Genomic DNA, 72,089 nt, shown 5'->3' on the forward strand with positions numbered 1-72,089 from the left:
GAATGGTGTCACTACATTTTCTATTTTAACTTTATTGTTACATATGGATAGAAACTTTTAGAAGAAGAAATGACCCAAAAATTTAAAAATAATGATTCCTTAAATGGTGATTCCTTTTCCATTTACAACTTTTCAATTAATTTTTAATGTATTATATATGGTTATGGATATTGGAATAATAATTTTATATTTCCTTAATCATAATAAATTATATTTTAACCTTTGTTTTTGTGAAATGATAATTATCTTTTCATTAGTACAACATATTGATTAATATATTAAATGTAATTATAATAAAACATGTTGTATTTAGTATGACAAAAGAATTCAAAATTTTTAAAAATTAAATAAATAGTCATCCTAACTTCTAAGAAATGTCACAAATATATATATATATATCTAAGAAAATGATATAAATTACATTAATGATGAAATGAAGATTAAGAAAAGAAGTAAAACAAATTAATAATAATATTGATGATGATAAGAGTTAAATAAATCATTTTTTATATGTTGTAAATTTTCAATATAAATTTTCCAGTCTTTTAAATTAGAAAATGCTAAAAAGGTAAAACTAAAACTAAAAATTGAGGCAACAATTATTTTAAGGAAAAAATAACAAAAAAATGTCAGAAACACTGATAAGAATAAATAAGTATCTATTGCTAAGAAGGTGTCACCCACATTTTCTATTTTAGCTTTATTATTACATATAGATAGAAACTTTAAGATGAAGAATGATCCAAAAATTTTAAAAATAACAAATCAATTATGTAAAAATACATGTGTAATTCTTATAAAGTTATAATAACTAATTTCTTCAAATAAATAATTAAATGAAAAAAAGTAATTAAGAAAATAATATAAATAACACTAATTATGAGATTAATAGCATTGATGAGGAAAGGAACTAAATATGATCATCTTTTTAAATTCTTTTTTAAGAAAATATATATAAACTTTAATTAAAGATAAATAAGAAAAAAAAATTAATTAAAGATACAAAAAATCAAGACAAAATAAAAGAAGAAAGAAATTAGAAGAATAATGAAGTTGAAAGAAATAATATCTAATTTTCTCTCTTTCAAATGACAAAATAAATTTTTGTTTATTCTCCTCCTAATTTGATAGGAATTCCATAAATAGAATGATTTCTTCTCCAAATAATTTTTCTTACCCTTTGAAACACTAATCGGCCTTCTTATAAATTTCTCAACCACAATGAATTTTCTCTCCTTGTAGGAGGAAAAACATTTTTTCAAAAAGTCTTTTATTTTGAAAAGAATTTTTTGTTACATAATTTCTTTCTTTACATCAATCTCTTCACAAGAATCATGAGATATTCTCTCTTTCTCTTTTGTTAAAAAAGTCACATGACCTAGAAATTTGACGGACATCTTAGCGACAGAAGTTGATACCATAAATTGATCATCATCGTCAGAAGAAGAAGAAGAGCCAAAGTGAAGAAATTTGTTCTTATTTGTTACAAATGCTCAACTATTTTTTTTATATGCTAAATAATTATAAACAGTTATAAAAAATGAATAGTTTTTATCTTTTCATCTTCCATTTTCATTTACTTAAATCTATATTAGTGTAATGGATGTTATAAAGGGCATAATTAATCGGGTATGACATAAATACTTTTTTTTTAAAATACAAATAAAAAATACAAAACAAAGATAAAATGTCAAAAAAAGGAGAAAAAAGATGAATAGAAATACTGGTCATAGAGAGATGCCACATCAGATTGTCTATATTCAGCTTTATATATACATATATAGGTTCATGCCCTTAGATGTTATTTTATTACTTTAGCTGGCATCGACATTTTTGTAAATCTGATATCTACTTTGGAACATTTTATAATGTGGCATAGGCTGACAATTGAGATCATAAATTTAAAAATAATAAAATTTAATTTATTATAATACTAATATCAATATCATATATATATATATATATATATATATATATATATATATATCATTTAAAAAATATATAAAAAGTATTATAAATTGTAATAATTAACCGCTTTATTTTTTTAAAATCATATAACTAATTTGATTTACACTCCAAAATTCATAGGTGTCACATAATTTAGACATTAATTCTTCATTACTTAATATATGTAATTATATCAATGACATATAAATTGAAATAAAAAAATTACATATTTTATTTGAAAATCACGTAATAGTACTATAAGGTATAATAATTAACAACTTAACATATTTTAAAATTTTAGTTGACTCTCCAAATTTCATATGTCTCATGTAATTGAGACAGAGAAAAACATATATTGGTTTAAAATTAATAAAAATATTATAAATTATAATAATTAACAACTTAAAATTTATAAAAAAAAAATCCTTTAAAAAAATTTAGTTGGCTCTCTAAATTCAATCGGTATTACAATAATTAAAACATAGAAATTAAAATAGATTGGACTCCTGCTGACATTTATGTTCCCTTTTTTAAAATTTTTTCTTTTATACTTTATATAAATAAATTTTTTATGTAAAAAGTATTATAAATCATAATAATTAATAGCTTAAAATATTTGAAAACATATAAAAAGTTTTTGTTAACTTTCAAAATTTCATCTATACAACATAAATTGGGAGAAATATAGATATATAGATTATTGTGAGTTATAGTACGTTTTATGTAATTTTCATATATATTACTCGCTTTGTCCTGATTTATGTGATACAAATGAAATTTCAAAAGTCAATGAATTTTTTATAAGTTTTTTTTTATATTAACTTGTTAATTATTGTGATTTATAATATATTTACATAAAACATACTCTAAATAAAAATAATTAGCAACTTAAAATATATAAAAACATACTAAAAAATTGATCAACTTCAAGTTTCATATGTACCACATAAATTAAAACAGAAACAGTAACATATATTGGGCCCCGTGCTGGCATGGGGTCCCATATCTAGTAAACAATAAGAAGAAAGTAGTAGGGAGAAGAGACTTTTTACTCCTCTTGATGATATGAAGGTTTGAGGTATACTCATAGGTATACCTTACAAGAAAACCCTTTATTTATATATAGTGAAAAACTGATTTGGTCTCCAACTAAAATTCCTTACTTTTCTCCAAAATATCTTCATAAATAGATATTTACTAGAACACAAATATATTTATAACATATATCATAGTTTAAAATTTATTATACACATGCACATATAGAGACCTATTTATTTTTTAAAAAAAAAATCTCTAGATGATGACAAGTTAACCCTATATGGACGATACAAAAATCTAGTGTTTCCAAAACTCATGAAAACTCTTTAGCTGATGACAAATTAGATAATAGTAAATTGTTAAAATAAAATGAAGTGTTAATAATAACAAAATTAAGATTCGAAGCCTGATATATGTCTATTATTAAATAGAGTTTTTACAAATTGTGCTTATCGCAGACAAATTCACTAATTAAAAAATGAATTTAGAAAAAAAATTCAACGCAAAAGATAAATATAAAACACGCCATGATGACTCAATTTTATACGTAATCATTTATTTTCCATCTTTTTTTGTGTAGATCAAAACGTTTCAAACTTAAATTATGCAGTTGGCTGTTTCAAGCATGAAGATTTGCTCCTTTCCCATTTGAAAGGAGCAACGTCCTCTTTGACTGCCCTATTCTTTTGTGCATGCATTTTTAAGTGCAAGCAAGTGTCAGAGTCAGAAGTCGGGAGAAGAATATAAAAAATAAATAATCAAAATTATATTAAAAATATATATAATTAAATAAACACTTATAATAATTAATATTTAATCTTTATATACTATATAATTTTTTAATAATAAAGATGAATCGAAACACCTTTCGGCTAAAATGACTCCGCCTATGAATACAGGTACATGAAAATAAAAAAATAGTATATATATATTTTTTAATAAAAACATAATGGATAGGTAATGAATATTCAAAGGCACAGCTTGTGTAGAAGGATAATGATGAACAACGTGACACGATATGTGGGTTGCTGGAGAACAGAGAAAACAAATTCAAGTCAATTTCTTTTATTTATCCTTTACTTGCCTACATGTTATGTTTTCTATCTATATATTACTTTACTATATATAATACGTGGAATATCTATTATTCAGCACATGACAAGTGTTGGATGATATGTGCTTCATAATGTTGTACATTCTTCTTTTATGATTGTACCTTTAAAATTTATATTATTGGATAATTTAACACCATTAATTACCTACTACTTTATTAGCCAAAAAGTTTGACCTCATTTGGGCCCATTTATTATTTATATGTTTTCAATTTTCAATATATATTGTTTATTTAATTTTTTTTTTCAACCTTTTATTTTAAACTTCTTGAAATTTAATTACCTATTTATTACTCTCTCTATACACTTTTAATTGTTATGATTTCCTTTTTAGAGTCAAACTATAAGAATTTTAACTAATATTTTACAATGTGTTTTTTCATCATATTCATAGGCAAAAAATAACAATTTATAGTACTTTTTGTATAGATTTTGCATATATTTTTTTTAAAATATCGAATTAATACAATCTGATTTAACTTTGAAAATTAGTCAAATGGACTTTCAAAAAGTGCAACATGACAAATACAAGTGGACGGAGAGAGTATATTTTAGCTACAAAATATATTAGAGGTACAACTTTTTAAAAAAATTAAATTTTTATTGCGTTGACTCTTGAAATCTTATCATTGTCATATGAATTTGAACAAATTATATATTATTAAAAGTTACATAAAAGATGCTATAAATCACAATAATTAGCAATTGAAAATAATTTTAAATCATATAAGAAATTTGGTTGACTAATTGGAATAGAATAAGAAACATGTACTATTTGAAAATAACGTCAAAATTTCTAGAATTCACAATAAATTAACAACTGAAAATAGTTATAATTATTCACGTGAATTGAAACATGAGTAACCTATATTATTCAAAACTAACACAAAAATACTATAAATCACAACAATTTAATAACTTCAAATATATTTTTAAGAAAACATATAAAAAATCGACTGATCTTCAAATTTCATTTATATCACATAAATTAAAACAAAAAAAAAATTAATATTTATTGGGCCCGTGCTAGCCCGGGCACCAAATATCTATATATATGTGTCACAAATAGAAAAGTCCCAATCAAGGAAGCAACATATATCATTTACAAATGACTTAAAAAGCATTAAAAATTACAATAATTACCAATTTAAAATATTTAAAAGCTATATAATACAATACGTTGACTCTCAGAATTCTATCAGGCTCACATATATTGGGACAGAAAAAATAACACATATCATTTTAAAATGAACAAAAAAGTATTATAAATAATAATAATTAACAACTTAAAATATCTGAAAGACATTTTAAAAGGGTTAATTTTGTAATTTTATCCATATCACATAAATTAGGACAAAGTGACCAGTAATGTACGTTATTTGAAAGTTACATAAAAATATTATAAATCACAATAATTAATAACTAAAAACATTTTTTTTAAAAATATAAAAATTTGGATGACTCTCCAAATTTCATTTGTGTCACATAAATTGAGACAACAAAAATAACATATATTGGGTCCATTTTAATTTATTTGTCTTATTTTTTAATTTATTTTATATTTAAAAATTGCGTAAAAATACTATAAATTATGATAATTGACTATATAAAATATGTTTTGAAAAAAATACAAAAAATTCCACTGATTCTTGAAGTGAATCTATCGTAAAAATACTATAAATCATGATAATTGACAACATAAAATATTTCAAAAATGTTGTATGCGGGTAGTCTTATTATGCCTTAAATAGCGTCAAAGAAAGTACAGGTTTGTGATAAAAAAACTTATTCCTTTATCCACGCAAACAATCGCTTCAAAAACTCGGTTATTAGCCCCAAAACATATCATTTATGTTATCACATTATATATATATATATATATATATATATCTTGTAAAATACCATTTATTTTGAGCAACTAGCATGGTAGCACCATTATCTTTATGTTTCCTAGCTTCTTTTATTAGAAATTAGTTAACCCAATACACTACTAAAAAAACTGTAAAAAGAGACTTAAAAAAGAGACCTCATAAGGTCTCTTTTCTAAAAAAAGAGACCTAAAAAGAGACCTCAACGGTAGGTCGCTATAATGTAGGTGACTTTTTTGTAGAGACCTCATGAGGTCGCCAAACAGAGACCTCACAACGTCACCAATAAATTTTCCAATTTTTTTTAAAAAAGAGACCTCATTAGGTCGCAATTTCATAATTTACATTTGTTTTATTTTTAATAAAGGTGGCCTCATGAGGTCACTATTATATTATTTATTTTTATTTTATATTTAAAAAGAGAGACCTCACGAGGCCACTTTGTTTCTTAGCCTAAAAAATGAAATTGCCAAAAAGAGACCTCGTGAAGTCTTTTTACTGCATTTCTAAAAAATAAACAGCAGAAAAGAGACCTCATGAGGTCTCTCTACTGCATTTCTAAAAAATAAAATGCAGAAAAGAGACCTCATGAGATCTCTTTTATGAAATTTCTGGAAAATAAAATGCAAAGAAGAGACCTCATAGGTCTCTTTTTCTGGAAAAAAACTGACAGCTTGTAACTGTTTTTGCAGCTACTCATCACCTGTCATATTAATTCAATACCTTTCTAATTAGCTAAATCAAGCTCAAAGAGCTTCCAACAATCAACTAATACAACACATTTACTAAATATTCTCTTATCAACTCAATATGCAACTCACCTTCAACGTAATTTGAAATTGAACGAAAAATCATAAAATCCATAAGTTATATAATAGGATTTCAATGTTATCATGCATTCACAAAACGAATAAGTCCCATAAAAAAGTCATAAAGTAAAGAACTTAGATTATCTATTACAACTCTAAACTTCGCTAATGCGGTAGTGTGTTTGCCACATGATCCTCATCTTCTTCATCACTACTAGACTCATATGTCATATTTCTTTGTTGACCATAGACTGGATATCGAGTAGGTTGAGACTGAGAGGGTCGAGGAGGGAAAGTGACGTCATTGGAACAAGGGGGAATCCCTCCTGAAGCAAGTAATGCACTAATTGAGCCTTAAGACCCTCATACTCTATGTCGATTCATCATCATAGGAACTACTTAGGCCTTCAAACTCAGAATGATATTCACGAAAGGTCTGTTGTGGCATGCCATAGGCATAGTCATATCTACTCGTCCCACCAATCAAGCTAGCCACACTCTCTCAGCCTGTTCTTGGGTAAGTGGCATACCTCGATTTCTTCATGTTAAGTTTGTCGTAAATCCTCCAAAACTTGAAGATATCGATTCTAAATTGAATGGTATTATTATTAGAATATAAATTTAGAAAATAAGTAACTATTAGTTTAAATTAGAGGCTTACATAGGTCAATTCAGCTCGCGGCTCAACCCACACGTCTAGATCTTCAAGATTTTTCTTCTTTCTTATGTGTGTTACCTTGAATGCCTCAGTCTGAGTTACCAATCTTCCTAGTTCCTTTTCCTACATATTGAACTAATTAAGTTATAATCAAGAGTAATTAAATATTAATACCTAAAATATATAAAAACTTACAGAAAAATGATACACACCAATTTCCTCCTCATACTTCCTTGACTTTGAGACCCACTTGTGTGTAGAGAACCACCCTTAGTAGATGGTCTAGCCTTCTTACCGATCTCACTCATTTGCTTAAATCTTGGATCCTTCGCCCTTAACAATATCTTGTTTTTCATAATTCAAACATTGACATTTATTACAAGGACACTTAAGCACACCATTACGTTGAAAAAGTTCTAGTGTCTTTGCATACTCCACAAAATCAGTGACGCCTTCTACAAATTCAGGTCTTAGCCCCATTCGACCAAAATTAGTCATTTTATACATCCAACTACGATTCATCTACATAAAGATCACAAAAAATTGAATTTGTTAAACACTAATTTATGTAATAATTTACTGAAAATCAAATTGTAACAATCCTAGTAGGGACTGCTTAACGAGGCCTTGTGCAAATGAATAAATGTATCTTTGGTGACTACAAAAGCATACTTCTCTCAACAGTTTGTCCCAAATAATGTCCACTTCCCTAAAAAAATCAAAATAAAATACATCATTAAAAAAATAGTAGTAAGGTGGCACTATTACAGAAGGGTCAAGGACCTTTCTGGGCACAATGATTTCTTAACCTTCCTCTCTTCATTACTGCAAATGAATGGTTTATATCTATAGACTACAGTATATATATAACTTTCCTCTTCTCATTACTACAACCAATAAAATAATAGGTAGATCCATATGTCATCTTAATTACTCATAAACAACGAACAAGTCATATTAATTGTCAATTATCAGCAAAAACATCTAATCCATACATTTTTCAGTTTAAAAATAACTAAAATACAAACAACGACATAAACCAAAATGATATTAGTTCTAAATTTGCATCAGAATTTACAACATGATTATTTTAGATTGAGATATAAGATATAATAATCTCAAAATACAATACAAATCTTCATAACATATTTTATTTCTTTATTCTTAGATATTACTACCCATGTAACTTCAGGCCTTAGCCCCGCTCGACCAAAATTATTCCTATTATACATCAAACTACGATCCATCTACACACAAAATTTGAATTTTTCAAACAAGAAATTAAGTCATCTTCCCAGTTAGTAGTATTAAGGGGATTCTTGCATTTGAGGCAGCAACTTCAGCTAGCATGATGATGATGATGCAACCAATAGGCACTATTAAGGGTCAAGGACCTTTCTCGGTACAATGGTTTCTTAACTTGTCTCTCCTCATTATAGCACGATGGTTTATATCTATAGACTATAGTGTGTGTGTATATATATATATATAACTTTTCTCTCCTTAGTTAAAAAACAACCAAAATACATAGAGAGACATGAACCAAAATGATATTAGTTCTAAATTTAAATCAGAATTCAACACATGATTATTAGGAGTTATGTAGAGTGAGATATAAGGTATAATAATCTCAAAATATAATAGAAAATCTTCATAACCGATTTTATTTCTTTATTCTTAGATATTACTACCCATGTATCTTCTTCTAAATTATATGATACAAAACTTGCTAGCATTCATGTTAATCATCATGAGAAGTCAAAACAGGACATTAAGATAGAACAAGAGTAAAACCCAAAGTTAATTATATGTTCATGAAGTGAAAAGAGAATCACAAATTCTACTAATGCTTGCAGTAAATTGAAAGAGAGAGTCTGCATTGATGGATGCTTGCAATAAATAAACAATATAGTTACAACTTGGTTTAAAGATTGAAAGATTCACCTTTATTTGCAGAGAAAGAAATCGACACCGAGAATTTAAATCGATGACGAAAGCTTTGGCTTCAAACCGAGTGAGTTTCGAAGGTGAAAACTAAAACTTCAAACTGATGAGAGGCTTGACGACAACCGGAGGCTACACATCTGTAAAGCTATGGGGAAGAGACAAGTTAGGGCTTTTTTTAGCTTTTAGGTGAAGAGTGGAAAGGAGATGAACTAAATTAAAAATGCCCTCTTATTTTAATTTAATAAAAATAAGAGACCTCATGAGGTCTCTTATTTTAAAATATTATTTTACAAATTTGACTAATAAAATGAGATCTCACAAGATATCTAAACCTAAATTAATATTTTTTTATTTTAACAAATAGTGACCTCGTGAGGTCGCATATTTTATACAAAGACATACTATAAAATAAAAAAAATTAAAATAAGTCACTTATATTATTAATTAGGAAGATTTTTTTATAAAATTGACCTCACGAGGTCTCTCCTGTTAAAAAAAAATTAAAAAAAGTTATTGATGCAAATAGCGACCTCATGAGGTCTCTTTTTAGCGACCTATTTTTGAGGTCTCTTTTTTTAGGTCTCCTTTTGCAATTTTTTTAGTAGTGATATGTATAGAAAAAATATAACTATAAAAAAGTTGACCCTTTCGCCAACTTTTTATTTGGACTTTTTAATTTTTTAAATAAATTTGAATTAAAACATCTATGAGGTACTTAAATTTGATTTTTCAGTTTGAATCGATTTTAATTCAAATTGGGAATACTTATGTGTCAGTGTCGCGTGATACCACTTTGGCTAATATGTATTCGTCTCTGACTATATCCTGTCATCTTTAAATTCTGAATTTACTCTGAATATAAATAATCATAAAAATTAATAATTAATTTTATTTATTTTAAAAATAATAATTACTATACTACATTTTAAAATGCCATGATAACTAAAAATAGACACAATAACTAAAATGGATCAGAGTAACTTCGAGTATATAAATTTTGCTACAATCTTTGACCTGCGTTCCGGTTTCATATTATGTTTCTAAGATATATTTTTTCACTTATCACTTATCAGCCAATCAGTATTGACATCATGAATGCATACTGATCAGCGGCAAAATTTATTTGCAAATTTATGAATTTGCTCTTTTATTGTTTGTCTCATTTCATTACACACGACAATTAATTTAATTATGACATACTAGTGAGTAGTGAGACATAATTTATGTGTGCTATTTTAAATTGATTAAAATATTATTTTATCAAACTACTTGTATTTGCTGTATTTTGAAATTTTAATTTTGACTATTCCTACTTTAATAATAAGTTTGAGAAATGATAACTTAATGACAAATAAATTAGAGAAGATAAATAGTTATCTCTAAATTTAATGAAATAAGTAAATATGTTTTTTTTATATATTTTTTTATATACTAAACAAGTAAAAACGAATCGAGAGAATATTAATATCTCATAGTTGTCAAATATTCAAATGCTTTGACTATTAGGAACAGTCTTAACCTACAACAACTAATTGTTCATATCCAAAACTCTGATGTAATATTTCTGCCTTACGGTGGAACATGTTTTGGACAACAGTTTCCTTCTAACGATCTAACGGATAATACAATGTTTTAAAAAAAAATTATTTGATATTCGATATTTATATTGAGGCTTAACTAAATTTGAATTTGCGTTGGAAAGTTCCACAGAGAATGAAACATTTTCTAATAAAGATGACTTCGTACTAAAGAAAATTCAATCATTTAAAAATGTATTTACGAATTACAAGTTGTAATACTTTCTTATAGTTTCTGAAATTGATCTATTTCAATTTAGTATTAAAGAGTTAATCGAATTGACTTTGAAAAAATATATTTCACATAAATTAATATCAAAAGGGTACTACAGTATTAATATTACCAATACAATCACATGCAGTTATGTAAAATAAGAAACAGATTGTACGTCGTTTGAATAAAGATCTCTAAGAACATAAACACATTATTATTTATTAATTAGTTACTTAATTCTAGTTTTTGTAGAATGAAAATAAAGAAACATTTTGGTCCATATTATATCGTTGGCTGAATATAGAACTGGCTACAAATTGGCATTATTTCAAACTTAAGTTACTAAATAAACTATTGAGTAAGAAATATATCAGTTCCACGAAGAAGTTATATATATATATATATATGTACATGTTCCTAAAGGGTCGTTTGGCTGTTTTATTAATATTTTGTTTGATATATTTTTTAGTTATATTCTCTATTTGGTGTAAGATATTCTATTGTTAGTACATGAAAATCTATGATATAAGTAATGTAAAAGATTTTAATGTATGCATTGACATGATAAAAGATATAATTGCATCTCGGAATCATGTTCACATCTGTTCCACCATACTTATGAAAGGTTTTTTTTGTAAACAAATGTTTATTTTTTTTAGAAATATTGCAATGCGCGCATGTTAATTTTAATACAAAAATCAAACACTACATAAGAAATAATTTCAGCATATATAACTAATACAAATATTATTAATGTCAACATTACTAATATACAATATTCAGTATTATTCTATATATCCTATCAAAAGACCCCTAAATGTATTGAGCTAGTAATAAATAGTCAAGTTAGTAACCAACCCCAAAAAACACCTAGATTGAGATGGATTGAGTTAAGATGAACAAATAAATAAATCTTATATAAGCTTAAACCGTTCAACTCGTACCAAGTTTAATTTCTTATGCTAACCGTGTATATAACGTAGACTTTATTATTAATCTACGTAACAAAACCACATCTTAGTTAATACACAGAATCCACTATCTCATTAGACCATAGTCTATTTATTTATTTATTATATAAGAGGCAGTTGAAAATGAAGCATACGCGAAACCGTCAACATGTGTGCTTCCTTGGATTAAGAATAAATTAAGGGGTATTCGAGCAATTACGGCCTCCCACTTTAGACCTTCGAGCTTTAATTATGTTATACCAATTGTTATATATGTTGTGTCAACATTTTCTGTTACAAACAAAAAAGTACCTCATGTGTAGTTTATAACTTTTTTACATGTGGGTCCCACTTAGGGCTAATAGCTACAACATAATATAAGAGGGAATTGGAAATTAATGTTGTACCAATTGTTGTGTTGTGTCACCATTTCATATTACAGATCCAAAACTACCTCATGAGTAGTTTATGCCTTTTTACATGTGTAGTTTAACCACCTAGAGTTAACAGCAGAAATCATTATTTTATCAAAGTTACTTAAAATTAATTATATTAATAATATTTTTACGATATTTATTTTATACATAATGAGATGATTTACTATTATACAAATATATATATAATTTATTTCTATAAAAAAAAATTATTTAATTAAAATTATTTTCAAAATTTGTGAAAAAAAATTGGGTTCTTCCATACTAGTTTTATCGGAAATGAAATCAAAGACACACGGCATATTAGAGCCTAGAGATGTCAAAAATGAGCTCAAACATAGGTAATCTGCCTAATCCGTCCATAATTTATAGGGTTAGACTTAAGATAATTTGAATTGGGTCCAATCTCAACTCATTCGAACCTTAACCCATTTTAAGAAAATCATTAATTTAGCCCAATTTAATCTCCAATTACAATCCGTTTTAAGACTCTTTATTTGCATTAATGTAACGTATGTTCCTATATTAAAGGTATAAATTACTATTTATTCTATATCTTTTAAAATTTATCTATCCATTTATAACATTTTTGTTATATATTTCTTGAGTTGAAATTCAAAGTATGGTTATAAGAGTTAAATAACAATATGTTAAAATTATTGAGATTAAGCGGATTATGACCCAACCTGATTTTTATCCCATTTAAGCCCAACCATTTGAGCTCTAAGTAAACTTGGACGNTCTTCCATACTAGTTTAGTCAGAAATGAAATCAAAGACACACGGCATATTAGAGGTGTCAAAAATGAGCTCAAACATAGGTACCCCGTCTAATCCGCCCATAATTTTAAGGGTTAGATCAAGATAATTTGAATTGAGTACAATCTAACTCATTCTAACCTTAATCCATTTTAAGAGAATCCTCAATTGAGCCCAATTTAATCTTCAATTTCAACTCGTTTTAAGAATTTTTATTTGCATTGACGTAATGCATGTTCTTATATTAAAGGTATAAATTACTATTTATTTTATATCTCTTAGGATTTATCCATCCATTTGTAACATTTTTGTTATATATTTTCTCGAGTTGAAATTTAAATTGTGATTATAAAAGTTAAATAAAAATATTTAAAATTATTGAGATTAAATGATTTAAATTAGGCGGGTCATGACCCAACCCAATTTTTAACTCATTTAAATCTAACTATTTGAGCTTAAAGTAAATTTGGGCAGATCATGACACCGCTGCCCGCATACCCAACAAAGTTGGCTGCTTTGAATTTTGATTACTACAACCAATACCAAATTCTCCTTTTTGTCTCAACTCTAATATCTCTCTTCCTAACTACCTTTTTTCCTTTACTTTCTCTTTCCCCATTCAATTCAATCCTCGTCACACCTTTTAATTTCTCCTATAAAATGTCCCTCTCTAATTCCCTTTTCCCTAACTTAATTTTTGCTTACAAAGGTAACAAAGATAGGAGGTATAACAGTTCTTCCGTGATCAATCTCATTCCTTTCACTTTATTTAAGCGACTAACGTACCTTAAATTGTTCCAAACATCTATCATGGGAAGCCTTGATTCCAATAACAGCTCTCAAACCCAATCCAATGTCCCGAAATTCAACCCACTTGACCCGGAAGTATTCCGTACCCAAGCCCATCAAATGGTGGACTTCATTGCTGATTACTACAAGAATATTGAGACCTACCCGGTTCTAAGCCAAGTCGAACCGGGTTATCTCCGTACTCAATTACCCGAAAATGCCCCCTACTGCCCCGAATCATTCGATTCAATTATGAAAGATGTCCAGAACCATATTGTCCCGGGTATGACCCATTGGTTAAGCCCGAATTTCTTCGCATATTTTCCTGCTACCGTTAGTTCCGCCGCGTTCATTGGTGAAATGCTGTGCAATTGTTTCAACTCCGTCGGGTTTAACTGGCTGGCTTCGCCAGCCATGACGGAGTTGGAAATGATAGTCATGGACTGGCTCGCTAATATGTTGAAATTACCAAAAACCTTCATGTTTTCTGGCACGGGTGGTGGTGTACTTCAAAGTACAACCAGTGAAGCGATCTTATGCACGCTAATCGCTGCGCGTGATCGTAAACTCGATAATATAGGCGCTGATAACATCGGAAAGCTCATAGTTTACGGTTCTGATCAAACGCACTCTACGTATACCAAAGCCTGCAAGGTAGCTGGTATTTTACCATGCAATATTCGTGCGGTACAAACTTCTATTGAAAGCGATTTCGCTTTATCTCCTGTAGTCCTACGTGGAATTATTGAAGCTGATGTTGCTGCTGGACTAGTCCCACTTTTCCTCTGTGCTACTGTTGGGACCACTTCCACTACAGCCGTCGATCCCCTCAGCCAGCTGGGTCAGCTGGCTGAGGAATTCGACATTTGGTTCCACGTGGACGCTGCTTATGGAGGGAGCGCATGTATATGTCCAGAGTTTAGACGATACCTCGATGGAATCGAACGAGCTAACTCGTTGAGCCTAAGCCCTCATAAGTGGCTACTAAGTTACTTAGATTGTTGTTGCATGTGGGTGAGAGAACCAAACGTGTTAGTCAAGGCATTGAGCACGAATCCCGAGTACCTACGTAATAAACGATCCGAATATGACTCGGTTGTTGATTACAAAGACTGGCAAATCGGTACNGTGGCTACTAAGTTACTTAGATTGTTGTTGCATGTGGGTGAGAGAACCAAACGTGTTAGTCAAGGCATTGAGCACGAATCCCGAGTACCTACGTAATAAACGATCCGAATACGACTCGGTTGTTGATTACAAAGACTGGCAAATCGGTACGGGACGAAAGTTCAAGTCTCTCCGATTATGGCTCGTCATGCGTAGTTATGGCGTAGCCAATCTTCAGAGTCACATTAGGTCCGATGTTCGTATGGCCAAAATGTTCGAAGGGTTCGTTAGGTCTGATCCGAGGTTTGAAGTTGTCGTGCCGCGACGTTTCTCTCTCGTGTGCTTCCGGTTCAACCCGAACAAGGAGCATGAACTGGTGTACATCGAGTTTTTAAACAAGAAATTGCTTGATAGTGTTAATTCAACGGGTCTAGTTTACATGACACACACAATAGTTGGTGGAATATACATGTTAAGGTTTGCAGTAGGTGCTACACTGACGGAGGACAGACATGTAATTTCAGCTTGGAAGTTGATTAAGGAGTCAGCAGAAGTTTTGCTGAGAAGAAGTGTGTTTTAATTAAAAAATAAAAGAAGAAGAATAAATGTTTGGATTTGTGTATGTATTGGCATTTGTGATTGTTTTTTAAATTTCGGATATAGTTCTCTTAATATTTGAAATAAGATTAATCTATCAGCTCTTTGGTGGAATAAATAATGAAAAAAGGGGTATATTTTTATTCTTTGATTTATCTATTATAAGTGGTGTTTTTTAAAAAAAGTATTTTTTCTATTTCCTAATTGATGTTTCATGTAAAATATTATAATTTTTCATTCAATTTTTATCCATATTTAAATAAATGAAGGTTTACGTAACTAAGAAATCATTGGAGTTACTTTTACATTCAAGATATTTATTAAGGATAAGCCAGTAAACATATTTTTACTTCCCAGGAGTAAATATTTCTTGTAGTATTTTGGAATCGGACATCCTAGCTAGATCAAGAGTCTTACAGATTTCTCCACAGCGGAAGCAGATATGCAACAATCAGAATTCACGTCACTAATAATCGAAAGTCCTCACAAAGCGAATAAACTACTTTTATCCACAACCTAGATATTCTTTAAGGATGCATAACGTCTTACTAATTATCCTATTCGACATCTAATGTGAAAAACTCTTTTCTTTCTATACTCATAATGGTGTATTTATTTATGTTAAATTAGTTTTTGGACCTAACTCACACCCCAAAAGTTAGCTCAAAGGGAGGAGAATTGTCCAAGCCTTATAAGGAGTCCACTCATCTCATTAACCAACAATGTGTTAGGGTTTTGCCCTGATTTTCTTACCATAATTTAAGATTTATTTTTCCTTAAAGAAAAAATAAAACATTACCATAAATGTTTTTACTTTTCTTGAAAGGAAAATATAATATTATTTTATATTTGATTTATTCTCTCCTTTTAGGACTTCTTTTCTAGTAGGAAAGGTTTTAGGACTCTATAAATATAAGTTTGTTTCTTCTAACACAAAAACAATAACATCCACAATGTAGTCGTTTAAGAGTCTTGTTTATGGGGAGATTTATTCTCTCAACAGTTTCAATGTTTTTCTTTATATTAGTTTTGATATAATAATATTTTGATCTTTAGTATAAGTTTTTGTTATCTGATTTATCAATCTTATGATTTGCAAATTGTAAGCTTCCGCATGACGCCCTAATCACCTTCAGAACCCAACACAATGTGGGACTTTTATCATATTCTTTAACACCCCACCCCACCTCACGTTGATTTTGGGGGCCTCAACATTGGGTGAGATGGGTCTTGCTCTGATACCATGCTAAATTAATTCTTGAACCTAACTCATACCCCAAAAGCTAGATCAAAGGGAGGAGGATTGCCAAGTCTTATAATTAGTCCACCCATCTCATTAACCAACAATGTGGGACTTTTATCATTCTTTAATAGGGTTAGATTTCGAAAGGAAGGATAAACATACCTTCACTAATTAATTCATATGTTTCACTGATTCGAGTTTAATTTAGATTATTTCCTTAACCCTAAGTCACAAACCTAACTCCAAATTTATTGATTTATTGGTCCAAGAAGTCCAAAACTATTCGGCCATTGAGTACTCCAATATATTAATCTTTAGATTATTAGAATCTTAGAATTACGAAGTATTATTTCAGATATAATACCTACCATATATAACTAAAGGATTTAGTAACTTATGTAGCTGATAATGTAAACATTTTTGACATATCAATGGAGTTTATCTTGTTATAATTAACTATATTTCCTATTTGTAACAATATAATATTACTATCTTCCTTATTATATATGGAAGATTATATGTGTAGTTAGTTATCTATGATAGTACTCAGTAGTTTAAAAAAGAATTGTATTGTTAGTTAAATCATATTGTACATACAAGGCTAAATTTTTCTTAGATGAACTCAGTGAAAAGCAAGCCTGCTTCCGTTACAATTATATGTCTGCGGGTTTTTGACTTCACACAGATATAGATCGATAACTCAAGATGTAGCAATAGAACCACCACTAAATAACAACTTTGCAAGATGAGAAAATTACTAGCTAGCTAGGTTGTTGGTTGTTGAACGTTTATGGATATATACATATATAACGTGTAATCAAAATCTTAATTTGTAGAAGGAAAATGGCTTACGTTGATGATCAAGCAGCGATATATATTATATATAGAAGATAGACACGAATAATGTAAGCAATTAAGTAGTAGCTCAACAATAGATTGCCTTATATCTGAGTTCGATCCTTATGGAAGGAAGGTAATGTTGTATATGTAATTCAAGTTTTAATTTACCTGACATTGTTTGATTTGACATAAAGTTTTTTTAAAAAGATAAATTTTAAAATTTATGGTTTAAAATATACCATGGGCATTTTTATAGTTATAAATTATTTCATTAAAAATTTATAAAGAATTTACATTATTTCTAAATAGAATTATTTTTTGTCATCGCCGTTTGATTTGAAATAGCGTGAGGTAATAGAAGCTGGTTTCGTTTCGTGTGTAACCGGTTGAATACACATGTTTGTAGTCAATTATTATCGGAATAATAATTCTCCCTTCAATATTCATTTTACACACCTACAAAATTAAAAAAACATCAATTTCAAAAGTAATTTAAATAAACTATTTATATTAAATTTATTTGTTTCTCAATTCAATACCTCTTTTTTTTCACTATATTAATCTCACTCCTTATTTTTTAGGGTAAATGTGGACTTATCAAAAATTCTCTTTTTTCCATTTTTTGGGTTAATTTGGTCGTACATTTGTAGTTAATTTTCTACTCCAACTTGAAGCGAAGTTTTACGAGTTTCAAAAGTTGATTAATTTTTTTCCTCACAAAATTTTGACATGTTTTCAAGTGAAATACATGTTCATATATATATAACTTTAATATCCAAATACCATTTTTCTACTTAACTTCAAGTACTATTTTTTTTTTTCAAATATTGCCATATTCATGTACAAATACATAGTTAATTATTTCTTTAACATGTCCGTCTCCCATGCTGATCTATTTCATTTTTCATGGAATAAGTATGTGAAATATATATTTTTTATAATTGGTGGCATGTGAAAATCAAACATAGGCTCTCTACAGGCTCAGATACTATATTAAAATATATACACCATCTTATCCAAAAGCTTAACATCACACTATAGTTAACTTGATTATCTCATATTAAAAAATTCCAAATATTCTACACTTAGTATTTGTATTATTTAATAAGCTTTCCAATACAAATATATTGGGACCAATGCTACTAGCTTTCGGAATTGAATAAGATCTTCATATAGTTGATTATTATAAGGTCTTACAACAAATTTTATTGGCAAGTTCAATTAAATGACAGAATCCATAAAGATTATTCAACCGGCTCTAAAGGAATTTCAGGAAGGGCTTGCAAAATTATGAAATCCAACGTTTAGACAAACTAAAAGTTCACTAAAAAGATTTATTAAATACGATTTAATTCATACCCAGATTTCTAGCTCCGATTCTAGTTGTCGGAAGAAGTCATTATCTCATGCAACGCACTCTTCCCTCTCTTAACAGTAGTTTGTTGGGCTTTAATATAGTCCTTGTAAACAATGGGCCGAAACGCACTTTCACTCTTTTCTTTGATAAGTGGGCTTGCAGGCTGAACTATTGCGTCCATTGCTGGGCCATGACCCACTCCTACAGAGATACGTGCCGCCTCTGTATTGACTACTCCTCGATGCTCTATGCTCTTGTACTTCCCGTTACTCAGTATCTAATAAAATTATTCTTTTAGAAACTCAAAATTTATGACAAAGTTAAAATACACAAACTATATAAAATTTAATTAATAATTATGATTAAAAGTGATAAAATTAGATTATGAAAATATGATTCAATCAATTTGCTTAAATTTGTAATTCAATCCATTTTAATCAACCCGATTCAATTTATATAAAAATTAGATTGATTTACGCTAAATATATGACTCAAGTTGACTTATAGAAGCACTGTCAAAATATTCAAATTTTAAAATTTTATTTGATACGTTATACATAGTCAAAATAAATATTTTTAAAAATTAAATAAATTATAAGTAAAGTAGGAAAGAAATTAGAAATTACTAAAACTGGACAAGTCTAGTTATAATAACCCATTGTTTAGTCATCTTGACTCAATTCATCTCAGTTCAAGTAGTCATGAATAAGTTAATAACCCAACCAATTATTAACTTACCATATTTTAAATGATGATTTATCAAAATAATCTTAGAGGTGGGTGATGTTGAACTTTTGACCCTATCATAATTATTTGACACTAACGATAGTGTGAAAGGAAAAAATAACAACACTAACCTCCAAATAATCTCCTAGATTGACAACAAAAGTGCCAGGGATACTGGGGACAGAGTACCATGTTTGATTGCGTTTAATTTGCAAGCCAGGAATGCCATTGTCCATCAAAATAGTGAGACCACCATGATCTGAATGTGGAGCAAGTCCCAATGTCTTGTTTGGCTCAGGACATGCTGGATAATAATTTGAAGCTATCATTTGAGTTCCTTCAACTCCAAGTGACCTTTCTATATAATCTGGATCAAGCCCTAATCCTTCTGATATTGCTCTAAACATTTTTATCTTAAGTTGCCAAACTTCCTTTAAGTACTCCTTTGCAACTTGCCTTCACACATATACATGTACAAATTGATTAGGAAAAATTAAGAAAATTGTATATATTTGTGTATCCAATATCAATTTTGTGTATCTGTGTAAACAATATCAATTTCATGTATATGATATTTAATTCATCGTGCGTATTCCATATCAATTTCATGTATCTGATATTTATTTCATCATGCATATTTCATATCAATTTCATAAGTCACTACATCAAAAATGGTCTTTAGTGGCAATTAATTAACGACAATAGTTCAATTGCCACTAAATATGTATTTTTAGCGTCAATTATCACTCTTTGTATATGACTCTTAAAGCCTTTAGCGATATTGTATCTAATGGCACTTGACTAATGTCAGTAAAGACTTTAACTCTCTTTATTAATGTGTCTATTTATTGCCGCTAAAAATTGTTTTTGTTGTAGTAAGTGTAACTGATGTCAAATATCTATAATTAAGCATGATGATAGGTAACTTACTTGTAGGTAGGAGGATTATCTGGCCAAAGGTGATAGCTTTTTGGAAGTGGACCTGCATAGTGCCTGAGAAAGTCCCTCCAATGGAGGTTATGCTTTTTGGTAGTGTTCAAGCTTGTTCCATATCTTACTGGATCCATCACATTTTCTGAACAATATCTCATTTTCTATTCCAATGGAAGGTTGAAAAATTCTTCTACCACTCGTAACATTTCATCAATCAGGGACACTTCTATACCATGATTAGTCACCTGATAATATCCCAAAGACTCGTTTAGTGTGAGAGTATAAGATATAATAATTTCCGAGATAAAATGGATGACTATTTTATTTTGTGTTTGTTGGAAATATTAGGCCGTCTTTAAATTATGTATTCCATCATTTATAATTTAGTGATACGATTAGTTATCTCATTTACATGATGGAATAACTTATCCTGAAATAATTAATTTCAGATAACTTGTTTCCAACCAAACGATCCTAACGGTTCTAGAATAGGTTCTCACTCTAATTCCTAGTTAGTTAGTGTGTTATGCTTGGTTTGACAATAGTCCTTCTAGATTCCACCTTGACAATAGTCTTTCTAGATTCCTCTGATCTATAGGCAAGAATGTCCATTTCTGCTTACCAACAGATTATCAAAGAACTTTTATACTCTTATAACATTGTATTTAGCTACGTACACATTATCTCAAAAATAATTTTTAGCGATAATTAATTTGATAATAATAATTTAATTATTATTAAATATATTTTTGAGCGAAATATAAAAAACGCACCTAAATTATCTCCATTTTTGAATTTCATACCTAACTATTAGAAATACAAAATTATTACCTAAACTATCAGTCTTTAGTTTGAGAAACATATCTCAATGGGGTGTGTAATACAATCTTTATTTAGAAAGACTTTGACATATGACATTTCACATATATAAAATATTTCACCTTGAAAAAAATTAAATAAACTATTAGTATTAGTTAAAAGTTAAATATTTAAGTTTATATATCGCCAAAAAAAAATTAGCTTTTTAAAAATAAATTAAAATAATTTTCTTAGCCCTACTTCATCACCCCTCNTTTTTAAAAAAAATTCTTTTATAATTTAAAAAAAAAAATCAAACTCACCCCCTCCCCTCCCAAACCACCTACCCCTTTTCAATTTTTAAAAATATTATTTTTAATTAAAAAAAAAATAAGTTCTATCCCATCCAATCTAACACTCTGGTCATATGTATTCGTTTTGTAATAGATATGTACATATATTTTAGAAAAATATTTTTTTCTACTTGCGCACTGAATATAACATAAATAAAAATTTCATTAAGAAAATTTTTGTGGCAAGTAGAAAATACTTTCCTATATATATATATTATATATATATATATAACATAAAACAAGAAAAGGTTGAGAGCGGAAGGTTAGGTGTGGTGAGGTAAGTTTATTTTTTTAAAAAAATAATATCTAAATTTTTGTCATGTCAGCGAAAACTGTTCAATACATACTCATTTTGAACAATAAAAGTGTTCAGTAGGTACACACCTTAGTTGAGGTGTTTAAATGAATTATACGGACAACTTTAAGAGGTAGCAGATAACTTAAGCCTTAATTTAGAAAGACTGGCATATGACATTTCACATATATAAAATATTTCACCTTAAAAATGATATTTTTTTCTACTTGTGCACTGAATATAACATAAATAAAAGTATTTTTTTCTACTTGCACACTGAATATAACATAGATAAACTTGAGAGCGGAAGGTTAGGTGTGGTGAGGTAAGTTTATTTTTTTAAAAAAAATAATATCTAAATTTTTTTCTTGCAAATTGTGGGAGGAGGGGGAGGAGGGATGGAGTATTTTGTTTTTTTTTTTAAAGAACTTTTATAAATGAAATTTTAAAAAATAAAATAAATTTGGGAATGGGGTTAGGGGTTTGTTGTGAGAAGAGGTGATGGAGTGAGGTAAGAAAAATATTATACTTTATTTTAAAAAAAACATTTTGTTTTTGGACTAGTAAAACTTTAATTTTTAACTTTTAACTAATACTAATAATTTATTTATTTTTACCAAGGTGGAATGTGTTATTCATGTGGAATATGATGTGACAATTTTTTAAAATAAAAGAGAGTATGTAGTACACACATCATTAAGAAAGTGTAGTAAAGGAGATATGTGTGTTTGTCAAACTAATGAGTTATATTTTATATTACGTATGAAAGTCACATTTTTAATAATTTAAGTATGAAACTCAAATAAAAGATACTTTAGGTGTGACTTGACACTTCACTTTATATATTTTAAAGACAATTATTAATGAATGACTCTTTGAAAATGTCGTTAAAGCCTGAAGCAACATTGAATTCAATAACAATTCAATTTTTTTTTTTTATTAATGTGCATATTTATTATCGCTAGAAATTATTTTTATAAAAGAGAGAGTTGGGAACTTACCCTAAAGAATCCCCATTGAGCACAAGCAGAACTAATGGCATGTATAGTTGATAGTCTTTGTTCATCAGGTCCATTGAGTCCACCCAAATCTATAATTGGAATGGAACCATCGATGGCCAATGATGGCCTTTCACCTTCTGGAATTGGCAAAACAAACTCCAAAGGCACCATTTTCATGTCCTTCGAATTTTCAACTAGGTACTTTACACCTTTTTTTGTAATCAATATCAATAGTAATATTATTAGTCAAAACTCAAAATGTTTGTTTCAGTGTATATGATTCTTTTTTTTAATCAGTTCTAAAAATGACATATTTTTATATTTAGTGAAATGATTTATAGTCACACAAATATTTATCACTTTTTTTAGACTATAAATTTCAAAAGTTTTAATTTCTTAAACTTTGTGTTAAGTCAAATTAATTTATATATACGGATGACAAAATCAAACTAACCCGACCCAACCCATTTAGGTTTGGATTGGTTATTGACCCAGCCATTTGTTACCTCAATCTATTGAAAATTGGGTTGATATGTAACCCAAATTGATTTTTGAGAAATTTTATCAAAATGTTTTTTAAAAACTTCTTTTTTTTTTTTTTTTTTATATGTTATTAATAAAGAAAAAAAAAATTGTTAGGTACTTAAAGCTTATAAAATAGGAGTAACAAATAAAGCTATAAAAACTTAGTAAAAATTGAACAGATTGGGTTATGACCGGTTACTAACCCATTACGTAACCAGTTTTGACCCAATCCATTTTGGATTAGGTTGGATCTTGATCCATTTTAAGCCGTCCAAATTTAAACCAATCAATCCAATTGCTACCCCTACTCATATAAAATGGGACAGAGTATTAATAGAGAATGAGGGAGAAGGAGAAGCAGTAATTAGTCAACATACCTTGTTCCAATGGTTGGATTCAAGTGTACTTGCCATGGAAGCAGTCTCCAAAGAATAGATTACTAGGTTCTCTCTTTTCAGCTTACTTTCCCTTTTGCATTTTATTACTCTCCCTGTTATTACTACTTATAAAAACTTTACTTTACTATATGAGAAGAGACGAGTGAGGAAGGATTAAGGGTAAAATTGTCTTTTAAAGTTGCATAATATCTTCTCTCCATGTTTATTAAGTGTCAAAAATATATGTTTTATTCCTTTCTTTTGAGTTTCATACCTAAATTATTCAGAGTGTAAGTTTTATATTGAAACTATCATTTATTAGTTTGACAAACACACATCAGCGATGGTGTATGTAATACACTATCTATTTCATTTGTAAGAACCTTACCACATGGCATTCCTCATGATAAAATATTTCATCGGGATAAAAATTAAATAAATAATTAATATTAGTTAAATGTTAAAGATTAAAAAATTAATATTATTTCTTACAAAATTAATATTATTTATCAAATTAATAAGTGATAATTTTGATATGAAATTTACATTCTCAATAATTTAGGTATGAAACTCAAGAAAAAAAATACTTTATGTGTATTTTTAACTCTTATAAGGGTATGCAAACATCATTCACTTATAATACACGAAAAAACATTTTCAAAAGTGTCAATCCTTAATAAACTAGACACAGGTGCCCGTGCTAGCATGGGTTCAATATTTTAATTTTTTTTTATTTTAATATATGTGATATAGGTAGAATTTAGAAAGTTGATTAAATTTTAATATGATTTTTAGATATTTAAGTTGTCAATTACTTTTTGTTTGCGTAAATTTATTGTGAAGAGGTACATTAAGATGTCCATAATTAATATATTTTTCGTCATCGCTCGTTGATTTTTTACTCAAAGTAGTTACAAGATATAAACAAATATTACCGACCTTCAAAATAATAAAGCAATAACTAAAGAATATGAATTTAAAACTAAAAGTCATAGCTAAAACGATTTCATAATTTCAAAAAAATTATACACTAATCAAATTAAAGTTGAACAAAAGAAGTAATTTTTTAAAAAAAAATTATTCGAAACACGTTGAAGCAGGCACGTCGGCGGAGACGTGTCTGCTTCATCGTGAAGTCTTGAATTTAAAACTAAAAGATATAGCTGAAACAAATTTCATAATTTTAAAAAAAATATACACTAATTAAATTAAAGTAGAATAAAGAAATAAATTTTTAATTTTTCTTCCAAAACACACTGAAGCAGGAACGTCGATGGCGACGTACCTGCTTCAACGCAAACTAACAAAGTAGAATAGAAGAAATAAATTTTTAATTTTTTTTAAACACGCTGAAGCAGGCACGTCGATGGAGACATGCATGCTTCAACACGAACTGTCGACGTGTCTGCTTCTGCGTGAAGTCTTGAATTTGAAACTAAAAGTCATAGGTAAAACGGATTCAATAATTTCGAAAACATTATGTACTAATTAAATTAAAGTAAAACAAAAGAAATAAATTTTTTAATTTTTTTTTCGAAACAAGCTGACGCAGGCACGACGATGGAGACATGCCTGCTTCAGCACTAACTGTCTCTTATATAATTAGAGAACATGAAGTATACAATAGTCCAAACCTATCGGTGGCTCCCTAAAATTGATACAAAATTTCACTTTGACATCTTAACTGGGCGATGTAAATTTTAGACACCTCATGTAAAAAAAAAAATTATATCATTTTGACACTTTTTTAATAATCAGCTAAAATTAGCCTATGTAACACACTCGTAAATGACCTGACACTATTAACTAATTAAAAGGGAACGTGTGGCAATTGAGTGAAAAATAATACTTCTAAAAATATATTATAAGGAAAAATAAATTTCAGCCAACAATAATAAATTAAATTACCTATCTTCTAAAATTCCACTACAACTACCCCCCCCCCCCCCCCCCCTCCTTCCTCATCTCTTCCCAAATAAACTTTCGCTTTTATTCATTTTGATTTTAAAAAAAAATTAGATTTAGATTTTTATTTATTATATTTTTATCATAAATTTAATTTGTTGTTATCAATTTCGTTCTTTTAAGTAGAAGGAGCACAAAGTATAAGAAGTTATTTGTAGTCTCTTTCATTCCGAATGACATACGAGACTCCACATGATTTAAAATGAACATATTGTTTAGTTGAGGTGTTTAAATAAAATTTTGTGTCAATAGCAATATATTATTTGCTAAGAGTAAAAGATACAAAAATTATTCTCATCTCTCTATAAGATATTGATAAGATTTATGTATATTATATCTTCTTCAAATTTTATTTTGTTGAACTTTACTGAATTTATTGTTATTGTTGTTTCATATTTGAAGTTGAAATTTAATCAAGAAAAAGATATTGTTGGTATAAAACTAATTTTTATTTTTATTTTTTAAAATTTTTACTCTTTTTTAAGAGTAGAATTATATATATATATATATATATATATAAGGACAGTAGGTGAGAAATGACAATCTGTCATTCTGTTGTCTTTTTGCCACAACAATATATATATATATATAAGGAAAATAATTGTTGTGGCTAAAAGACAACAGAACGACAGATTGTTATTTCTCACCTACTGTCCTTTTTTATAACGGAAAATATAATTGGCAAGACAGATTTTTGGCACGAAATGACATGAGCAACAAAAATAAAGTATTTTTGTAATTTTGGTGAAAAGTTAAGGGTGTTTAGGTAAATTTATTTATTTCGTGTACCTAAATTACCCTCAAAAGTAATATCACTTTTAATACTTTTAAAATCACAACTTTTTGAAATTTTTTTATCATGCATGAGGCACAAATATGATGTGGCAGACAAAAGTTATATGAGGCCCATTTATATTTTGCCAAGTGGATTCATTTCAAAAAAATGGCCAAACATCTTTCTCTCTACCTTTTAACGCTTTCTTTTTCTCTTTCTTACTTTTTTTCCTTTAGTTTCTTTTCTAACAATTCTTCCAAATTTTATACTTCCACTTAAATAATTTTATTCATGAAAAATATGATATCCAAAAAATCTTGCCGGACTCATTCTATTTCTAACATTTTGATATTATTTTTTATCTCGATATTGATTATTTATATTATTAAAAATAGTTATATAAAATTATTTATTTATTTACAAAGATATAATTAATAAAAAAAAAATTAACCAAATAAATTTGTGAAAGCACAAAATAATAGTAGTTTGAATAAAAAAATTTTACACTGAGAGATAGAACTAAAAAAAAAAAAGCTTTAGAAGATGCAAAGATAAAATAAAAAATGGATTTTTGCATTGAAAAAAGATACAATGAAGAACGAAAAAATTTATTAATATTAAACATTAAAAACATTAAGTGGTTATAGAATAAATAAAAATAAAAATATATTTGGCAATTAAAAATTGAGTGATTAAAATTGAAATCTCAAAAAATAAATTTTTGACTAAAATTTAAATAATTAAAATAATTGAGTGATTTTTTACTTTATTGGTGAGAGTTCAATTTTTTTTTTAATTTCACTATCTTCAATTTCTTTGAATTCATCCAAAAAAAATTAAAAATTTTCTAACATATCACTTTAGTTTTCCCTCAAATTAATTTTTTATATATATATATATATACTGGGGGTGAGTTTCAAAGTTTATTTATCAAAATAAAATTATAATAAGAGTTGCAAGCAAAAAAGAAAATGCAAGTAAAAGAAAAGATTAAAATTGGAAGAGATAAAGTGAGGAAATGAATAAGTACAGTCTGGCCCCACATTTACAAATGGCAAAAAGGCCTGGCACAACTGACACTATCAAATTTTTTCTAAGCTTTTTAAAATTTAAACCACTTTTGAAAAGCTCAAGTTGTAATAATTATTTATTTCACACTGTCCAAGAAATTTTTATTTAATTTTATACTTTATTGAATTTTTTCGTTTTTTTGGGTAAGATTTACTTCTATTACTATCAAGTTTGGGTCTCCATACGTTGTCATTTTAAATAGTGTTTTTTTCCCTTTTCGTTCATAATTTTAATTTGGAATAAAATAATAAGCCAACGACAAATCCGAATTGATTAAACTACCTTTGTTCAAATATATTTGTTTTTTGTCAATTTTTACATCGTTTAATTGGCTATTCTGACTAGTCGATTCCATTTAGTTAAAATTATATAAATCCAAAAATAAAATAAATTTTGATCAACAAATTAAAATAAGAACGGATGAGAGTGAAGAATGATAGATGTAGGAGAGGTGGTGGAAGGTGATATAAAGAGTAAAGTAAATGTCAAAAGTGATTTTCATTTTTGGAGGGAAATACAAATAGTTTTGGAGCAAAAGGGGCATTTTTGTCATTGACCCGTGTCTTGACAATTCATGCCAAAATTTTGTCTTGCCAATTAGCAGTACTCTTTTTATAATTGACGTTTCACTATAAATATCTCACCATTGGAATTTACGTTTCACTATAAATATCTCACGTGAAAATGCCCACTCAATTTTATACTAGTAATATATACTCATTCAACGTGGAAAATTTTTATTTTGGGCGAGGTACACATACTATCAGTTGTGTGAGGCCTCATTTGGCTGTCACAGTGATCCATAGTGTACTTACTTCCCTATTTTTTCTTTTTCAATTTTAATATTTTCTTTGGAGTACTTGCATTTTCTTTTTTTGCTTGTTAATTCTTAGTGTAAATTTTATTTTTTTATTTTTTGTTTAATAAAGAAACTTTGAAACTCATCCACGATATCTATTATATATTTTATATCTCTATTATTATTTATTTGAAGAGAAATTAAAGTAATATGTCGAAAAAAATTAAATTTATTTATATTTTTGGATGAATTCAAGAAAATTGAGGATAGTGAAATTAAAAAAGAAATTGAAATTTCTTCAATAAAGTAAAAATTCATGTAATCAACCAATTGAACTACTAAAATTCAATCGGCATTTTTTATTACACTTAAATATATAATTTAATTTAATTATTTAAATTTTAGTCATTAATTTTTATTTTTTTTTAGATTTCAATTTTAATCACTCAATTCTTAGTTATCAAATATGTTTTTTTATTTTTGTTTATGATTAATATTAATAATAATGTATTAATGATATCAAACACTCAATTATCTTTTCTTTTTCAAATTTGTTAAATTTTCCACTTCTATGGCATGTATCCAATAAATATTGCCAATATTGATTTTGTGTTTCTCGTTAAAGATTTTCTTTATGTTTAATATCTTAAAATGTGAAACAAAACTTTTATAGATTCATTTTTTTTTGTGGTTTACGAAAATTAATAGAAAAAAAGAGTCAAACAAATGAATTTGTGAAAGCACAAAATAAGTAATTGTATGAATTAATTTTTTTCACTAAAGGTAGGACTAAAAAAAAAAATGTAAAAATATTGGTAAAGGAAAGGGTAAAATTTGAGAAAATGGAAGTGTGAGAGAGAGAAAGTGTGACAATAAGAGAGACCCATAGAAAACACTTGTCAAAAGAAAATAGAGCCCTCACACAACTATTATTGGTTGTGCCTCAACCACCATAAAAATTTTCATTCAACGTGTAGTAGACCAGGAACCAATTCAAATTTGAATCTTGACAAGTCGGTGATTTTTAATCGTAGACATTTTGCTAGGAAATTGATGGGCCTATCATGAATTAGGCATATATGGTATTCCCTCGTTTTAATTTATGTAAGCTTCTTTCAAATTTTATTGGTGCCTACAATATTTTTTATTTGATTTTTAAAATATATAAAATTTATTTAGAGAAAACATAAAATTTCATGCCCTATTCATAAATTTATGTAGCATTTTCTAAATTTTGAGATTCAAATTAATTTATTTTTTATTATAATTTTTAAATATTTTTTAATTATTGTGAAATATAGTATTTTTTTAATATAATTTTTAAATATTAAATTTTGAGTTTTTCAAGTTTCAAAATTTTATTAGTTTGACGTTTTTTCTAATGGAATACATGTTCAAATATAAGTTTAATCTCCAAATATTAAATTCGCATTGACTACTGCTCGATGCTCTATGCTCTTGTACGCTTCTTAAGAAACTATGCGAGTTTACCATTGTACCCTTATTTAGTATTTTTAAAGTAAATTTTTCAATAAATGACCATAAATTAATTGATTTTTTATTAATTAAATTTACCAATGAACATGAATTAATCATTTAGTTTTTATATGTTGGTCAAATTCACACTTTCAAAGCCAATACTAACTCACAAGGGTAAATATAGAAAGAAAAATTTCATTCATGCATTGATTTTCTGAAATGACAAATATTAAGCACCATATATTTTTAGTAAAGACGATATATAAATAATTTTAGCATACTTATCTTATCATAACTTGAATTCAAACCAAACGACACCATGCAAGCACACATCACACTTTAGTTAACTTGCTTATTAGAAACATGATCATGTACGAGGATTGACGTAACTTCAAATTTAGTTGTTCATTATCTCATCCAAGGCACTTTTCCCTCTCTTAATAGTGCTTTGTTGGGCTCTAATATAGTCCTTGTAAACAATGGGCCGATAATTGCTTTCACTCTTTTCTTTAATAAGTGGGCTTGCAGGCTGAACTATTGCGTCCATTTCTGGGCCATGACCCACTGCTATAGAGATCCGAACCGCCTCCGCACTTACTATTGCTCGATGCTCTACGCTCTTGTACTTTCCATTACTCAATACCTGAGAATATGATTCACTCAATTTGTCTAAATTTGATAGGATCAATAACGTATTGATTTATTAATTCAATCTATTTTTACCGACTCAATTCAATTTATAGAAAGTTGGGCTGATTTATGCTAGCTATATGACCTAACTGACCCATAGAAACATTGTCAAAATATATGATATATATACTATGTATAGGCAAAAGAAAGAAGAAAAAAGACCAGTTCTTAATTAAATAAATTATAAGAAAAAAGTAAAGAAATTGGAACTTAGTAAAAGTGGATAGGTTGAGTTATAATAACTCATTTAGTCATTTTGACTCGGCTCATCTAGTTCAACTAACCTTTTGATATTTACCAAAATGACTTTTGAGATGAGTGATGTTGAACTTTTGACCCTACTTGTCAGTCAGACGAGCGGGTCAAGAGCTCAAAATTATTCATTTCTAAGTTCATTGGGTGTAATTTCTCGTATTTTAAACTGTCCTAGCCAATCCTTTTATTTGAAAGTATTGTAATTATTTGACACTCACGATCAAAGTATCTACGTTAAATTGAAAGCAAAAATAATGACACTAACCTCCAAAAAATCTCCTAGATTGACAACAAAAGTGCCAGGTATACTGGGGACAGAGTACCATGTTTGATTGCGTTTAATTTGCAAGCCAGGAATGCCATTGTCCATCACAATAGTGAGACCACCATGATCTGAATGTGGAGCAAGTCCCAATGTCTTGTCTGGCTCAGGACATGCAGGATAATAATTTGAAATTATTAATTGAGTTCCTTCATTTCCAAGTGAACTCTCTATGTAATCTGGATCAAGCCCTAATCCTTCTGATATTGCACTAAATATTATTACCGCAAGTTGCCAAACTTCCTTTAAGTACTCTTTTGCAACGTCCCTTTACACATATACATGTACAAATTGATTAGAACCTTTACGATAAGAGGAGTTACTCAGGTGGTAATTACTAATCTCCACCTTCGACCATGAGGCAAGAGGAATTAAAAAAAAGCCTACCACTATGATCTCTTCGAATGTGAAGTGGGACATTTTGAAATAATGTATACATAGTAACTATTTTGGAATTAATGCATTCACAAGGATATTATCCAATGTTTAGTCTTTCAACATTATCTCATAGTTTATTAAGGAGTATTTTAAAATTTTGTAATATATGTATCTAGTAAATTATGATACATATATCTAGTTATTTGTGCAAGATCTTTGATTGATATTTTGAATAGTATAAATAAAAATGTAGCTAATGATTATAATAATCTCAAGTGATCTTAAGTAGCCTAATACAACTTGAGCATTCTTTGAAGAAAAATATTTTCCTTCTATATTTCCTACAAAATTGATATTAAAGCCAGATTTTCGTTGGAATAGGTGAAGTGGGACATTTTGAAATAAAGTATACCTATATATAAGGATTTTAATAGTGAAACATATATAAAAATTCAAAATATTGTAATCAAGGAACACATCCCATCAATTATAGAAGGGTGTGATAGAATAAAAGTAACTTTCAACTTGTGTTGCCAAGGAGTACAATGAGTTGAATAAACCTATAAAATTCATTATTTATTTGAACTTTTTTTGAAAAAAAATAATCATATATGTATGTAGGTGTAAATATATGTACCATATAAAAGCATTTTGGTTCCTTTTATTTTTGCTTGAACTAGATGATTAAAAATTATCATGTTCTGCTCTCTCAGGAGATAGATTTATAAGAATTCACCTATCTTAATAATAAAATAACCCGACTTGAATAATTGTGTATAAGAGCTAAATTAGCTAAAGATATGAGTTATAATTATTATGGAGATTGGAGAGCCTACCTGGCCCAATGATCTTTTCTAATATATTTTTGTTCAGATAACACATATTCCACTAGTTTAGATTGTAATTATGTCCTGACACATTAGTTTATCAAATTAACATTTGTATCACATTTTATTCGCTAGATTCATGTATCTGACGATTTATATACATGTATCTTAGATACATGCGAGTTAAATTGTGTATAATTTGTTTTAGATATATTATATTCAAACGTAATTGGATACGATGATAATTACCTGTAGGTAGGAGGATTATCTGGCCAAAGGTGATAGGTATGTGGAATTAGACCACCATAGTGCCTGAGAAAGTCCCTCCAATGAAGGGCATGCTTTCTGGTAGTGGTCAAACTTGTTCCATATCTAACTGGATCCATCACATCATCTGAACCGTATCTCATTTTCTCTTCTAATGGAAGATTGAAAAAATCTTCCATGACTTTAAGCATTCCATCCATGAGGGAGACTTTTATACCATGATTAGTCACCTGTGGATATTCTAACTCTTTATTTGTCAAAAATGATTTGAACACAAAATCTTTATTTTTTTAAAAAATAAATAAATATTAAAAGGCATACGAAAAGTATATGGTCAAGACAAATTTGATTTGACTCTCTCACAATTTAAATGGAACACATAAATTAAAACAAAAAGAGTAATAAGTACACATTTATTACTTTCATGCACAATAAATCAAAATATATATTTATGACCGTAAGAAAGTAACTTGTAAACAAAAGTCTATGGTTAGGATGTGAGGGTTAAAAGTACTTAATTTACTTTGTGGTCCGACCACACTCTCGACCCAAGATCTGATTTTCGAATCGAGATCCAACCTCGACTTTCGACCAGAAATCCGACTTCTGAATCAGATTCGACCTCGACTCTCAACCTAAAACTCGACTCCAACTCCAACACCCAACTCAGAACCCCACCTTGACACTTGACTAGTGATCCAACCCTGACATCGGATTTGGGATCCGACCTTGAATCTTGACCCGAAATCTGATACTCAAAGGGAAAATTGCGCGGATAAGCAAACATATACTAGTTAATTAGTTAACACAGTAACACTTTAATTAAATTACCATTCACCATTGACTTAAGATCATAATTACATGGTCCACGTCCACAATTTGTGTAATTCTGCTCATAATCGTAAAAGTCCAGAATTTGTATAATTTTGTTCCTAACTATATAAATCTAGAATTTTCCTAATTGTATAAATTTAGAATTTTTCTAATTGTATAAATTTAGAATTTGTATATGTTTACCCTAAGCTTGTATCTTGTTGATACATTTGATTTGTATAAGTTTTGAGAAAATTCTAAATGCATAAATACAAAATTTGTATATTGAAAAGCAAATTTTTTAAATAATACTCATAGCAAGTGAAACTATAGTTATAGAGCGTAACTAAACAAACTGTAATTAAAGAGACTTATTAAGTTTAATCTCTTTGCCAATTATGAAATTTCCTCATACTCAAACCGGGATCCAAACCTCATCCAACTAGGTACTCGCAAGTTGTGTCTCAAGTCGAAGTCATGAGTCAGATTCCAAATCGAGAATCAGGAATCGGATCTCGAATTAGTAGTGGGAATCGGTGAGTTAGGGTGGAAAGTTGAGGTGTGGTTGAAAAAGAGTTTTGAAAAATATTTAGCATTTTTCATAAATTGGAGAAAAATAAGTTGATTTGTAAAACATTTTTCAAAATATTTAAGCTAATCAAACATGAAAAATATTTTTAAAAAATGTTTTTCTTTATGCCAAACACACAACTCATTAAACAACTTTTGAGTTATAAAATAAAGTTGAGTGACCATTAATTGATTTTATCTAATGGGGACAAGTACACTTAACTTAAAACTGAAAATATAATGCAAGAAAGAGTTGGGAAAGTTAAAGTTACCCTAAAGAATCCCCATAGAGCACATGCAGAACTAATGGCATGTATAGTTGATAGTCTTTGTTCAACAGGTCCATTGAGGCCACTCAAATCTATAACTGGAATGGAACCATCAATGGCCAATGATGGCCTTTCACCTTCTGGAATTGGCAAAACAAACTGGGAAGGCAGCACTTTCATGTTCTTTGAATTGTCAACTAGGTACTTTACACCTTTTTTGTAATCAATACTCTTATTATAGCTGCTATTATTTAGAGCCATTACTGGGCTGTTGGAAGAGATGGGGGCTGTTTTTCTGTGTGTTTTTGACCAAGTTGCAATAGGCATTAATGTGGCATTGTACATGCTCATCAAAATACCTTGGTTGCAGTGGTTGAGTTGAAGTGTATTTGCCATTGGAGCAGTTTTCAAAGAATAGACCTAGTTTCTGTTTATTACTTAAGAGTATTATATTACTACTATTATACACAAGTATCTGTATGGAGGAAAGAATGATCAAAGGGCAAACATGCTTTTTGCATCTTTCGATATACCCTTTAACTTTATGAGTTGGTATACCTCTCGTTATAAAAGTGGCTCATATATATTCTTACCGTTATACAAATAACTATATATCCTAACCAGTGGCGGCTCTACAACTTTGAAAAAAAAGCAACTGCCTCAGGCCCCAAAATTTGAGGGACCTCATTTTTTAAAAATACAATAGGTTATACATATATATTTTTTTAAATATCGCGTATAATTTGTAGAAAATATAATTTTTTCATAAAAGAGCAAGGAAGTAATAGAAGTTTGACAAATTATGAGTACTATGTCTTAAGAAAGATTAAATAATTGGCTATAATAAACTTCATAAAATATATATATTCGAATTTAAGGCCTCCATTCGGATTTTACTTTAGGCCACCAATTTATTAGAGCCGCCCCTGACCCTAACTAGAGGTGTATCTGAGGAGGGGGGGGGGTTCACCGGGTTCACGTGAACCCATGGTTCCCTCCCGTGATCATATATAGTAGTGTTATATTTTTTTAAAAAATATTGAATATAGATGTGTGAACCCATACTTGAAGTATCACATAATGCGATTATGACTAGGTGCACTTCTCTCCGCAAGGCTAGAAATTTGAATTTTATATTTATCTTGTTTTATTTTTCTTTCTAAAATTAGATAACACTTTTCTAAGTGGTAATCGGTATGTATGTATATATATATATATATATATATATATATATATATATATATATAAGAATTAAGTTTAGACCTATAATTTTAAAATTTTAACGATTTTCAGTGGTAAAAACCTAAATGTCAAACTGATCAAATTTATATCATAGATCAACCTTTTTATAATAGTGCACCCATCATCGCAAAATCCTAAATACGCCTCTGACCCTAACCATTACAAAAGGAGGTCACATATACCCTTCATCTAACGAAGTGAAAAAAATAGTTTTAAATTTATCTCTTTTACTTTAATTTTTTTAAAAAAACATGTAGGGGTATATATATGATCCTTCTAGCAAAGTTCAAGGTATATTTTAATCATTTTCATACAAAAATTATTTTTTGAATTCTTTGATTTTCATTATTCGAGTTTCTTATTCTTTTTTTCTTTCATTCTTTAGTGTAAAGAAAAAATTTAAAACTTTTTTTTTTTGCAGCTATATTGTAATTTAGTTTTTGTATTTGTAAAAATAAAAAAATGGGGCATTTATAATTAAAATTTACAAGAAAATTAGTGAAACATAAATAAATCTGACCACCAAAATAATAAATTTAAATTAGTCGTTGAAACAAAAAAGTAAAAAAATTAAAATATATGTGTGAGGAGGATCAAATATACCCCATATGGACTATATTTTTTTCAAAAAGAATATATTTAAAAAATTGAAAAGATAAATTAAAACCAATTTTTTCCATTAGAGAAAAAAAGTATATGTGAATCACTTGTATAACAGATATGAGACTCTTTCATAACGATAAATATATACTCTCTAAATAATAAAATTAAAGAATATATCAAATTCTTTTCCCTTCTTTTTTAATTAAAAAGTCGGGAGCTTGTCAAAGAAATGATGTAAATGGATGTCCACAGACTCCTAAAATCTCCTTTGATCATGCCATAAAAAGTTCCTAAAATCTCCTTTGATCATGCCACAAAAAGTTACTATTTGAGTTTGACATTTGGAATTTGACAACAGCTGGACTTCCATATATATCGGTATGGCAAACATGCTTTTTGCATCTGAACAATATAATATCTACCAGTGATTCTCAATATAAAATACTTTTGTGGGAGTTTTCTAACCGATAACTATCACTTAAGAGCTATTGTGATGTTATACCGTTTTGCCTCACGCTGCCAGGGCCGTCCTATACCTTGCCGAGGGTATAGAACCTGACTACTAAGTGGATCCACTAGTCTATGCTAAAAAGCACCAAGGAATCATCTAAAAAGTATATATGACTCTTTTCTACCCAAGATGACTACATGGTTTATGGGGGCTGAGAGTTGTTTGAACTTTCCCCCATGTCGGTGCTCAATACTACTCCCAAAATATAATACTAGCTCTTATGTTTAAAAATATAACTTATTTCTGTGGTTTGAGATAATTGCTCAAAACTTAGATCAAAGACTATCTTGGAAAACAAAGTTTCCTCTTTTGCTTAATTGTGAAAGCATTTACTCTTTACTGAAAAACTAGCTTAAAGGCTCTTTTAGAAATCAAAGTTTCATTTATTGTTTAAATGTGAAAACATTTTACTCTTTGGGAATACATAGTCCCCATATACTTTTTTTCGAAGAAATTCAATCTTTAATTTACTCTTTACTCAACTCAAAACTCAAGTCTTAAAACAAAGTTAAAACATTTGTAAAAGACTTTTGGAAAATTCTATGAACTTCTCTTGACTTGACTCTTAACTTTCCTTGAATTGAATTATGGATTCAAGGTTCATGATCTGATGTTTATGGAGGATTTCATGATGTTTAGACATACCTTAGAGTGTAGAAATCAACTAGAAAACATAGGTACGTTGCAAGGGAACTCAAACGGAAAGAGGTGGGAAAGGGTGGAGAACCTGGCGTCCCTAGCGTTCTGAGTGGCGCGGGGAGCCAGAGCTTAAACTTAAGAACCTGGGTTGGGGCGCACTGGTTGGCGCGGTGCCTCGGAGCCCAAACTACAGAACCCCAAGTGGGGCGCTCTGGCTGGCGCGGCGCCCCAGACCCCTTCCCAGAAAATCCTTGATTTTTCTTGCTCGTTTTTCAATTTTAAACCCTCTAGATTCAATTGGTTCTTTCCCCAAACACTTAGATTCGACTACATAACCAAAATATGCAAGAATCTACTTAAAACGACATTTAATTTCATAAATTTAAATCAAGAACTTCTCAACAACTTCAACAATCAAGAATCCAATAGAAACTTCAAACAAATCCATCAAGAACTCAATTTCTATACTTGCAAGAACACAATTTCGCTGAATAAAATCATGATTGGCGCGTGGGTGAACTAGCCGAAAGCTTTGTGATCTCACATACCTCGTAGGGATTAACTCTTGGCGAAATCCATAAGTCTAGCTTCAAGAACTTGACGATTCCTTGCTTCTTCTCCTCTTCTTTTCTCCTCTCAAAACCCTAACTTATTTTGAAAAAGCGTAAACTGAATCCAATCAGTTTAGACCCCAACTTAATTAATTGGGTAATGAAAAGACCATAATACCCTTCTAAAATTCGGTTTTGACTTTCCTTATTTAGACAGCCCAACTTCAAATGGACATATCTCCCTCATACGAACTCGAAACTGAGCAAACTCGGTGGTGTTGGAAAGATAATTCAAAGATCTTTCCTACGGTATCTTGTAGAACACCTAACTCATTTTGATCTAGGAGTTATGATCATTTGAAGTTGACCCAAAACTCATAAATAACTTAGTCAAACTTTTCAAATTTGATTATTTCCAAAAATAGTTTCTTTCTAATTCTAAGTCTTTCTAGTAGTGGGGTGTTATCGAATGATCATTCATATGGAATTGAATCACATGATGAACGGTCTTGAAAGTTGTAATGATTAATTTTGTCCATTTTTTTGCTTTTCGACCACAGTGAATTGGTAGTCAATTAGTCATCAATATTATAAAGACATAATTATGATATATCATCATTTCAATTTGTCGGGCTTCACGTACACGTTTAATAATAATCCATATGTGACTTTTATAGCTCATCCACAATATAACACTTTTCATCTCTACTTATAGGTGAGGAATTCTTTTTTGTAATGAATAAAAAGATAACGGGGTGATAATTGAATAAATAAATGAAACAAATATTACATAAATTATAAGGTATAATAAGGTAGAGTAATGAATGAAATGAAGAGTCGAAGGTTATAGGAGTTATAAGGTTATAGTAATAAGCTTTCTCTTTTATCCATGCATGGGAAGAGAATCCTTTTGCTTTGTTAAAATGGCAAAAATTAAAATAAAATTAAAACAATACAACATGATTCTCCATACGATAGAATATGATTAGATTTATAATTATAAATGAATAAATGAACAGAGAAAACGTACGAGATGGGCAATCTAATATCAATAAATATTATTATTATACATAGTAAAAGAAAGAAAAAAAAAAGGAACATTGTTCAAAGGCATTTCGAAGCAATCAAAAACTTTAAAGCTACTTGGTTGGCTTCTTCACATTACCCCATCTACTCTTTTTTAGAGAGTCGTCTCGTCGTGTTTTGCATATTTTTAATGTCATGGTTTGTATAACTAGTGTGCAACGTGACCTTCTAATCTTTTTTTATAAGGTCCGAACTCGTATCAACAATACATTACGTTGTCAATGAACTAAGCTATTGAGATTTTCCACTAAAAACCGATCTCAAGTTGAAGGTGGGTAGTGAGGTTTATTCTCACTACTAAAAAGTTATGGAATTAGTGAAGTGAGTGATACAGTTACACATTGATATTAGAGTAGGTAGAGGTTCTGATATCGAATCTCACCATAATTCATATCAAAAATAATTTCCACGTGTTCTGAGATCGAATCTCACAAATGTTTTCCTTTTCCACTTCAAAAAATTCAGTATTTGCTATTGTATTAGGAAGAGAAGAATTCTCAAAGAATTTTACTCAGCAGCCAAATAGTTTGTCTTCCTGTCTTGTAGTAATTATATTTTGTTGTCCGTGTTGCTATTGTAGAGAAGACTTGTTTAGTCCCGAGAAAACATTTCACATAGTTGAAATAGTTTCTTAAGACTGTGTAACACGACTCAATAATTATTGTTGTTATTATATACCCGTAGATCCGGCGAACAAAAAGATATGGAGAAAAGCGAGTCTAAAGCTAAGAAGCACTTTGTGCTTGTTCATACGCTAGGGCATGGAGCCTGGTCCTGGTACAAGATTGTTGCATTGATAAGATGTTCAGGACATAATGTCACAGCTCTTGACTTGGGTGGTTCAGGAATCAACCCGAAACAGGCCCTCGAAATCCCAAATTTTTCTGATTACTTGAGTCCGCTAATGGAGTTCATGACTTCACTTCCTACTGATGAAAAAATAGTTCTTGTAGGCCATAGCGTTGGTGGACTCGCCATTTCTAAAGCCATGGAAACCTTCCCTGAAAAGATTTCTGTTGCTGTATTTCTTAGTGGTGTAATGCCTGGTCCAAATATCAGTGCATCCACCGTCTACACTGAGGTACGAATTAACGATTTTCCATATTCTCAACTTTAATCTGTACTGTTTGTTTAAACTTTTTACATATTTGAAACTAAATTTATAGATACTTCATTATATATAGACAATCAATGCAATAATACGTGAACTTGATAATCGGGTTACATACCACAATGGACCTGAGAATCCTCCTACCACCTTCATCCTAGGTCCCAAGTTCTTGGAAACTAATGCTTACCATTTGAGCCCAATTGAGGTAAGCAAATCATAATAGTACTGTCATTGAAATTTATAACCAATTTGGAACTGATTTAAATTGGGGTTTTCCCTAGGATTTGGTGCTGGCCACTACACTAGTAAGGCCATTTTATTTATACAGTGCGGAAGATGTTTCTAAGGAGATAGTACTTTCAAGCAAAAGATATGGATTAGTTAAGCGAGTGTTCATTGTTGCTGCTGAAAATGAAGCTCTGAAGAAGGAATTTTTCAAATTGATGATTGAAAAGAATCCACCAGATGAAATGGAAGTGATCGAGGGGTCTGACCACGCGACCATGATGTCTAAGCCCCAACAGCTTTATACTACTCTTCTCAGCATTGCCAACAAGTATACCTGATACCTTTCAATTTGACATTTCAATCATTTTCTTTCGATTGTAATTTCAGCGTTTGGAATTAGCATCAATAAACAACCTCTATTTCCTGAAATTACTGAATTTTTTAGTTCAATTTGATTAAATCTCACCAATGGGAAGAGGATGCAGATGTTAATATTGATAACTTAAGCTTGAAGATGAGCACTGCTAAATACACAAGACGATAGTAGCATTTAGTGGAATGCATGTGGGTAGGATGTACTTTGGCAAACCAAGAAGCTAAGGCACAAGCCTAGCCTTCTCAATCACTACAACAAAAACAGCTTTTAGCGGCAATAAATATGCACATTAACAAAAACGGCTAAAAATTTTACCGACATTATTATCTCTCTACAAGCATTGACGTATCCTCAAAATTAATGGTCTATATATTGTTGTTCATTATCTCATGCAAGGCACTTTTCCCTCTCTTAATAGTGCTTTGTTGGTCTCTAATATAGTCCTTGTAAACAATGGGCCGATAATTGCTTTCACTCTTTTCTTTGATAAGTGGGCTTGCAGGTTGAACTATTGCGTCCATTTTTGGGCCATGACCCACTGCTATAGAGATCCTAGCCGCCTCCGCATTGACTACTGCTCGATGCTCTACGCTCTTGTATTTCCCATTGCTCAATACCTGAGAATATAATTCACGCAGTATGTTTAAATTTGAGAGGATCAGTAACGTATCAGTTTTTTAATTCAATCTCTTTTGATCAATTCAATTCAATTTATAAAAGTTTGGGTTGATTTATGCGAATTATATGACCCAACTGGCCCATAGAAGAATTGTCAAAAACTTTTATAAAATCAGTTTTTAATTAAATAAATTATAAGAAGAAAGTAAAGAACTGGAACGTAGTGTGTTTTAAACTGTCTTAGCCAATCTTTTTATTTGAAAGTACGGTAATTATTTGATACTCACTGTCAAAGTATATAAGTTAAATTGAAAGCAAAAATAATGACACTAACCTCCAAATAATCTCCTAGATTGACAACAAAAGTGCCAGGGACATGGGGGACAGAGTACCATGTTTGATTGTGTTTAATTTGCAAGCCAGGAATACCATTGTCCATTAAAATAGTGAGACCACCATGATCTGAATGTGGAGCAAGTCCCAATGTCTTGTTAGGCTCAGGACATGCTGGATAATAATTTGCAGCTATTATTTGAGTCCCTTCAACTCCAAGTGAACTCTCTATGTAATCTGGATCAAGCCCTAATCCTTCTGATATTGCAATAAATATTTTTACCCTAAGTTGCCAAACTTCCTTTAAGTACTCCTTTGTAATGTGCCTTCACACATGCATATACATGTAACAAAATTGATTGTAAGAATTCACTTATTCCAATAACTAAAAAACCTGACTTGAATCATCCTGTATTAAAAGCTAAATTAGCTAAAGATATGTCATATATAATTACTATGGAGACTCAGCATGGCTCAATAATCTTTTATATATAATTTTCCGATAGTATTGCATGTAATGTAGGCTTAGCCATTTTAAAACCATCAACTGCTAGGAAAATTATAAGGTATGATGATAATTACTTACTTGTAGGTAGGAGGATTATCTGGCCAAAGGTGATAGGTATGTGAAACAAGACCACCATAGTGCCTCAAAAAGTCCCTCCAATGAAGGGCATGCTTTCTGGTAGTGTTCAAGCTTGTTCCATATCTAACTGGATCCATCACATTTTCTGAACAATATCTCATTTTCTCTTCTAATGGAAGATTGAAAAACTCTTCTATGACTTTAAGCATTTCATCCATGATAGAGGTCTTTATACCATGATTAGTCACCTGTAGAATTTGCAACTAATAAATATTTATCTTTTAAAAAGATTTGATTAAATAATTTTAATCATATATAAATACGTAGCATCCCAACGTAAAGATTTTGCAGTTTGCACTATATCATTTCATATACGTGTTTGGACCCAAGATTCATTTTTTTTTTAATCATAGTATTAAAGTCAGGTCCATCCTAATTGCTATATGTTATATTGTCCATGCTTCTGATGTACAGTTCTGAGATACATGGATGTTTATTCTCCCACATTGGCTGTGGATGATTGTTCGATCTCCTTATATGAGCTTAGACTATCCTCCATTCAATATTAATCCACAAGTAAATTTAGCTTAAAATTGAAAATATAAAAGAGAGAGAGAGAGTTGGTAAAGTTAAGTTACCCTAAAGAATCCCCATTGAGCACATGCAGAACTAATGGCATGTATAGTTGATAGTCTTTGCTCATCAGCTCCATTGAGGCCACTCATATCTATATCTGGAATCGAACCATCAATGGCCAATGATGGCCTCTCACCTTCTGGAATTGGCAAAACAAACTGGGAAGGCAACATTTTCATGTCCTTTGAATTGTCAACTAAGTACTTTACACCTTTTTTGTAATCAATTTCAATAGTAATATTATTATTAGTCAAAATGCTAGTGGAGATTGAGGGAGAAGGAGAAGAAGTAATTAGAGCCATTAACTTGGCTGTTGGATGAAATGGGGCTTTATTTTTTGTGTTTTTGATGAAGTTTTTCTTTGCCACGCGTTGTTGGTCTTCGGAGCAATAGGCCTTGTGGCATTGTACATGCAGATTAAGACAAAAATTTGGAAACTAGCTAACGGAAGTAACGATGCTCTTTCACTAGTTTTTTTTTTTCTCGTTTGAGTATCTATATTGGAATCTGATTATTTTGAATTTGTGCCGCGTAGAGCCCAATTCAAAGGGAAGTATCCTATCAAGAATATTTTCGTACCCAATATTCAAACTCGAGACTTCGAATTAAGAGAAAAGCAATTTCATCCACATCACCATCGAGATTTCGAATTAAGAGAAAAGTAGTTTCATCCACAACACTATATCGATTGATGTATTTCATGGCACCACACAACTTAGATGAGTGCATACAGCATTGATACCGTACCGTAGGTAAGTTGCTAGTGTTGCAATGTCATTCTCCACAAGTAGGTAAGTGGGTTCTCCCTAGAAATTTCGAAAAGATATCACAACATAAGAAAATCAAAGCCAAGAACAATAAATACGTCTTAAATCAACAGATGCATGGCATGTCAAGTCACAAGTGTATCAATCCCGTGAAAGAAAGAGGTTGATGGACCCAGCTATCCGAAGAAGAACTTTCTTTGTCCCATCTTTTCTTACTGACTTTCCTAGTTTAGATAGCGTATCGAGAATTATGTCAAAATACACCAAGACCTGGGCCCAGGTTCTCTTTCTTGAGGCCCAGGTTCTCTTTCTTCAAGAAAGAGTAGCTTTAAATAACTCGGTTCCAAACACATCAAACAAGCAAGTGACTCCCCTTCCTTAGCGTATCCGCCCATTAAGGCATTCTTCCTTCTTGCGTATGTGTTATAGCTCATAGCTCTAATCCCCAATTCCTTGGTGAAAAGAGTTGTCACCCTTAAATCATCGAAAAAAGAAAAGAAGGAACCACTATAATGACCGCGGGTAGAACTATCGTACTTTTTGCAATCCTTCTTTTGAGCCTGACCTTTATCGTTCGTAGAGATTATTTTCGTTTGAATAAAAAATATGGCTTTCGACTTGTCTTTATCATATATATATATATTCGATTTTCCATCTCGTTAGTTGGGTGTTGTTTACGCACCAATTTTCTATCTCACTTTGGTGTTTATTTACTGGTAGTTTTTTTCTTTTTTGTTGTTTTAAGTGTTGGTTCGGGAGGAGGGCAGTCACTTCCTCTTCCGGGCTCTTCCAATCCATCAAACTCCTCCTCGAAAGATTCGTTCGCACTCCAGATCATGTAAACACCTGATGAAGATAAAAATTTATCGAAGATGAGGGTGCCGTCATGTGATGATCAACGTAGTCACAGGGTCCATAGATAAGACCTTGTCAGGATAATATATATACTCTATGGTTTACTTGTCTTTGGAATTTCTGTCCTCTTTCCAATTTCCATTTTCGTCATCTGATTTCCTACTACATCATCTTCCTTTGGTTATTCAAGTGATACAAAGCATCTTCTACTAGTACAATTATTAGTAGCATAACTTTTATCCATCAAAAATTACCTTAGTTATATGAAAAGAAATTAGGAATAATTGGTACAACCCACAACACTACATTATATCTACGTATTTAAGTTTTTATGTTTTCAATCGCATAATTCACTATTTTCTTACCCAAGTGTTTAAAAACTTAGTATACAACATTATACACTCGATATATAGCATTATACAAAACTCTCATTTTATTTTTACAACAATGTTTACAAACTCTATATACAATATCATACACCCAAATATACAAATATTGTTCAAAATTATAAGATGGTTTTATATAACCATAGTTATTATTATTATACACTATTATACAAAAACTTCGTCTTATTCCTGAGATCCAAGAACCAAATCCAATATTCAAAACACCTAAATTTCACATTTAGGCTCCTCAAAGCATACCTGATCTTTTGCAGCATTATTCACTCGAAATGTAGCTTATTTGTTAAAATGTGGTTTTCAAACTTCGAAAGAACCAAGATTCAACAATAACTGATTATGAAGTTTTTGCTTCTTGTTCGGGCTATATATCATCCTTAAATCAATGGGTTAACCATGCTTTTTAGCTTCAAACAGCATTCTCCAACAAATTCTGATCAAGAAATTCGTGTGAAAATGTGAACTATCAACTTAGCTCAAGCTGTTCATCAATGGAGATTTATATTCTAGAGAGAAATACAGAAGAGGACATTTGGAAATGTAAATTGTATTGATCTGAAAAGGAAGCTAGCGTTATGTGTATAAAGGAAAAAATGTTGAACTAATTTCCTAACTAACTACTTTTACAGCTGGACAATTAACCACAATTCTAACTAACCCGTAACAATATTAACAACCCAAAATGCCATGTGCCAATAAACTCCTCAGACCAAAGCGCGCAGCTTGCAACTATATATTTTTTTTTTCCAGATTTGTTCTTCAACTGAAATCGCAGAGAAACACATCCCGATCAAAGGAATGACCAGATTTCTTTTTTGAATGAATAGGTAATATCATTTTGACGTATACGTCAATACTTATAATTGTATACACCGCCTAAATAAATATATACAATAGCAATGCAATTGACTTTATATATATCCTAATAAATAAATGTATATAAACACAGTAACTTTTCTGTATACACCTCTTTTCACATTATGTATATTAATAAATGTAGAGGAAACTTCACAAATAGCCAATAAAATAAATTTAATTATGATCCATAGCTATAGTTTGCTAATTGCGATTCGTAGCTACATGTTAGAGGAAGGAGAGAGGCGAGCGAGATTGGGAGAGGGAGGAGAGAGACAGACGAGAGAGGCGAATTGTAAATGTATATGTATATCTGTCAGATAATTGTATATATATATGTAATTGGTATACATATGTATTTGTATATCTGGCAAGTGAGATTGGGAGAGGGAGGAGAGAGGCAAGCAAGATTGGGAGAGGGCAGAGAGTGGAGAGAGGCTAATTTTATTTGTATACTTTTTTTTGGTTGTCTACCCAGTGTCCGGAGCCCGCATTGAAGCCCCGACTAAATCTGGATCGTGCTTCGCAGGGCCCATTCAGGGATGGCGCTCTCAACAGAATTTTCTCCATACCAGGGCTCGAAGTCGAGACCTCTGGTTAAGGATGGACCAATGCCACCACTGCACCACAATTCATGTTGGTGTATTTGTATATTTGTCATATAATTGTGTCTATATATGTATAATTTGTATTTGTATTTGTATATGTATAAAAGAGTAGAGAGGCGAGAGAGAGGAAGAGAGGAGAGAGGCGACGTAATTATAGCAAAAATTAAGTTGTGAGTGGTAATTAATGGAACTAAAGCTATGTTAGTTAATTAACTAGTATATGTTTGTTTATCCGCGTAATTTCCCCATAAATGTATATAAATACGGTAATCTTTATATATACATATTGAAGTTACTCTGTCACAATCAATGTATATTTTGAATCAAATTATAAAAATATGCATCAACTAAGTATACAACAATCATATGTGCAATCTACTTCATGTATGCATAAAATTGTCTTCATTGATGCTCAGATTATTTCCTTCAACACTATATTTACAGCTACATATATCAACTTCTTCAAGGTTCAAATGAAATATAATTGATTTTAATATTTGGATTTAATTAATAATTTCGATAAACTTGTAATTAAGAGCAACTCTCGGTGTATCATCTGTTGGTTGGTGATAAACCATAATGCAAGAGGTCATTCAAAATATATATATTTTTTATAATTGTGATATTCGAACAAGTTTACACACCTCAACTAATTTACGAAATATTTATAACCTCTCACGACCAAATCTAAGATTAAAAATAATCACCTAATATTCTTTGTTCCGCTATTGAAATTTGAATGAGGCAACCACCTATAAATGACATCCAATGATGGCCTCAGGGGAAATAATTGGCAAATATTTAACATGATAATCCCAAAATCTAATGATGTTAATTATGTGTGATAAACTTTTATTATAGCACTAATGATTTCCTACAGACTAATATGGTTTTAGAGGTCGACTGCTATGAGTGTAAGCACTACAATTATTTGGTCTTCTTTTTGGTTTAGTTTATGCGCTATGTATGTAATTAATTAGAATTTCTTATAGGCACGGACCATAATTATGATTCACTCATAGCCTGCCACATTTAATTTTAATACTAACAAATATATACTCAGGACATTTGACATAATTATAACGTCCTATCTGACAAGTGACAAATTAGTTAAATCTCCATTATTTTTTCTTGCCTATCAGTGGAACATTCATTTGATTCTGGTGATGTTTAATTATACTTTGTACTAATTAATCAATACACCGTGTGCTCTTTAGGCCGGTGTGGTTTGTGTTCAAAAATAGTGATGTTTGCCGATATGGGTGTAGGTTTTTACAAATAATTCACTTTCGGTTTCTTTTACTGGTCACATTTCACTTATCAAAGATCAAATTGCATGAACTTTTATTAATATTTTAAGATGTATTTTTTTCATCATATTAATATGAGAAATATTGTAACTTCTTATTTTTCTTATACTTTTAGAATATATAAATTTTAAATTTAAAGTAATGAATTATTTTAATTTAGCTTAGAAAGAAGTCAAATTGACTTTGATAAAACGAAACATGACAAGTAAAAAGTAACGAGCAAAGCATAATTTTATATATATATATATAGAGAGAGAGAGATCACACTTGAAATAAAACAGTGTAGTATATTACTCTGTTCTCTACTAAACATGTTTTTCTAGAGAACATTGTTATGATTTTAAATAGATTATCTATCATTACATATATATTTGAAAGAGTTATTATTAGTGCGGAAATATTGGTTGTACGTCGGAGATAAAAAATAATTTTCTATAGCCTATGGTTAATTAATAATAATGGGGATCAATATTGAGGTCAAACTTGTTTACCATATAGTTTTGGCTGAGCTAATAACATTACACATGATGAAGTCTTATGGTGTATACATTTTACAAATGATCGTATTATGACTTATGTGATTGACGAAACTAGCGATTGTGTTAATAAACCACAAGGTTGAAAATATGGATAATATATAGAAACGTTAATATATAGGCTTAGCCCATGGGGCTGACCTATCCTAAACCTTATTCGATAAGATTTGACTAAGATTTTTCGTTAAAAGTTAAAACTAACATTTTATAGCTCGAGTTTGATAAGTCCCGACTTGATCGGCGTTGGGCCGGCTGGGTGGGAAAATTATGTTTTATAACACAATTTTTTTGTTAATTCACGATGGAAAAAACCTCTATACTACCATCGGGTAGTGACATGTACTTCTATCCCAAACTTAAAAGTTAATTAAAGTACCACGTATAGGTAAGTGAAATAATATTGGAAAAGGTGGATATTATGAATATATAGAGTTGCTAAAGGAGGAAAATATTAATGGAAAGATGTGTGAGCAGGCTTAGGCAGGGCCAGCTACACTGGCAATGAGTTCAAAATTACATTACATAAAATAAATAATAATGGAGTAAAAATTGTAGGTTTGTCCCAAGTGAAGAAAAGAATATATATAAAAGGGCCACTTTCATTCCCTACAATAATACTTGCAGAAACAACAATGATGGTGTTATCTCTGCATGGGGGAATGGCGTGAATAACGCACTCATCATGTGCATTTCATCTCTCTTTATAAACTCCCTTTCCTTTCCTCTGTTCCGGGACCGAGCTAGAAATCTGAATATAAATTTAACAGAATTATTCAAAAGTTTTGTTTAAATAATATTTCGGTTTAAGAATTTTATTAAATAAAATTTAAATATTTGAGTATTAGATTTGGAACTCAGATATTATCACTTGTATGAAATTGTCATATAAAACACAAAATTCATAAAGTTAAAATTCCGACTCTATCCCTATCGATCCTCTTTTCCTAGCTCTCATACGAAAAAGATAGAACAATAATTTCCTTTGAGCATCAACAAAATCTTACTTTAAAGAAAGCCATCAAGTTTTAGTGATTGCATAATTCATAGTAGTATTATAATTACTCATGACAAATTCATCCGGATAAAGAAAAATAGAAGGGGAACAACGGGAATTGAACTAATTGTACCATTTAAACTACAAGTTGGTGGTTACAAGACTATAACAATAATAACTATTTTTGAATCCTAAATAAGTTGAAGTTGGCTATATAAATTTTAAAGTGAGAATTTACACATCTACAAACCCTAAGATTTTAGGTAGGCCTTTAAAACTTTTTAAGACTGGAAAGATGATGTTGCATTTGTCAAAATTTTGAGAGCCATATGTCAAAATATTATACAAGAAAATCTGCAAAATCTTTCAACACCATCATTCAAGCGTGCAAGCTATCCCTCTGATGGCTTTCTGCCAAAGCCCTTATTTTTATCATATAGTTTTTTTTTATATATATGTATGAAACTAAAATAATAATCACAAAAACCATAGACTTACGACCATTACACCGGAGAAGGCGGTTTGGTCTCTTTTAAGCTTTCTCTTTTATCCATGCATGGGAAGAGAATCCTTTTGCTTTGTTAAAAAGGCAAAAAATTAAAATAAAATAAAAACATTACAACATGATTCTCTATACGATAGAATATTATTAGATTTATAATTATAAATAAATAAATGAACAGAGAAAACGTACGAGATGGGCAAATCTAATATCAATAAATATAATTATTATACATAGTAAAAGAAAGAAAAAAGGAACATTGTTCAAAGGCATTTCGAAGCAATCAAAAACTTTAAAGCTGCTTGGTTGGCTTCTTCACATTACCCCATCTACTCTTTTTTAGAGAGTCGTCTCGTCGTGTTTTGCATATTTTTAATGACATGGGTTGTATAACTGGTGTGCAACGTCACCTTCTAATCTTTTCTTTACAAGGTCAGAAATCGAACTCTTATCAACAATACATTAGGTTGTTAATGAACTAAGCTTTTGAGATTTTCCACTAAAAACCGATCTCAAGTCGAAGGTGGGTAATGAGGTTTACTTTCACTACTAAAAAGTTTTGGAATTAGCGAGGTGTGTGATACGGTTACACACTGATATTAGAGTAGGTAGAGGTTCTGAGATCGAATCTCACCGTAGTTCATATCAAAAAGAATTTCCAGGTGTTTGATCCGTGGAAAAAATCATGCCAGCACGTGAGTGGCGTGTTGAGGATACAATAAAATAATAAAAGTGTGATCTCTCTAATAGCTTAAATTTTTAGATGAGATGGTCACACACTTCAACAGCTATGAAATTTATCGATAATCCCAGCTAATTTGTAAGTAGCTAAAAAGCTCCTAGTTAATTAAATATTATTATAATCAATCGTTAACATGTAGCTAAATACACGATTACCATAAGATTTTTATTGTTTAGCTATGAAAGTCTGTTTGTCCCTTAACATCTTATTTTCTTGGAAAATATTTTAATACATTGTGACCTTCTATTTCCTTCCTATTTTACGCATAAAATCCGACTCTTTCTCTATAGAATCCAATGATGAAGACACCACAGTGCTTGTGACTGACAATTACGATTCACCCTTTTAGGCAACTAGGATATACTATATATTTCATTGACTAATAATTCTATTGAATTGTTTTACTGTTTCGTTCTCTCTTTCAACTCGATACTTGTGTTAGAATTCAATTAAATTATATATACACTGAAAGTCCTATACTGGCCATAAGGCAGTCTCTACTCAAGGCGACTTTCATACTCAAGATTGAATTCTAAAATCTATATACATTAAAAATGGATAAATATTTATCATTTTACCACAATTAGTAATCACAGAGTTAAGTGGGTAAAAGAGACCGAATTCATCTCAACCCCCTTCAACGGAAGACTATACTTGGAAGACTACTGTGTCCTAGCTATAATGCTTTTTTAAAGCAAATTATGAAATCTGTTCCTTTTTATTCAATTATTAAGCTCTATCCAATTCTAGCTATAATGGTTGTTTCCTGCTTTTACAAAAACAAAAAAAAAAACATTATTTGCCATAAAAGCTACAAGAGTACAATTCCCTCCTATATATAGTTGAAAACTTGTTAGTACAAGTTTAATTTGTGACCAACTCATCTAAAGTTTAATTTGATAGTGAGAGCATATTTTTTAATTAATTACTTAATTATATTTATTTTTATAGGTTAAGTTACACGATATTTTTTATAATAAGGGGGGTGAAACTTGCACGAATCTAGGGGTCTACCTGTTTTGATTTGTACTAAAATATATGATTATTTCATCTAATAATTTAAGTAATTTCTTAAATATTTATGTCTTTGACAAACTTAATACAACTATACAAGCAATGCTGATTTTTCAGTCTTTCAATTCCTTTTCGCAAAATCACCCACCAGAAAAATAATACAAATAAATAAAAGAAATACTTTTATCCCCTAATTTATATGATATAATTTGAATTTTGAGAGTTATTTTTTTTTAATTTTAACTAGTGAATTCGGATATACAACTTTTAATGTTTTTGAAAAATAATTTACAGATTTAGAAACTATATAAAAGTATTATAAGTCATAAGAATTAACAATTTAAAATACTTAAAGAGCATAAATTATGATCAAATAATTTCTTGTTTGATTTTTAAAATTTAAATTATATTATATAAATTGAGACGGAGTGCATAACAAAAAAGTCAAAAAGGTCAAAAAACGAGCTAATACTTGACTTTTTACATCTAAAAGCTTAACACAAAATACTAAAAGAATGAGCAAATGTCGTTAAAAGGCAGTAATTTGGTCAACTAAAACGAAAAATACTTTGAAATAAGCGACTTATTGTGGGTGCTCTTCTGTTTTTCCTTTTTTTCGGTTTCAGTATCAGAAGCTCTTCTCAATATATTACTATTAATTAATTAATGAACATAACAATTATGGACTCTAGCTTTTAACAACTAATAATATATAAGTAAATATTTACAGTATGCTATTAGTTATTAATGATATTTAAAGGCAATTTTCATAAAAATATACTGCATCCATCTTAGAGTACTCGTTACATTTTATTTTTCAATAGGTAATTATAACTTATCTTTGAAGCTAAATTTAATAAGACTACTTTAATATTTTAAATTAAAATTTAACTAGTAAGAAATTATACAAAAAGTAGGGTAAATTGTAAAAAATTTCATATCAATAAAATAAAAAATAAAACTTAAAATATTGATTAAAATTCATATAATTTGACTTCCAAACCTATCAATAGCATAATTTTTTAAAAACATATTCTTAAGTCCTATTTATTTATATTAAAATTAAGATATTTAAATTTGTACTTAATGATTAAAATGTTATTTAGATTAGACAATTGAATAATTAAAATTATTTGTTATGTAATATTTGAATGCGTATATTTTAGTTATTTCTAATAAAACATATATAATTCAAATAAAAATAATTTAATATTAAAAAATATTTAATAAAATAAAAGTACTATTTGAATAAAAAGATGAAATATTTGTATTCACTAATTAATAGTGAAAATAATTAGTGATGGATAAATAAAGAAATATATTTAATGACCTAAGATGTTAATCATCTAAAGTGAGACTTTTATTAGGTGGAAATAAATGAGACATGTTATTTTTTTAAGGAAATTTCATAAATCGCAAAGATATTAAACTTAATAAGCATTTGTAATTATAATTTATCTTAATTATACTTCATAGTTATGATTTCGTTTGCTATGAATATTTTTGTTTGCATACTTTGCTGGTCAATATACGAACATGTAAGTGTATACAGATTTTGTGTTTATATATTTAAGATTTTTTCAGAACTTATATAAATCAAATGTATTAATATGATAATTATGTACAAATTAGGGTAAACATATATAAATTTTGAATTTATACAATTATAAACAGAATTATACAAATTTGAATGTCACCCACGTAAATATGATTATATATTAGAGGCGAAAAGTAATTTCTTCAAACTATAATTATGTTAAATAATTAACTAGTTTATATTTGTTTAGTAGCATAATCTTTCTTTATTTTATCTTATAAATTGCTTTGACCAAGTCAAAATATCATAGTGACGTGACTAATGTCTCAAATGTTGCATGATGTAGACTGATCGCCCAATATTCTGTTGATTATCATTAGGGGTGCGCATCGGTCGGTTCGGTTCGATTTTAGGTGTTATTGGTTCGGTTTATCGGTTTTCGGTTTGTAAATACTTCAAACCGATAACCAAACCAATAACATATTTCTTATCGGTTTTTGGTTAATCGGTTTATGGTACTTAACGATTCGGTTTTCGGTTTAACCAATAAGAAAATACTCATTTATATTAAATACACAATAAGAAAATTTTCAAATAAACCATATGATTTTTCTAGCATTTGGCATGAAAGTAATAATCATAAAAGTAACAATCATTTTTCTTGCAAGTTTAGACACTAGACACATTCAAAGGAAAAAGTGTGAAAGTAACAATCTTTTAACCATTAACAAAAAGTGTGAAAGTAACAATCGTTTAACCATTAACAATAAGACTAGTAAATTTAGTATAGTCTTATTGGGTTATCGGTTTAACCATTAACAAAAATTATAAAACCGGAAAACGAACCAATAACCCAATAAAAAAATTTGCAAAACCGTTTAAAAACTGTTAGCCCAATAACCCAATATCAATAAACCAATAGTGTTTTTTTCGGTTCGGTTTATTGGTTAAATCGGTTTTTGCACACCCCTAATTATCATGTCACCCTTTTTTCAATATTTATGAAATTAGCTTATTTTTGTGTGTAACTGTGCACCATATTTCTCTTTTAAAAAAAAAAAAAAAAAATCCTTGTGTAGAGTCTAAAGCTTCAACCAAGAATGCCTTCAATTAAAATATTATTAAATATAGATTGGTGAATTATGTCAAAAAGTTAGGTAACATTGCTTTTACATGAAGACCCCTCAAAAGTAAGACTTCCTTACTTGTAATTTTGTCCCCATTAACTTCAGCTTTTAGGTACAAGAACTCTGCATATATTGACATCACTTATTTGCAAGGGACCATTTAGATTTATCGTTTTATAATTTTGAGATAAATTATTTATAAATATCAAATAATTTTTTGAAATAAATATAAAGGTTGAATTAGAATTATTGAATTTATAGTTTCAGTAGTGATAGATACAGATGAAAAAATCAGTCCATAAAATTATGATCCGCTTAAACTGTTCAGGTTTGAACAGTAACTCACTTATTTAGTCTATTTTAATCCTCTTAATTCAGTCCATTTAAAATTGGACCGATGTGCTATTCAATTTGATCATTAAATAATTATATAATATAGTAAAGATCAGATTTGAAATTTAAAAGCATCACTAGTAAAATTAATTTATTAAAATATATTTTAAAATAAAATATTTAAAACAATATATCAGATCAATATAGATCAAATAATATGAAATAATTATCATTGGGAAACAGGATAAGTTAACGAAATAAGATATATAGTTCATTTTTACACAAATGATAGTCTTGGTCAATTGTGGCATTAATTTGATTAATAGACACACCAATGTGTGCAAAAAGATTTTCATAAATAAGGAATTACCATTAATATTGTGGGCACAATAGCTGTCAAAATTAAAATAAATTTGCTAGTACATAATTATATCCCTTGGACAATTGCTGGAACAGCTTCTGAAATTGGTTCCAGTAGGTAATACATAAGTATATTTTTGTTGTTGGGCAAAATTTTTGGATGATAAATATCTTTAAAAATGAAGAAAATGGCTTACTTAATAAATATAGAAAAAATAGATTTCATACATCGTGTGTATGTCCATCTCATCTAAAAGTTTAAGTAATTAGAGAGAACATATTTTTATTATTTAATTATTTTCTCAAACAATATATAGGTACTCATATCTAGAGAGTTTACACTATAGTATCTTGATAATTAATAAATTAAGGACACTAGGTTATTATTTGATTATTTTTTACCTTAATCAAGTTCCTAAGATACTGTGAGTTGTTGTAACACTAAGACAGTTTTTATAAATTACATAACAAGTAGTAAAAATTGGATAAGTCTGAGGAATAAATCAAGAAAAATTGTACGTCCTCCTTTTCATTTTAATTGATTTGATTTCATTAATTATGCTTTAAACTATTTAAATTAACTGGTCTACTTTATTTAGTTATTTAATGATAAGAGTAATTGTATACATTGAAATTTCATAATACTCTACTAGACGTGTTTAATTTGAGTTGAGACTTTACAAGGTTTCTTCAATTCCAAATAGAATTCTTGGAGGCTAGTCGACCCTAAACCCTAGTTCATGCCTATATAAAGGGTACTATATTTCCTTGAAAAGGCATCTCGAATATCTCAAATATTCCACAAATTCATGAAATATTCATAAACGATCAAATCCAAATCATCTTAATTCGAGAAATACGCTACTAACGGCCCTTGAATTATGAATATCAAGTCCAAATCATCCTAGTTTGAGAAATATGTCACTAACGACCCTCAAATTGTATAGATCAAATCCAAATCATCCTAGTTTGAGAAATACGCCACAAACGACCCTCGAATTATGGATAAATATCTTATGAGAGAAGAATCAAGGGATCAACATAATTGTACCCGTAATCTTGATGAATAAAATTATGTTTTTTCATTTTTTTTTTGATTGTAAGTTATTTTCTGTCACTTTAAATTTTATTGCAAACACTAATACTGAGACAAAATTATAAATTTCTCTTCATGTGTTATAGTTGATAGATAAAATGAAAAATCTACTTTTAAAAGAAGAGTCAAGTATATTATAAGGCTTATTTTGAAAGAAAAAGAAATTATCTTCGGCGTTTTATTTTACTTGTTCATAAGCAAATTTAAAAAGATTTTTTTTCTATGCTAACCTTTGCATTAAATAAAAACATAAATTAGTAAAATATACATTTTTTAAGAAATATATCAGGTCAATAAGGATCGTGTAATATAAAACGAAAGGAGTACTGTGACTTGATTCAAACTCAAGGTATTTCCCACATTGACTTCTGTTTCCACTAAGTCCCGTGAGAGAAAAAGTTAAAACTTAAATAAATAAACTAAATTAAGTAGACATTAAACAAATAGTGTAATAACTCTAAAGAGTACTGCATAGAATTTGCTAATGTTTTGTCTCATTGATAATTTTTTTCTAGTTGTATGGAAGATGTACACACATTCAATGGCATGAAACCAAGCTGTCACTCTGCAAAGTCTTTGGGCAAAATAAATAATTACATTTTAATAATATGTACTATAAGTATAGTATCTTTTTTGGAGTTTTTCATTTGGAAGAATGGTGACAGTGGTTATTTTATTATTTTTTTCTTTTGGAGCAGTTGTATGGTGTTGTGCTAAAGAGGCAGATTTCAAACTTGTCTTTGTCTTTGAATATGCCCAATGATTTTATTTTCTTAGGTAAGGTATGAACCTCACCTTTGATTATTATTGTCTCTTTTATGGGGATATGGAAAGAGAGACATTTATTAATTTGTATAGATAAATAATTATTGTAGAGGTCTTTCGAAAACAAATTCTTTATCTTCATAAAATAAGAGTACAGTCTGTATATTTTACTTTACAAAAGTTCTACTTGCGAGATTTTCTACCTCAAATCTTACTTATGATATTTTACGTTGAATATGTTATTATTGTTATAAATATGTAAATCAGTCTGTCTTCTCACTACTTTTGGCACGGGCATTTTCAAAATTTATATATTATCATCACAATGTCGGTAGAATGGTTTGATATCACCACTCATATTACTTCATCTGTTCAATTTTAAGCGACATTATTTTCAAAAAAATGACAAATTTAATCTTTAGAGCACTTAAGGGGTCGTTTGGTTGGGAACAATTTATCCATGATTAGTTATTTTGGGATTAGCTATTATGGGATAACTTATCCCATCACTATGATATAAATGGTGGGATAAGTTATCCCAAACATGACAACCAAACAAGATACAAAAACTTTATCCCATCAGTATTTATTTCTATCCCTCATAACAAATTTTGTTTGCTAAATTTGATAGGAAAAAAATTAATTTATTACAATTTATAATTACGTAAATATTTATGACACATTTTAAATCACAAGTTTAAAAAAAAATATTTAAAAAATTAGTGTAAAGTCAAACGTTGTAGTGATAGAACTTGAAAATGGTTTACCTATTCCAATGAACAATGAGGTTGGTTGTTGATAATCTTGACAAAATTTGTTTCATACCTCTCAAATACAAATTTGTAACAAAGAATCAAAATTAATCTATGAATTTGAATTTCTTGTGAATAATTTTGATTCATAAATTCATAGACACGTAGGCATGTAACAATATTGTTTTTCTACAAATTTAAAGGAAAAGATAAAAAGAATTAATGCTAACATGATTTATTTTATTTTTTATTCTCTTTTTTTTTAAATAAATAAATTGTGGACATTTTTTTTACTGTAGTAAAGAAGTGAAAGAGATATTAATGAGTTCTTTTTGGTTTTGAGCAGAGAAATGTTGAAGCTGACATAGTTGGAAGCATTTTGCACAGACTGGAGCCTTCTAAGCCTCTCTGATTTTCTCCAGTGTATCTACTAATTTTCCTTCCCATAGTGAGACCAAATTATAAATAATCGAAATTTTATTAGCTCAGTTGATTTATTATCTAAATTTTTACTTTATTGATAAATGATGGATTATCCATTTTATAATTCTATTCTTTCATTTTTCATTTTTCCCAATATATATATATATATATATACTCTCTCCGTCCCATATAAATATCACTTTAGTGTCCATTACAAAATAATAAATAAAATATATAATTTATTACATTATCTTATTTAATAACTATAGATTGATTATTATTTCCTTTTAAATGCAATGCATTCTCTATTAATCTTAAATCCTTAAAATGATAATTATTCTTGAACAATTTTCCAAGCTAAAACGATAGTTAAACTGGGATCGAAGTAGTAATCCTCAATTTATTTTTTATTTGTCACGTTTCACTTCTCGAGAGTCAAACATCATAAATTTTGATTTATATTTTAAGACATATTTTTTCGTCATATAAAAATAAGAAAGAATATTGCCAGTTGCAACTTATAGTATTTCTCATATAGGTTTCAAATATCCAAGTTTTAAAATATTGAATTGATTTAGTTCAATTTAGTTTAAAAAATTAGTCAAATTGACTCTCCCAAAAGTGAAACATAATAAGTAAAAATGAACAGGGTAATTAATAATAATATAGAGAGAAGTATTGAAGTCATCCTTAAACTCGGCATAGATTATTAGTTTCATCTCCGAACTATTGACAGTCTTAAAAACACTTCATAACATGATTAGCTGAACCTAAACACACCTCCGATCTTGCAACATGAGTAAAATATACTCCTAAATTTTCGCCAGAGTGTTTTCAACACTTCTCTCGATTTTTTAAATTAAAACCTCATATTCTTACAAGAGTTTTAAACCACTTGCTATGTTATATGGTAGATCGAATATGTATCTAAGTTTAATTAGTCAAATAGAGAAGTGTATTTAAGATTGTTAATAGTTCGAAGATGAAACTAATAACTTTCTTAACAGCGAAACGCGACCAATAAAAATAGAACCAAATATATAAACATAACAAAAGAAAAGAAAAAAACAAAAACTAGTGAGTGAAGTTGAAGTCTCGTTACGGTTTCGTTTCAAAAAATAAGACACAACTCTCACCTTTTTCTTCTTATCATTAACTCCTCTTCTCTCCCTCCCCCCCCCCTCCCCCCTTCCATAAAGTCTTTTATAATTTATTTCCCCTCTTTATAACCATTCCTCCTCACTCTCTAAACCAAAAAAAAAAACTTCAATATGGACTTTGACCTTGAAAATCCATTGCCGTTTTCTCTTGATGAAGACACAACTTCACCTCTTTTCAACATTGAAACTCATCATATGCCTTCAAAAACTTACCTTCAAATTCTCATAAACTCGGATTTTCTCATCAACATTCGTGAATCAACCATTTCTATAATCTTACAAATTTCTCAACCCTTTGATAGTCATTTTCTTTCATATCTTGCGATTAATTATCTCGATCGATTCCTATCCTTCCATTCGCTACCGGTATAATTAATTTCATTCAACTTTCAATAAGTAACGTTACGGAGAAAAAAATGATTATGATTTATTTTTTGTTAATGTAGGATGCGAAGCCATGGATCTTGAAGCTAATTGCAGTTTCTTGTGTTTCGTTAGCATTTAAAATGAAGAAAACAGAGTACTCTGTTTCTGACATTCAGGTACATTTTTTGAATAATGCTGAGTGTAAACTGTCCATATTTGTATTTATGTATAGACTCTTATTTGAAATGTAAACTGTACATTTCTTTTTCCTTGTACAGCAAGATGGTGGTACGATATTTGATATGGAGACGATAAAGCGAATGGAGCTTTTGATTCTTGGAGGCCTAAAATGGAGAATGCGTTCAATTACTGCATTTGCTTTTATTAATTTCTTCGTATCGTTGTTTAAATTCAAAGATCTACCCTTACAACAAGCTCTCAAAGCTAGAGCTACTGAGATTATATTCACAGCTCAAAATGGTAAGTCAAATTTGATAATTATTTTTATAAAAAAATTATTATCGATTTAAAAGTTTTAATTATATTTTGTTTTATTTTTTCATTTTAGAGATCAAGATTTTGCAGTTCAAGCCATCAATAATCTCAGCTTCAGCTCTTCTATCTGCTTCTCATGAGCTTTTCCCTTTACAATTCTCATGCTATAAAACAACAATCTTAAACTGTTCATATGTACAAAAGGTAAACTCATATTCTTTCTCAATTTTTTTTTCTATTTATTAAGCACATTGGTTCCATGCATTTTGTTCTTTTCAAAAAAAAAAAGAAAGAAAGAGGAAACGACAATAATGTTCATGATATTTTTCACCTAAAATAAATACTAAAGCATAGTACATGATAATTATAAGTTGATTGATAATGAATGTTATGAATGTTTATTTATTGTTACTTCGTCCTATACTAGTTGTCATGATGTCTCGCTTCTCAAGATGAACTGATATGTAGAGTTGAATTGGAGCAAGTTAAAAGTATACGAAAAATAGTACTTGTGTCTCAATTTATGTGACTTACTTTTTTTCTGTAAGTCCAAAAAAGAATGATACAGTTTTATATTAAGTAATAATTTAACTATAAAATGTCTATTTTATCCTTAATGAAATGATTTACGATTCTATCATTCATTTTGGATCATAAATTTTAAAAGTCTTTTTTACTTTCTTAAACTTCGTATTGAATTAGAGTAAGTACCTCACATAAAATGAGATAGAGGGAGTACTTCCTCCATTTAAAAAAGGATGACCTAATTTGACTTGGAATGGAGTTCAAGAAAAAAAAAAGAATATTTTTTAAAGTGTTGCCAAAAAAGGAAAAGAGTCATTTTTTTAAAACAGACTAAAAAGAAAATTATGTCATTCTTTTACGTATAATTTTCTTCATATCTTAAAATATTAATCAAAATTAACGCCAGTGATTTGTACGTGAAAAATTCAGCGGCAGAGCTTTCCACACTTTATGGGTCAAATTAAAGATTTTACTTATAATTTATATTAGCTAGTACGGACAAAAGAGTTTTAGTTGGACTAACCAAATAATACTATTCAATAATTTATCGTAACAACAATAATAAGAACAAATTACATTAATGTTAATGCTCCTACCTGTAATGTCTCACCTAGTATAGTTTTAGACAAGCTGGCAGTTTTAAAATGAAATTACGAGATTAAGAATTAAACTCTCATTAAGAAGGTGAAAATCCACATAACCAATTAACTGAATTATTATTATTTCGATTGTAACTATAAAATGCAACTACACTTGAAAATACTATTTAGTACTCCTTCCGTTTTACAAAAAATGACCTAGTTTGACTTTACACGGAATTTAAGAAAATAAAGAAGACTTTTAAATCTTGTGGTCATAAATTAAAGTTATGTCAAATGTACAAACTTGCCCTTTAATCTTGTGGCCTTAAACATGTCACGTGGAAAGCTGAAATTAAAATGTTATCAAAAAAAGAAAGAGGTCATTTTTGTAACAAACGAAAAAGGAAAGGAAGTCATTCTTTTTGAAAAGGAGAGAGTATATTTTTATCGGATTATAAGTTGCATTTATGTTTACTTTAGAAAGTTATACGTAATCAACTTTCATAGTGTATTTTTATTTTACCTAATGCACCATAACTAAAACTCCAAGAGTTAAAAGTTTTTATGCACTAAAACACTATTATAAAATGATTTTTTTTAAAATTATCGTTCCATCACATCATCTATAAATGCAATAAATCATTCCAAAACCAACTTAAATTGATTTTTTTTTTCATATACAGGATGATTTGTTAAGTTGCTATGATGTAATGCAAGAAATAGCGAAAAAAGAATACGAATCAATATTAGAAATGGTATCAAGCACAAGCACACCAGTCAACGTGCTTGACGTGCAGATGAGTTGGAGTTCAGATAATGAGCCAATTGAAGAAGCCACTTCAGTTAATGCAATTAGCAGCAACAGGGGCAGGGAAGACAACTTGACGAAACGTCGAAAGATTATTACTACTATTATTGATGACAACACTTAATTTAGCTGCGCATACAACCTTGATATTGATGTTTCATACAAAGTTAACTTATCTATCTCAACGTTTTTTTTTTTTTTTTGAAAACGAAGCAGTAGTACGTACCCACTGCAAGAGTTTAAAAAATACTTCAGAAAAAAAACCTTAATAAAGCCAAGTTAGTACTGTTTTTTTTTCTGTTTTAATTTATTTGTTTGATTTTGATTTTATGTGAAATTTAAAAAAAGATGATGATTTTTTTTTTAAATTTTATGGTATTAAATTAAAGATATGTATTAATGTGTTCTTCAATTTTACGATTTTAAACCTGTCACGTGGAGAATTAAAACTAAAAAGAAAAGTAAGTGAAACAAATTGAATTATATGACACTTTTCTTTTTAGTTTATTTAAAAAAGAATAATACATTTTTTTAAAAATTAATTTAATTTGAAAATGTTCAGTTTATGCTTGATGAAAAATCTATTTTTTTAGATTTTGTGTCAAATCAAGTTTTATCTCGTGAATTCGGAGAGCAGTATCGTTTTATTTGTAGATGTGTGGTGGTCCATTTGGAGAGTAACACTAGCTTAGCTTTTTGCTGCATCAAACAACTAAACAAATGACCAACAAAGATTGTGGGAGAAGTGGTAAGCATTTTTTTCATTCTTAATTAGAAATTTTAGGTTTGAGTTCGACAAAGTTGTCTTTGTTAGAGAACATTTTACTTTTTAATGTGATGTAAATCTAAATTTAGTCGGACTCCAATATAAATAACGAACCTCAAATGTAAATAAAAAAAACAACTAAAAAGGGTCTTAGGCTCTTAGCTATTATAGGGGCTACTGAGGAAAGAAAAAAAAGAACCAAAAGGAGAAGGAGATTGTGGGATTAGGAATGGTTTGTTTGTTTGGTGACTTTACTTTGTATGAATGTGGAAAAAAGGAGAAAAAGAGTTGAAAAAAGTAAAAGAGACTAGAGAGGGGAAATTAGAATAAAATGAGTTCATTATATTTCCTTTTGTTTTATTGGGAAGAGAAAAAGAAACAAAAAGACCTGATGCATGTAGATTTTTTTTCACCTTTTAAAAGTTGTTTCATGTTGCTGCTTGGGGATCTAATTGGTTGCAATTTAGAGAATTACTCTATGAGATGATAAGATTGAATAAATTCATCAACTTTTAATATTTATCTTTTTTTGTTCTAATGCCATTCTTGACATTTTACCAATTTTATTATAGGAAAATTATGAAATTATACCATTTTAGATAATATAATCTCTAAAAATTTCTATTATTTGAATTAATTATAAAAAGATATTTTTTTCTTCTCTCTCTTAATATCCAGATACATTATAACTTTGTTTGTGTAGAATATATCCGGTACAAATGTTATTCACTACATAAAAAATGATCTTTAGTGGCAATTAATTAACATCAATAGCTCAATTGCCGGTAAATATGTATTTTTAGCGGCAATTAACACTCTTTGTATATGTCCCCAAAGCCTTTAGCGACATTGGATCTAATGACACTTAACTAATGCCAGTAAAAACTTTAGCACTCTTTATTAATGTGTTTATTTATTGCCGCTAAAAGTTGTTTTTGTTGTAGCAATTGTTGATACATAATCTTAATTATTTCAAACCTAAATCAATATACATTTGGTTTATAGTTATGTATCTTATACATAACTAATGTATCGTTTGTTATGTAGCGAGCGAATGAACAATGTATTCGTGAGTTTTGAAAAAATTGGAAAATTATAATTTGGGAAACTTTCGGAATAAGATGTAATTAGCGCCCAAATAATTGAGGTTTATATACTTTATACTTTTATTAATGGCTTGTTTCATGATTTTTCAATTGTTTTAAAAAAAATTGTACAATATATTATTTTGCTGCTAGCTACTTCATCCGTTTCAAATTATCAGTCGTCATATTCTTTTACATGCCCCTTATAATACATTAATTAAGAGGTTTTTTTTAAAAAACTATTTTATCCTTCAATAATATTTGAACATTAATAATATCACTCATAATTGATGTATCTGTAATTTTCAAAAACAGTAGCTATTAAGAATAAAATGAGCTGGTAATATTCACAGTTTATTGCCAAAAAGAATAAAATGAGATAATTTTATCTAAATATTGATTAAATTTTAAAATGATAAATAATTTGAGACGAGAGAATTTTATTTTTAAGACTAAATTTTTGGGGTAATGGTCCCTATAAATATTAGAGATTTGGAGATTTCACTATCCCAAAAATATGTCCAGACATTTGATATCTGTGTAGGCAGCAATTGAAAGTCACCACACACATTCATACAATTTAAATTGGCCCACTGACTCAATTTATAATCGAATGTCTATCTGCTGTTATTAATTACCCATCTGTTTTACTTACATTTTGTTTTCAAAAAATAAAATTTCTTGTAGTATCTTTTATTCATAAAGTTAAATTGAATACTTAAAGTAAAAAAATTCTATTTTGTTTTCAAAAATTAAAATTTCTTGTACTATCTTTTATTCATAAAGTTAAAATTGAACAATTAAAAGTAAAAAAATGTAACGACCCGAACCGTCGTTAATTAGGAAAAGTAAAAATTCGGAAAATTACTTGGCCACTGTCCCACCAGGGCAGGCCAGATGCCGCTAGGGCGGCGGCGCCACGGCGGGGTAAGCTGGCGTCAGAGCGGGATAGGCGAGACAGAATGTAACGCGAAATCTTATTTTCTCCTTCTTCCTAAAATATCTAATTTAGACGTAAATCACCCTAGAAATCCCCAAAAAGCTGCTCTAAGCTTGGGAAGGAAGAAGGAGGAGATTTCTAGCGTAAGGAGATCGATGGATTGTGGATTTTCGGTCAAGATCACCGTCACAAAGTCCGAAAACAAGAATCGAAGCAAAAACTCCGTGCAGCTGCTTGACGCCCAGGTAGGCTAGGTTTTATAAATTAAGTAGTTATAAACATGTACTCACTGCGTAGTATAATGTTAATCAATGATAGGATTTATGCGTAGACCTTCGTGTACCGAGTAGAAGATGACTTAATTCATAGAACGAAGCCTTAGAGGATGAACTAGGGCTAGAGATGGTCGAGTTATTTTTTTGGTGTCATGCATTGATGAATGCTTCATTGTGATGGTTGTGATTTCATGATTGTGTGGTATGTGTTGTTCTTGCTTTATTATAATATGTGTATGTATGTGAATGTTGCACTATGGACCACACTACTTGTAAAACGAGGATAGATGAATGATGAATGCCATGAATCATGACTTGATTATATGATTATGAGAATGTACTTTGTGATTGTGGTTTGTTGAATGGATCGGGTGTTGCGTTTCAACTCAATAATATTGGATCGGTTGCCACGTTCTGGCATAAATATATGGATCTGTTGCCACGAACATTGGATCGGATACTATGTTCCGGTATACTAACAGTTTAGGTTTGAGTTCCGTGAGAGGACTATTGACTTACATAACTGCATATCTTGATAATTGTGAAATGCTCCGTTGTTCATAAGTAATAATTGATACTTTATTTCTCCGAAAACTTTAAATGATTATGATGACATATATCTAATTGTTCTACTATCTCGAGTAAACTTGTCATGTATCTCCTTGTTGAATGAACTGGAAGAGTTTAAGGGTCGACAATGTGTGAGGGGAAAGACTGTCCGTGTGTTGCGAGAGTGAGAAGTGAGGGTATTGTATATGATGGAAATACTTAGGTAGTTTCCTCTGTGAAAGAAAGGGATTCATGGTTGATAGTTGAGAAGCCTTGATAAAAGGTGTCATGTGGCAGAGACCGGGTAAGATGAAGAGAAGGCAAGGGTATGTTGTATGTGATTGTTCGTTCAGGGGAATGTTGGTAGTTGCAATTGGACTCTTCTATGAGTTAGAATGGTTAGGTTATGATCAAGAGCCTAGTAAGTAGGTGGACTGAGATGGAGTTTAGTAGTAAGGGTGCTAGTGTAATTTTGAGGTATTCAAGAGAGGGAAAAGATGGAGAAGCGAGTGGTCTTATTGCATGTTCTTACTAGTTGAATTCTTATATTATACGGTGGGCGTCGGGTTGACCGATGATGCGTACTAGTACGTGTATTTTTGTACTGATACTACTTTTGCTATGCCTTTTTGGCATAGTCTGGATGCGGGGTCGGTGATGTCTCATTAGGTGAAGATGAATAAATCTCCAGCAACTTCTATTTTTCCTTCCACATAGTGGGAGCTGTGTCTATTCTTTATAGTTTTGTACTCTTAGTAGCTCTTGTACTTGTTTAGACTAGATCCTTGGGGGTGTTAGTTATTTTACAAGTCTTAACCCGAAATTGTTCAAAAGTTCTTATTTATGAAACCCAGTTATTTCATTTATCTACGTTTTTCTTTAATTTTCCGCATGTTTTAACTATTGGGATATGAGGGTTCTCTTACTTAGGTGTTAGAGTAGGTGCCCGCACGGCCCGATGGATTGGGTCGTGACAAAAAATTTCTATCGGAGTACTATGAGATAAAAGGACGCACACTAAAGATGAGTGTTGCATAAATGTGATTGCTGGTATATAGAAATGGGGTATATCGATATTCAAACTTCAAAGTATGGGGCAAATTTATTATTTAACCTTCATGTTTTGAATCACTAGTGTGTTCAGTATGAGGAGAAGACGTTTTTCAAGACAAATACTTAAAGTAAGTTGATTTTTTATTTATAAATTTTTTATTGTTTGGTAAGTAAGCAAGAAAACATTTTTCAAGAATATTTATATGTAATTTAGTAAGAATACAATAGGAATGTGGAGTGGGTTTTGAGGGTGGGATGGTCAAGAATTGGGTGTCAGGGATGGAGACAATGGATTTGGAATGTCATTTTTTCATTTTTAAAGAACTTGCTTATTGAGAGTAATATTTTCAAAATATTTTGATCAACCAAACATTAAAAAACAAAAAGTATTTTCCTTCGTACCAAACACACCCTACATCATCCCTTTTGAATTAGAGGAGTACGCTTATTTTGGGCCATGGATTTCTTCCATCTTACAACGATACTAGTTGATTGGGCTGACTTCCTGGCTCGATTGGCCCGTTATGTAATTATCCATTAACCTCTTTTAGTCTCTCTGATTCCCATTTCTTGGCTATATATATTGTTGGATAACTTACCCGAATTCCACTAGTTTAGAAACTAATTACTTAGTTACACGCTAGTTTGCAATATTACAAATCTTATCAGATTTTGGTGTATTCAGATACGTCCCAATACATCGAGATATATGAAGTCAAAATTAAGTGTAATTTGCTCTAGATACACTGTATCCCAAGTGAATTCACATGTATTTGGGATACATTGACAAATTTCGCTTGTCTCCCTCTAATCTCGCTCACCACTCTCATGTTATCTAGTATTCCAGATACATGTGAATCGCACCAGATAAATACATATATATATAGTGTAATTCACATGTATTTGGGATACATACACAAATCTCGTTCGCCTCGTTGGGTCATCCCGGTTATAATATGATGTGCAAAGTTATTGAGAATTTATATGGACATACTTTGAAGAATCATAAATTTCTTTCATCAAAGGCTTGTTCTCAAGAAAAATTGACTAATAATGTTCTAAATGATTTCCACATTTGGTTTACAAAAACATGAACGTTTCGTATTTGGCGAAGCTCCCACTTCTAATATCACCATGATGACTAGGAATTGTAGCTAAAAATAAATTTTCTAAGCGACATTTCACATTAATTATCGCATCCACACCCTCCAACAATCCCAACTCTACTTATTTGTCAAGCACGAAAACAAATAAGTAACATACAAAAATGATTTTTATGTTTGCTATATGTGAAAGTTGTTCTATTCAAAAATACTTAATCCAAGTTGGGGGCTGGGTCACACCCTTTCACTTAGCTGTTAATTTGTGAGTACATTTTAGCTATGCTGGATGTCTTTTTCCACTTCCTCTTCCAAAAAAACTCTTAATAAAAAAATACAGCTAAAGTATGCTCCCTTTGTTCCACTTTATACGATATTGGATATACTATACTGTAATTCATAATACGATAGTCAAATTAACAAATTATCAGTGTAAATTCAGATTGATCGTCTCTTCAAGTTTTAAAAATATTATAATTCAAAGTTTTTTAAAAAATATGGTCACAAATTTTCTTTGACTCTCTAATCACACAGAGTGAGCATAATATTTCTTTGACTGTAGTTATATATATATATATATATATAAGTTCATGCACTATTCATGCATGCAACTTGCAAGATTTAACTAGTACTTTTTTTTTTTCAAATACAGTGACAATAAAATGTTATTTCAACCCACCTCCTACGCGGACAAGGAGAAAAATAAAGTAAAAAAACAACAATAGTATATAAAGAAGGACAAAAATGAAAAATATATATAATAAAGCACGAAGAAACAACATTATAACGAATTATTAACCTGTAAAAAAACCAAATCATAATAAAACGATAATGTTTATACACCAAATGATGGCATGATGATAAACAGTCTGAGAATAAATGCATGACCTATGTTTGAACGTATATAATTATTATTTAATCATATTCAATTAATTAATATGTATTTTTACTTTATCGAATTATTTGCCTATAATAAGTTGCGTTATTACTATTGTTTAAATACCCCAGGATAATTTTTATCTAAATAAACCTTTCTATTGTGTTTACGGTTTCTGACGTCAGCGATATTACGTCAGCTTGCGTCATGTTTAGTGAGTCAACCAAAGGTTCATGTTCCATAAAAATGATTAGGAATATTTTATAAGACGTGTCCAACTGTTCTTGTCTTATCCGACAATATTTCAACCCGCCCGACCGTGTAATGATGAGTCTGTGACCGTGTAATGGTGAGTCTGTTCCATACTTAATTAGAGATTTTGAATTTATATTAGATATGATTTTTTTTTACGGGAAGTGTTACTCTCAAGTGAGTCGTGCCGTGAACGATCTTGATTTAGTGGAGCCTCCAAGGCAGGCACAAAATATCGGTGAGAAACCCAAAATAAATAAATAATAACATTCTCGTTTTAATTTATTCGTGTGATTTTGGCTTGAAATGTCAATAACTATAAGAATACAAACTTTATAAAAATTAAACAAGGTTAACTCAATTCATTTCAATCTAAGTAAGATTTCGTAGTCAGTCACTCATTTATTAATTCAATCTATTTTTATTTACTCAAATTAAATTCAACTTGTCTATTTAACCCCTCAAAAGTGACAGGCTAGCACAAAATATTAATGAAATCAAAACCAAAAAAGGGTAAAAATTTCAAACATGAAAGTCCAACCTTTAAGTCTTTATCACAATACGCTAATCAAAGCCCTGTGAAAATGACATGCAATGGAGTATTTTGTTTAAGCAAATTATTAGGAGTCAAATTTGTTTCTTTCTTGAGAAATTGTCAAATAATTGACTTTTTTTTTAAATTTATGTAATTAACATCCGCGTAATTGTGAAAAATAATGCCCAGATATATGGTACACCGTCCACTTTGAAACATTGAAGTTTCTTATGTCTTTTTCAGGAATTAATTTAGTTATGTTAATATGCACACATTCTCGAAGAGTTAGATAAAGAAATTCTTACATTGTATGTTTAATTATCGAAAAATATTTATTTATTGAAAATAAAAGTTGATATATAAAAGTATATTATACATGGACGGTGAAGTACATCCACCGTTTTCATCTTTACTTGACATATCATGTATCAACATTAGATATTTTATTTTATTCGTCTATTTTAGCAAAATCGAATGGATGGTGAGTTTTTAGACGGTTGTATAGTGCCTTATGTAGAAAAAAAAGTATTTCGTACTATTTCTAATGAGTCTATTATAAAAACGTTTGAGGATATGAAACCTCGTCGAGTATAGTTGTAATAATATATTTAAATTATGTTTTCAATAGTAGTTTATTTTCTTTATGTTAGTTTTGAATTATACACTTGTAATTTTATTAAAAATATTCCTATATTTAACTTGATTATTTGTTTTGGTAATTTAAATCGTCGTTTTTTTTTTAAAATTACTATTAAAAGTTTGGACACCCTTCATTAAATTCCTGGCTACGCCACTGCTCCCCATCATACTCTTAATTAAAAAACAGCTAAAGTATGCTCCCTATGTTCCACTTTATACGATATTAGATATACTAGAATACAAAATACGATAGTCAAATTAACTAATTATCAGTGTAAATCAGATTGATCGTCTCTTCAAGTTTTAACAATATTATAATTCAAAGTTTTTTAAAAAATATGGTCACAAATTTTCTTTGACTCTCTAATCACACAGAGTGAGTATAATATTTCTTTGACTGTAGTTATATATATATAAGTTCATGCAAGATTTAACTAGTACCATTTTCTTATTTTTCAAATACTTTGACGTCTGCGTAGTGACAATAAAATGTTATTATGTTATTTCAACCCACCTCCTACGCGGCCAAGGAGAAAAATAAAGTAAAAAAACAACAATAGTATATAAAGCAGGACAAAATGAAAGATATAAATGATAAAGCACGAAGAAACAACATTATAACGAATTATTAACCTGTACAAAACCAAATCATAATAAAACGATAATGTTTATACACCAAATGATGGCATGATGATAAAGCAAATAAATGCATGACCTATGTTTGAACGTATATAATTATTATTTAATCATATTCAATTAATATATATATTTTTACTATATCGAATTATTTGCCTATAATAAGTTGCGTTATTACTATTGTTTTAATACCCAGGATAATTTTTATCTAAATAAACCTTTCTATTGTGTTTACGGTTTCTGACGTCAGCGACATTACATCAGCTTGCGTCATGTTTATTGAGTCAACCAATGGTTCATGTTCCATAAAAATGATTAGGAATATTTTATAAGACGTGTCCAACTGTACTTGTCTTATCCGACAATACACCTACTGTTCGAATTTATATTTTAGATATGATTTTTTTTATGGGGAGTGTTACCCTCAAGTGGGCCGTGCAGTGAACGGTCTTGATTTAGTGAACCTCCAATGCAGGTACCAAATATCGGTGAGAAACCCAAAATAAATAAATACTGATAGTATTTTCGTTTTAATGTATTAGTGTGATTTTGGCTTGATATGTAAATAAATAAAAGAATGCAAACTTAATAAAAATTAAACGAGTTTAGCTCATGAATTCATTTCAATCTAAGTAAGGTTTCATAGTCGGTCACCCATTTATTAACTCAAATTACATTCAAACTGTCTATTTAACCCCTCAAAAGTGACAAGCTAGCACAAAATATTAATGAAATCAAAACCAAAGAAGGGTAAAAATTTCAAACATGAAAGTCCAACCTCTAAGTCTTTATCACAATTCGCTAATCAAAGCCCTATGAAAATGACATGCAATGGAGTATTTTGTTTAAGCAAATTATTGGAGTCAAATTTGTTTCTTTCTTGAGTCGAAATTGTCAAATAATTCACTTTTTTTTTTTTAAATTTATGTAATTAACATCCGCGTAATTGTGAAAAATAATGCTCAGATATATGGTACACCGTCCACTTTGAAACATTGAAGTTTCTTATGTCTTTTTCAGGAATTAATTTAGTTATTTTAATATGCACACATTCTCGATCGAAGAGTTAGATAAATAATTTTTTACATTGTATGTTTAATTATCAAAAAATATTTATTTATTGAAAATAAAATTTAATATATAAAAGTATATTATACATGGACGGTGAAGTATTTCTTCCATTTCATTTTTACTTGACATATCATGTATCAACATTA

At 29.5% G+C, this 72,089-nt stretch overlaps 6 protein-coding genes and 1 pseudogene across 7 annotated transcripts; 3 read left to right on the forward strand and 4 right to left on the reverse strand.

The window, feature by feature from the left end:
- Positions 1-7,319: 7,319 nt before the first annotated feature.
- On the reverse strand, positions 7,320-9,559 carry LOC125877057 (uncharacterized). Its single transcript, XM_049558368.1, has 4 exons — positions 9,377-9,559; positions 7,645-7,954; positions 7,436-7,555; positions 7,320-7,361 (listed from the first exon to the last, which is right to left on the reverse strand). The coding sequence occupies exons 2-4, from the start codon at positions 7,786-7,788 to the stop codon at positions 7,320-7,322; spliced, it is 306 nt and encodes a 101-aa protein (XP_049414325.1). The 5' UTR covers positions 7,789-7,954; positions 9,377-9,559.
- A 4,563-nt stretch (positions 9,560-14,122) lies between these two features.
- Positions 14,123-15,826, forward strand: LOC125876574 (tryptophan decarboxylase TDC1-like). 2 transcript variants are annotated; one of them, XM_049557784.1, is made up of 2 exons: positions 14,123-15,166; positions 15,318-15,826. In XM_049557784.1, the coding sequence occupies exons 1-2, from the start codon at positions 14,123-14,125 to the stop codon at positions 15,786-15,788; spliced, it is 1,515 nt and encodes a 504-aa protein (XP_049413741.1). In that variant the 3' UTR covers positions 15,789-15,826. The 2 variants fall into 2 exon arrangements, with proteins under 2 accessions (XP_049413741.1, XP_049413742.1); XM_049557785.1 differs by having other exon boundaries at positions 14,123-15,142; positions 15,294-15,826.
- Positions 15,827-19,078: 3,252 nt separating this feature from the next.
- On the reverse strand, positions 19,079-23,561 carry LOC125877834 (protein DOWNY MILDEW RESISTANCE 6-like). The gene is made up of 4 exons (XM_049559103.1): positions 23,352-23,561; positions 20,902-21,149; positions 20,103-20,427; positions 19,079-19,522 (listed from the first exon to the last, which is right to left on the reverse strand). The coding sequence occupies exons 2-4, from the start codon at positions 21,060-21,062 to the stop codon at positions 19,268-19,270; spliced, it is 741 nt and encodes a 246-aa protein (XP_049415060.1). The 5' UTR covers positions 21,063-21,149; positions 23,352-23,561; the 3' UTR covers positions 19,079-19,267.
- Positions 23,562-30,606: 7,045 nt separating this feature from the next.
- On the reverse strand, positions 30,607-35,129 carry LOC125877835 (2-oxoglutarate-dependent dioxygenase 19-like). The gene is made up of 4 exons (XM_049559104.1): positions 34,737-35,129; positions 33,064-33,311; positions 31,553-31,877; positions 30,607-30,985 (listed from the first exon to the last, which is right to left on the reverse strand). Exons 1-4 carry the CDS (start codon positions 35,127-35,129, stop codon positions 30,740-30,742), a joined length of 1,212 nt encoding a protein of 403 aa, XP_049415061.1. The 3' UTR covers positions 30,607-30,739.
- Positions 35,130-40,052: 4,923 nt separating this feature from the next.
- Positions 40,053-41,135, forward strand: LOC125877833 (methyl jasmonate esterase 1-like). The gene is made up of 3 exons (XM_049559102.1): positions 40,053-40,446; positions 40,550-40,681; positions 40,758-41,135. Exons 1-3 carry the CDS (start codon positions 40,069-40,071, stop codon positions 41,040-41,042), a joined length of 795 nt encoding a protein of 264 aa, XP_049415059.1. The 5' UTR covers positions 40,053-40,068; the 3' UTR covers positions 41,043-41,135.
- Positions 41,136-41,445: 310 nt separating this feature from the next.
- LOC125876200 (protein DOWNY MILDEW RESISTANCE 6-like) lies at positions 41,446-45,017 on the reverse strand (annotated as a pseudogene).
- A 14,472-nt stretch (positions 45,018-59,489) lies between these two features.
- On the forward strand, positions 59,490-62,370 carry LOC125876655 (putative cyclin-D6-1). The gene is made up of 5 exons (XM_049557876.1): positions 59,490-59,756; positions 59,837-59,932; positions 60,035-60,236; positions 60,325-60,455; positions 62,041-62,370. The coding sequence occupies exons 1-5, from the start codon at positions 59,502-59,504 to the stop codon at positions 62,287-62,289; spliced, it is 933 nt and encodes a 310-aa protein (XP_049413833.1). The 5' UTR covers positions 59,490-59,501; the 3' UTR covers positions 62,290-62,370.
- Positions 62,371-72,089: the final 9,719 nt, after the last annotated feature.

This window comes from Solanum stenotomum, chromosome 9 (genome assembly GCF_019186545.1).
Source record: "Solanum stenotomum isolate F172 chromosome 9, ASM1918654v1, whole genome shotgun sequence".
Taxonomy (NCBI): Eukaryota; Viridiplantae; Streptophyta; class Magnoliopsida; order Solanales; family Solanaceae; genus Solanum; species Solanum stenotomum.

Excerpts from the sequence above, each read along its gene's own strand:
- LOC125877057 (XM_049558368.1), bottom strand. The coding sequence starts at position 7,788 with ATGAAAAACAAGATATTGTTAAGGGCGAAGGATCCAAGATTTAAGCAA. Across the intron at positions 7,556-7,644 it reads GAAGTATGAGGAGGAAATTG|GAAAAGGAACTAGGAAGATT; the intron begins GTGTGTATCATT and ends TTCAATATGTAG. Across the intron at positions 7,362-7,435 it reads CGCGAGCTGAATTGACCTAT|AATCGATATCTTCAAGTTTT; the intron begins GTAAGCCTCTAA and ends CATTCAATTTAG.
- LOC125876574 (XM_049557784.1), top strand. The coding sequence starts at position 14,123 with ATGGGAAGCCTTGATTCCAATAACAGCTCTCAAACCCAATCCAATGTC. Across the intron at positions 15,167-15,317 it reads TGAGCACGAATCCCGAGTAC|CTACGTAATAAACGATCCGA; the intron begins CTACGTAATAAA and ends AATCCCGAGTAC.
- LOC125877834 (XM_049559103.1), bottom strand. The coding sequence starts at position 21,062 with ATGAGATATTGTTCAGAAAATGTGATGGATCCAGTAAGATATGGAACA. Across the intron at positions 20,428-20,901 it reads GATAATCCTCCTACCTACAA|GCAAGTTGCAAAGGAGTACT; the intron begins GTAAGTTACCTA and ends ATATGTGTGAAG. Across the intron at positions 19,523-20,102 it reads ATCTAGGAGATTATTTGGAG|ATACTGAGTAACGGGAAGTA; the intron begins GTTAGTGTTGTT and ends TAATTTTATTAG.
- LOC125877835 (XM_049559104.1), bottom strand. The coding sequence starts at position 35,129 with ATGGCAAATACACTTCAACTCAACCACTGCAACCAAGGTATTTTGATG. Across the intron at positions 33,312-34,736 it reads CTCTATGGGGATTCTTTAGG|GTGACTAATCATGGTATAAA; the intron begins GTAACTTTAACT and ends GAATATCCACAG. Across the intron at positions 30,986-31,552 it reads ATCTAGGAGATTTTTTGGAG|GTATTGAGTAATGGAAAGTA; the intron begins GTTAGTGTCATT and ends TCATATTCTCAG.
- LOC125877833 (XM_049559102.1), top strand. The coding sequence starts at position 40,069 with ATGGAGAAAAGCGAGTCTAAAGCTAAGAAGCACTTTGTGCTTGTTCAT. Across the intron at positions 40,447-40,549 it reads CATCCACCGTCTACACTGAG|ACAATCAATGCAATAATACG; the intron begins GTACGAATTAAC and ends CATTATATATAG. Across the intron at positions 40,682-40,757 it reads ACCATTTGAGCCCAATTGAG|GATTTGGTGCTGGCCACTAC; the intron begins GTAAGCAAATCA and ends GGTTTTCCCTAG.
- LOC125876655 (XM_049557876.1), top strand. The coding sequence starts at position 59,502 with ATGGACTTTGACCTTGAAAATCCATTGCCGTTTTCTCTTGATGAAGAC. Across the intron at positions 59,933-60,034 it reads ACTCTGTTTCTGACATTCAG|CAAGATGGTGGTACGATATT; the intron begins GTACATTTTTTG and ends TTCCTTGTACAG. Across the intron at positions 60,456-62,040 it reads ACTGTTCATATGTACAAAAG|GATGATTTGTTAAGTTGCTA; the intron begins GTAAACTCATAT and ends TTTCATATACAG.